We start from the raw sequence: 72,089 nt of genomic DNA, 5'->3' as shown, positions 1-72,089 counted from the left end.
TCTACCAACTCTAGCAGATCTAGAAACATTAGAACAGATACCCATCAGAGCATAGACTTCTTTAGTCAAGGTTCAGTTATAACCAGAATGTCCACCGCGTTGGTTTGAGAAGCCAGAGTTAAAATAAAAATGTTATTTACAGGAATCAGTCCAAGGCTGCAGCTGTGGGATTTCAGATCAGACTGAGTTTCAATGATGGCATACCCCGGCCAAACCCTCCCCTAACCCGGACGACGCCTTATGGGACTGCCGATCATGGCCGGTTGTGATACAACCTGGGATCCAACCAGGGTCTGTAGTGACGCCTCTAGCATTGAGATACAGTGCCTTAGACCGCTGTGCCACTTTGGAGCCCTACTAGACCCCCTACTAGAAAATACCACTAGCATGGCTTGAATTGGTATAGATACAAGCTTGTTTAGAATAAATACCATAGGGCTAGCTTGAATTGGTATAGATACAAGATTGTTTAGAATAAATACCATAGGGCTAGCTTGAATTGGTATAGATACAAGATTATCCCGAACAGTGGTTCCCAACCTTTTTTGGTTACTGTACCACCAACTGAATGTTTCTCTGCCCGGAGTACCCCTGATGTACACCCTCATGTGCATTTTACCAGTAACCCTATGGTCTAGTCCTAGTACCCCTGGTTGGGAACCACTGTTCTAGAACTGTACCATTGGGTCGACGCCTTGAGTGAGTTGCAGCCCAGAGCAAGGATGTGGGTTAAAACATAAGTCAATGATGGTTACTTGTTGCGGGCCTAGAGTATAATTCTGATCATTTATGGTTGGGGTTACCTAAGCGGGACTTGGGGTGTTGATAAATCAATGTCTCAGTGCAGCCTTGAAATGCGAGGACAGGGTTCAGGACCCAAGATTATTTGGATGGACCCCATCTTCTCTGTAGAATATCTCCTTTTTCCAAAAGGTGTCAAAGTAAGTCCAACAGAGCTACAGTAGACTTGTAGCCAGTCATGTAGTGCCAGCAACCTACTGAATATTTTGCTGCCATGACTCAGTGATGGCACTGGGCCATTAAATCCAGTTTCAGCCATTCCAAGTTACCCACCCTAATGTCATTAGATTCCACATGGATTACAAAAGTGACAGCCCCCGTGTTCTGGCGTAAAACGGTATGAAGCAGCCGAGTAATGTCCTGTAACCTGAGCCCCAGGATAGCACAAGGTTGTTGCCCTGGGAACTGAGATGTTTCTCACCATAGAGCTGCCGATTATAACGGCTGGTGAGACGGCAGAGGAGGTCCGGCCGCAAAACCCATTATGGCTGACTGAGGAGCCGGTGCGTCAGAAACCCTCGAGGTCCAGTGATCCGAGTCCAAGGCAGAATCCAAAGTAAAATCCCCCTGGGAAGAAGTCAGGATAGGGGACGATGGCGCTGGAACCTCTGAAGCCAGGATGGCGAAGCTGTTCGACAAATGGATTTTGGTCGGGCCTTCCCTAATGCCAAAGTAGCCCCGCTAGCCACTTCCCTCCATTTGGCCTACGGCGGGTGACGGGCATCCATGGTTAGGCAGCAGGAATGGTGACAGTATCAGCCGCTAAATCCATCAGAAGCCACAGTCCTGCTCTAATTTCCAGGAAGTGGGAGATATTGATTAAATTGTTCTGTCTGTGATAAATAGATGCTCTACTTTTTTTAGTTTTTAACAAGTCCTGCAACCTCTGGTTCTATGGTCAGGAGCTGCAAGAAGGATCTAGTTTAGCGGCAGCTGTTCCAGAAAAGAGCAGCACGATCTGGCCCTTTACGGTTAAGAGGTCTAGCATCATATCAACAAGATCATATCAAATCTTATTGGTCACATACACATGGTTAGCAGATGTTATTGGTCACATACACATGGTTAGCAGATGTTATTGGTCACATGGTTAGCAGATGTTATTGGTCACATGGTTAGCAGATGTTATTGGTCCATACACATGTTTAGCAGATGTTATTGGTCACATGGTTAGCAGATGTTATTGGTCACATGGTTAGCAGATGTTATTGGTCACATGGTTAGCAGATGTTATTGGTCACATGGTTAGCAGATGTTATTGGTCACATGGTTAGCAGATGTTATTGGTCCATACACATGGTTAGCAGATGTTATTGGTCCATACACATGGTTAGCAGATGTTATTGGTCCATACACATGGTTAGCAGATGTTATTGGTCCATACACATGGTTAGCAGATGTTATTGGTCACATGGTTAGCAGATGTTATTGGTCACATGGTTAGCAGATGTTATTGGTCACATGGTTAGCAGATGTTATTGGTCACATGGTTAGCAGATGTTATTGGTCACATGGTTAGCAGATGTTATTGGTCACATGGTTAGCAGATGTTATTGTGTAGTGAAATGCTTATGCTTCTAGATACAACAGTGCAGCAGTATCTAACAGGTAATATCTAACACATTCCACAACAAAACCGAATACACACGATCTAGTATCAATCAATCAAATGTATTTATAAATCCCTTTTTACATCAGCCTAAAACCCCAAACAGCAAGCAATGCACATGTAGAAGCACGGTGGCTAGGAAAAACTCCCTAGAAAGGCCAAAACCTAGGAAGAAACCTAGAGAGGAACCAGGCTATGAGGGGTGGCCAGTCCTCTTCTGGCTGTGCCGGGTGGAGATTATAACAGTACATGGCCAAGATGTTCAAACGTTCATAGATGACCAGCAGGGTCAAATAATAATAATCACAGTGGTTGTAGAGGGTTCAACAGGTCAGCACCTCAGGAGTAAATGTCAGTTGGAGTTTCATAGCTAATCATTCAGAGATAGAGACAGCAGGTGTGGTAGAGAGAGAGAGAGAGAGTCGAAACAGCAGGTCCGGGATAAGGTAGCACGTCTGGTGAACAGATCAGGGTTCCATTTTATTTTTCAATTTTTTTTCTATTGTGTTATTGACTGTACGTTTGTTTATTCCATGTGTAACTCTGTGTTGTTGTTTGTGTCGCACTGCTTTGCTTTATCTTGGCCAGGTCACAGTTGTAAATGAGAACTTGTTCTCATCTGGCCTACCTGGTTAAATAAAGGTGAAATAAAAAATATAGCCGCAGGCAGAACAGTTGAAACTGGAGCAGCAGCACGACCAGGTGGACTGGGTACAGCAAGGAGTCATCAGGCCAGGTAGTCCTGAGGCATGGTCCTAGGACTCAGGTCCTCCGAGAAGAGAGAGAGAGAAAGAGAGAGAATTAGAGGAAGCATACTTAAATTCACACAGGACACCGGATAAGACAGGAGAAATACTCCAGATATAACAAATCAAATCAAATGTATTTATATAGCCCTTCTTACATCAGCTGATATCTCAAAGTGCTGTACAGAAACCCAGCCTAAAACCCCAAGCAATGCAGGTGTAGAAGCACGGTGGCTAGGAAAAACTCCCTAGACTGACCCTAGCCCCCCCAACACAAACTATTGAAGCATAATTACTGGACGCTGAGACAGGAGGGGTCGGGAGACACTGTGGCCCCGTCCAACGATACCCCCGGACAGGGCCAACCAGGCAGGATTTAACCCCACCCACTTTGCTAAAGCACAGCCCCCACACCGCTAGAGAGTTATCTTCAAACCATCAATTTACCATCCAGAGACAAGGCTGAGTATAGCCCACAAAGATCTTCCCCACGGCACAACCCAAGGGGGGCGCCAACCCAGACAGGAAGACCACGTCAGTGACTCAACCCACTCAAGCGATGCACCCCTCCTAGGGACGGCATGGAAGAACACCAGTAAGCCAATGACTCAGTCCCCGTAATGGGGTCAAAGGCAGAGAATCCCAGTGGAGCGAGGGGAACCGGCCAGGCAGAGACAGCAAGGGCGGTTCGTCGCTCCAGTGCATTTCCGTTCACCTTCACACTCCTGGGCGAGACTATACTTAATCATAGGACCTACTGAAGAGATAAGTCTTCAGTAAAGACTTAAAGGTTGAGACTGAGTCTGCGTCTCTCACATTGGTAGGCAGACCATTCCATAAAAATGTAGCTCTGTAGGAGAAAGCCCTACCTCCAGCCGTTTGCTTAGAAATTATAGGGGCAATTAGGAGGCCTGCGTCTTGTGACTGTAGCGTACGTGTAGGTATGTACGGCAGGACCAAATCGGAAAGATAGGTAGCAGCAAGCCCATGTAATGCTTTGTAGGTTAGCAGTAAAACCTTGAAATCAGCCCTTGCCTTAACAGGAAGCCAGTGTAGGGAGGCTAGCACTGGAGTAATATAATCACATTTTTTGGTTCTAGTCAAGATTCTATCAGCCGTGTTTAGCACTAACTGACGTTTATTTAGTGCTTTATCCAGGTAGCCGGAAAGTATAACATTGCAGTAGTCTAACCTAGAAGTAACAAAAGCATGGATACATTTTTCTGCATCATCTTTGGACAGAAAGTTTCACATTTTTGCAATGTTACGTAGATGAAAAAAAGCTGTCCTTGAAACAGTCTTGATATGTTCGTCAAAAGAGAGATCAGGGTCCAGAGTAATGCCGAGGTCCTTCACAGTTTTATTTGAGACGACTGGACAATCATCAAGATTAATTGTCAGATCCAACAGAAGATCTCTTTGTTTCTTGCGACCTAGAACAAGCATCTCTGTTTTGTCTGAGTTTAAAAGTAAAAAGGTTTGCCGCCATTCACTTCCTTATGTCTGAGACACAGGCTTCCAGCGAGGGCAATGTTGGGGCTTCACCATGTTTCATTGAAATGTACAGCTGTGTGTCATCTGCATAGCAGTGAAAGTTAACATTATGTTTCCGAATGACATCACCAAGAGGTAAAATATATAGTGAAAACAATAGTGGTCCTAAAATGGAAGCTTGAGGAACAACGAAATGTACCGTTTATTTGTCAGAGGACAAACCATCCACAGAGACAAACTGAGACAAACTGATATCTTTCCGACAGATAAGATCTAAACCAGGCCAGAAGTTGTCGGTGTAGACCAATTTGGGTTTCCAATCTCTCCAAAAGAATGTGGTGGCCGATGGTATCAAAAGCAGCACTAAGGTCTAGGAGCACGAGGACAGATGCAGAGCCTCGTTCTGACGCCATTAAAAGGTCATTTACCACCTTCACAAGTGCAGTCTCAGTGCTATGATGGGGTCTAAAACCAGACTGAAGCGTTTTGTATACATTGTTTGTCTTCAGGAAGGCAGTGAGTTGCTGCGCAACAGCTTTTTCTCACATTTTTGAGAGGAATGGGAGATTCGATAGAGGCCGACAGTTTTTTTTCTCGATTTTCTACATCAAGGTGGGGCTTTTTCAAGAGAGGCTTTATTACTGCCACTTTTACTGTGTTTGGTACACATCCGGTGGATAGAGAGCAGTTTATTATGTTCAACATAGGAGGGCCAAGCACAGGAAGCAGCTCTTTCAGTAGTTTAGTTGGAATAGGGTCCAGTATGCAGCTTGAAGGTTTAGAGGCCATGACTATTTTCATGAATGTGTCAAGAGATACAGTATTAAAAAACTTGAGTGTCTACCTTGATCCTAGGTCCTGGCAGAGTTGAGCAGACTCAGGACAACAGAGCTTTGGAGGAATATGCAGATTTAAAGAGGAGTCCGTAATTTGCTTTCTAATGATCATGATCTTTTCCTCAAAGAAGTTAATGAATTTATCACTGCTGAAGTGAAAGCCGTCCTCTCTTGGGGAATGCTGCATTTTAGTTAGCTTTGCGACAGTATCAAAAAGACGTTTTTGATTGTTCTTATTCTCCTCAATGAAGTTGGAAAAATAGGATGATCGAGCAGCAGTAAAGGAATGGGATAGAATATATAAATATAAAATATATGGATGAGCAGTGACAGAGCAGCTAAGATGCAATAGATAGTATAGAATAGATAGTGTAGGATACAGGTTACAGTAAATACATATGAGATGAGTAATACGAGATATGTAAACATTATTTAAGTGACTAGTGATCCATTTATTAAAGTGACCAATGATATCAAGTCTGTAGGTCGGCAGCAGCCTCTCTGAGTTAGTGATGGCTGTTTAACAATCTGATGGCCTTAAGATAAACTCTCCTTCCAGACTCACATCAAACATCTCCAATCCAAAGTTAAATCTAGAATTGGCTTCCTATTTCGCAACAAAGCATACTTCACTCATGCTGCCAAACATACCCTCGTAAAACTGACCATCCTACCGATCCTCGACTTCGGCGATGTTATTTACAAAATAGCCTCCAATACCCTACTCAACAAACTGGATGCAGTCTATCACAGTGCCATCCGTTTTGGCACCAAAGCCCCATATACTACCCACCACTGCGACCTGTACGCTCTCGTTGGCTGGCCTTCGCTTCATAATCGTCGCCAAAACCCACTGACTCCAGGTCATCTACAAAACCCTGCTAGGTAAAGTCCCCCCTTATCTCCGCTCACTGGTCACCATAGCAGCACCCACCTGTAGCACGCTCTCCAGCAGGTATATCTCTCTGGTCACCCCCAAAGCCAATTCCTCCTTTGGCCATCTCTCCTTCCAGTTCTCTGCTGCCAATGACTGGAACGAACTACAAAAATCTCTGAAACTGGAAACACTTATCTCCCTCACTAGCTTTAAGCACCAGCTGTCAGAGCAGCTCACAGATCACTGCACCTGTACATAGCCCATCTATAATTTAGCCCAAACAACTACCTCTTCCCCTACTGTATTTATTTATTTAATTTATTTTGCTCCTTTGCACCCCATTATTTCTATTTCTACTTTGCACTTTCTTCCACTGCAAATCTACCATTCCAGTGTTTTACTTGCTATATTGTATTTACTTTGCCACCATGGCCTTCTTTTGCCTTTACCTCCCTTATCTCACCTCATTTGCTCACATTGTATATTGATGTATTTTTCTACTGTATTATTGACTGTATGTTTGTTTTACTCCATGTGTAACTCTGTGTTGTTGTATGTTGTCGAACTGCTTTGCTTTATCTTGGCCAGGTCGCAGTTGTAAATGAGAACATGTTCTCAACTTGCCTACCTGGTTAAATAAAGGTGGAATAAAAATAAATAAATAAAAGATAGAAGCTGTTTTTCAATCTCTCGGTTCCAGCTTTGATGCACCTGTACTGACCTCGCCTTCTGGATGATAGCGGGGTGAACAGGAAGTGGCTCGGGTGGTTGATGTCCTTGATGATCTTTTTGGCCTTCCTGTGACATCGGGTGCAGTAGGTGTCCTGGAGGGCAGGTAGTTTATGCCTGGTGATGCGTTATGCAGACCGCACCACCCTCTGGAGAGCCTTGCGGTTGTGGGCAGTGCAGTTGCCGTACCAGGCGGTGATACAGCCCGACAGGATGCTCTTGTGCACCTGTAAAAGTCAGTAAGGGTTTTCGGTGACAAGCCTCCTGAGGTTGAGGAAGCGCTGTTGCGCCTTCTTCACCACGCTGTCTGTGTGGGTGGTCATATGTACACCGAGGAACTTAAAGATGCATTCCAGTCTCACTTGGCTTAAAGTAGAAGAAAGATTGACTGCATCACTTCTTGTTTAATGAGAAATATTACTTTAACGAAAATTCCAAATTGTCTGTATAATCAAATAACATAGTTCTGACATGCCACCAGGGGTCTCTTCACAGTCCCCAAGTCCAAAACCAATTTAAGGCAATGCACAGTATTGCGTTCCATCTAAAATTAACCTAAGCAAACAGCAAAATCAGCATTATAAAACAAATAATAAAACAACACCTCAGAAGACCCCTCCCCTATCTGACCTAGATAACTTGTATGTCGATTTAAAGTAATGTTTTTTTCTGAGTGTTTTGTCTGCACAGGACCTTTTGTATTTCTATATTCATTTGAAATGTATGTGGTTCTGTCCTTGAGCTGTTCTTGTCTGTTAATAATGTTCTGTTATGTCATGGCTCATGTTTTGTGTGGACCACAGGAAGAGTAGCTGCTGCTTTTGCAACAGCCAATGGGGATCCAAATAACATCCTAAATACACTATACACCATCCAACGAAATTCTTACTTGCAGGTTCCTTCTTGACAATGCAACAACGACAAGAAATAATAAAATATTTAATATGAACATAAAGTAAATGGCTCAGTAGAATATAAGAAACATTTTAGCATAAGTATAATACAGGAAGGCACAATTTATAGTTAAATATTTTCAAGTGTTTTGGGGAAGGGGGGTTGTGGGAAAAGTGTTAAGACTGTGCAGAATTGCGTGTGTCTGTCTGTATGTGTCTTTCTGCCGGTTTCTGTGTGTTTGTGACCAAATGACCAGTTATGTTTTATATTTTCTCCGAGAGAATGTCCAAGAGAGGCTATACTAACTGTGTTGTTATAAAAAGGGTCATCATTTAATGAATAGTAATTTTAAAGAGAAAGGGAGACAACCACTGAGGTACAATAAGAATGAGGCAACAAGTGGTCTTCTCAGCCGTCGCGACACAATGAGGGAATTCGATTATGCTAAACTGTGGTGTACCGGGCTATGGCGTGAATCGTCGAAGCTGTGAGAGAGGAGCGCCTTCTCAAATCGAACACTGCGCTGCTGGGTCATGTTGTCAAAAACTTAGCCTGATGCATCGCTCAGAAACATATTTTCATTCAAATATAGTTTTGTTTTCATTGTCAGATAAACCATGCTTATCAGAAGCAATACTTTTACATGTGAAAACACATAATCCTACTCCTTTTTCGACATACTTAACCTACATCACTTTTTTTTTTAGGCGACTTCGCCGTCTGCCAAAACGGGGACCCTAGCAGGCTGACTCATTGCCCGGAGGCTGCCCGGTTCCAAAACGAACCGAGTTCGGGGCATTAAAGGTCCGGGGCATTAATCGAATCCTCTCCGTGCTCTTTTGGACGGCAATTTTGACGTTGACGTCAACACAGCAATGGCGGATGCAGTGGAGGAAGTTCTTGAAGGCAGCTGGTAAGATTTAATATAATTATCACTGTTGTCACAGATACTTATGACATCAGTTGAATCAGTATTTTAATAATATAAAACAATATTTGTTAGCTACGTTAAAATCTGGTAAAGTACGTTTTCGTTTTGGGGTGATGATGGTTTTGGACTGTATCGATTAGCTACTAGCCGGATGCTCTCCTCTGAAACAGCCCGGCTAACGTTAGTTAGCCTATGTAGGCTTTCACACAAAAAAAGTAGCTAGGCAATTCGATAACCATTGTTTACAATGCTAGCTAGTTTCAACAACAACTAATGTTGTCATTCCTGAGCGACACTGTTGGTATTTGTTGAGGGTTTTGATGTGTAAATATTGCTAACGTTAGCTAGCTAGCTAGCTGCAGACTCGAGAGGTTATGGATTAGCTTTTTGTTCTTATTGTCAACAGTAGCCACTCATCCCCTATCATCAAAGTTGTCCTGATGGCTGTGAAGTGAGGTTCTGGCTGCCCCAGTAGCTATGCGTTATGCCGCGTTCAAAACAACTGGGAACACGGAAATCTCCAATTTTAGTGCGTTTAATACAACTGGGAACTCGGGGGGAGAAAAAAACCAGCTCCGACTGGAAAAACGTGTTTTGAACGTGACGTCGGGAACTCGGTCATCTTTATAGAGCTATGACATTTCAACCTGAAGATCACCGACGTCATGATTTGACCTCGGTTATTTCCGAGTTTCTAGTTGTCTTTAAAGCAGCTAGAGATGTCGACGCTGAATGTGTGTGACGTGTCTGGTCTCTAACGCCCACGAAGTTCCGATTCAAACTCCCATTAGACAGCTCTGCAATATGCAGTTTTGCTGAGCAACAATCTTAATTTATTCCCATCACGGCTGGTATGTACTTCCAAAAAAAGGTATACATTTTGGGCTTCTGAGTGGCGCAGCGGGGAAAAGGCACTGCATCTCAGTGCAAGAGGCAGTATCACATCCGGCCGTGATTGGGAGTCCCATAGGGCGGCGCACAATTAGCCCAACATTTTCCGGATTTGGCCGAGGTAGTCCATCATTGTAAATAAGAATTGTTCTTAACTGACTTGCCTAGTTAAATAAAGGTTCATTAAAAAAATATACAAGCAACTGAAACAATGCCTCTTAAAGACCTCCAATGTATTGACCTGTTGTAGACTTCCGACCTGTGTGGCAGTAATGAGTGAAGTCTGGCAGTAATTGGAGGTGCCAAATAGATCGTTTTTTTTTCGTTTACTTTATACCTTTTTTTGGAAGTACGTTCCCGCAGTAATGGGCTCTAAATGAAGATGGTTGCTCAGTGACACTCCATATTTGGTGAGTAACGAATCTATTTCTACATTATAATGCATGCAGAGCTGTCCAATTGATTTTGAATTGGAGCTTCCTCTGCTTTGCGCCACGTTCGAAACAACAGGGAACTCGGGGGGGGGGGGGGAACATTTAACTCGGTCCTCTTTCTAGAGCTCCGAATTCCTGACCTGAAGATCACTGATGTCATGATTTGTCCTCATATTTTTCAGAGTTCCCAATTGTTTTGAATGCGGCGTTAGAGACCAGACACGTCATACTCATCGTCGACATCTCTAACGTGCTGACCACACCGCTCGCATTGTAAAATAAATGTACCTGTGCGTGTTATTCAATCATTGCACCCTCACTGCTCGTGCGCGTCTGCGTTGCCAGGCGCTAAAATAGAACTTGCTTCAATTTGTGATGCTTGATGCACTGCAAGTCCCGCCTCTCCCATCTCCTCATTGGTTTTTAGGAGCATATACCCATGTAGGTGATTGAAAGATGAACTGAGGTCTCCAGTCCAGTTGGTGGTGGTAATGCACCTTAAAGTTGGTTACCAACCGCCATATAACGTCCAAAGAAGAAGAAGGAGGATGAGAGATTACTAGAAAATAACTCGATTTACCCTTTTATCTGTGGATTAATTGTCAGAGTAGAGGACTTTGTGCATTTCAGGTAAAATAACAACCCGATGTTTATATCCCAAGACAAATTAGCTAGCAACAGCATGCTAGCTAGCTAAATGTCCATGAACGTTTCATGGACAACCCGTCCCCAAATGAATATAGTTGGTTCAGCGTTCGTTTTGATATTTCAACCTGCGTGTCCTGATCGCGTCTGGTGGACAATCGCACATCAATTATAGTGATTTCAATGGGCCTTTCTCCATTTATACGGTTCAATCCAAATCAAAGCAAAAATCATTTTCTGCATTTTCATACATTTCTGTATTTCCTGCACTTATCATTTTCACACTCTACCACGCAGCATGGTACGGGAAAAACGCCTAGAACTAGTTAATTGGTGAATTGTTGGAATCATGGAAATATAGTGATTTATAATTCTATAGTTGGAATGTAGTGGGAGAAGCTCCTTGAGTACATTGTTGTTTGACATGACAACGGATGAATAAGCCAGTGAGAAATAATTAGGCTATCTAACACTGGAACTCTTCCAAGTCAAAATAAGCGTTCGGTTTTAGAAGTGTATTGCCCCCGGGGCCCGCCGGCATAACCGCTAAACTGCTTCCTGTACACTACTGCATGATTGTACACAGGATTGGATTGTGGGTTTACTAACGCGTTAGTTCTAGTTTGTTGAGTATAACGTTAATACGCCGATAACGTTGTAAGCGGTTAGCGGTTATGATACAAAGGTTTGGCTAGGAGAGGCTTTTTGCACCTGGTCACAGACGACTTTTGTGTTGTGCACAAGCGAAGGGAAAAGGTTGAGCGGAGGAGAGCGCGTAGATGTGAAAAGGAATTATACAACACGCAAAGTGATAATGCTGTATGTGGTTGCTATGATCAGGGGTGTACTCCATTCTGCTGATTCTGTTGCAAAACGTTTTGTTAAATGAAAGCAAACGAAACGGGGATGGACCTGCCAGAATGTGTCCAATATAGAAACACTTGTTCTAACACTTGCTCTAATGATTACACCCCAGATCAGCTAGATGCAGGTAAGAGTGTGGAAGGTGGTATTGAATGTGTCACCGTCTGTCACCTTGATCACTCCAACTTGTCTCTGGACCTGTGCAATGTTATAAACTTTCATTCACAGGCTAGGTTGTAGCAACTTCAAGATGGGTACAGGGACAATTTGAGTATCATGTAGTAGCCTGAACTGATCACTGATGCATTGAGCTCAATTACTTCATACCCCTGTACATGGACTCTGTACTGGTACTCCATGTATATAGCCATGTTATTACCCCATACCCCTGTACATGGACTCTGTACTGGTACCCCATGTATATAGCCATGTTATTACCCCTGTACATGGACTCTGTACTGATACTCCATGTATATAGCCATGTTATTACCCCATACCCCTGTACATCGACTCTGTACTGGTACCCCATGTATATAGCCATGTTATTACCCCTGTACATCGACTCTGTACTGGTACCCCGTGTATATAGCCATGTTATTACCCCTGTACATCGACTCTGTACTGGTACCCTGTGTATATAGCCATGTTATTACCCCATACCCCTGTACATTGACTCTGTACTGGTACCCCGTGTATATAGCCATGTTATTACCCCATACCCCTGTACATCGACTCTGTACTGGTACCCCGTGTATATAGCCATGTTATTACCCCTGTACATCGACTCTGTACTGGTACCCCGTGTATATAGCCATGTTATTACCCCTGTACATCGACTCTGTACTGGTACCCCGTGTATATAGCCATGTTATTACCCCATACCCCTGTACATCGACTCTGTACTGGTACCCCGTGTATATAGCCATGTTATTACCCCTGTACATCGACTCTGTACTGGTACCCCATGTATATAGCCATGTTATTACCCCTGTACATGGACTCTGTACTGGTACCCCGTGTATATAGCCATGTTATTACCCCATACCCCTGTACATGGACTCTGTACTGGTACCCCGTGTATATAGCCATGTTATTACCCCTGTACATCGACTCTGTACTGGTACCCCGTGTATATAGCCATGTTATTACCCCATACCCCTGTACATCGACTCTGTACTGGTACCCCGTGTATATAGCCATGTTATTACCCCTGTACATTGACTCTGTACTGGTACCCCGTGTATATAGCCATGTTATTACCCCTGTACATCGACTCTGTACTGGTACCCCGTGTATATAGCCATGTTATTACCCCTGTACATGGACTCTGTACTGGTACCCCGTGTATATAGCCATGTTATTACCCCTGTACATGGACTCTGTACTGGTACCCCGTGTATATAGCCATGTTATTGTTCCTCATTGTGGAGGAATTATTGCTTTTATTATTACACGTTTTACCTTTTCTATTATTTCTCTATTTTGTATCTCTGCATTGTTGAGAAGGGTCTGTTAGTCTACACCTGTTGTTTAGCATGTGACCTAATACAATCAGATTTGATTTGAATATGAATGACAGTCATCCAATATTCTGTAATAATATAAGGCCATGAAAACAAAACATTTCCCTCCCTAATGTCAACACCACTGGTGTACGGTAAGTGTTTTATTTAGCATTGTGAAATGATTTTGATATGAAATTAAAGGGCTTTATAATTCTAGAATCGTATCACAATTGAGAATTCGTTCACGTTTAGATGGAGAATTTGTCTGTTTTTGTCTGCCAGAGCCAGTTTACCTCTGAAAAGAACGTATAAGGTCCTTGGACCTTAGGAAATAACGGTAGACTCCTTAAGAGAACTTCTTGGGCTACCTTTCACATAGAATGAGCCCTGGTTAATCCATTCATTTCAGTATCCTTCCTTCCTGGTAATTAGTTATGTGGTTACAAAGACACTGTTCATGAGCAGGGAGATCAGAGACACAGTCTCAGGCAGGAAATCACTGCTAATAAGGACGGGTTGTGTCTGTTGTAACAGGGAGGGAATCACGAGGACGGGTTGTGTCTGTTGTAACAACAGGGAGGGAATCACGAGGACGGGTTGTGTCTGTTGTAACAACAGGGAGGGAATCACGAGGACGGGTTGTGTCTGTTGTAACAGGGAGGGAATCTCGAGGACGGGTTGTGTCTGTTGTAACAGGGAGGGAATCACGAGGACGGGTTGTGTCTGTTGTAACAGGGAGGGAATCACGAGGACGGGTTGTGTCTGTTGAAGAGGTCGACCGATTAATCGGAATGGCCGATTTTAATTACGGCCGATTTCAAGTTTTCATAACAATCGGTATTTTTGGGCACCGATTTGCCGTTTAAAATATTATTATTATTATTATTTTTTTTTACACCTTTATTTAACTAGGCAAGTCAGATTAAGAACACATTCTTATTTTCAATGACGGCCTAGGAACGGGGGTTAACTGCCTTGTTCAGGGGGGATTCGTTTTTTCAACCTTCCGGTTACCAGTCCAACGCTCTAACCACCTGCCTTACATTGCACTCCACGAGGAGCCTGCATGGCAGGCTGACTACCTGTTACGCGAGGGCAGCAAGAAGCCAAGGTAAGTTGCTAGCTAGCATTAAACTTATCTTATAAAAAACTATCAATCTTAACATATTCACTAGTTAACTACACATGGTTGATGATATTACTAGTTTATCTAGCTTGTCCTGCGTTGCATATAATCGATGCGGTTCACGTTCATTTATCATCGAATCACAGCCAACTACGACAAACGGCGCATTTGCGAAAAAAGCACTGTCGTTGCACCAATGTACCTAACCATAAACATCAATGCCTTTCTTTAAAATCAATACACAAGTATGTATTTTTAAACCTGCATATTTAGTTAATATTGCCTGCTAACATGAAATTGTGTCACTTCTCTTGCGTTCATTGCATGCAGAGTCAGGGTATATGCAACAGTTTGGGCCGCCTGGCTCGTTGCGAACTCATTTGCCAGAATTTTACGTAATTATGACATAACATTGAAGGTTGTGCAATGTAACAGGAATATTTAGACTTAGGGATGCCACCAGTTAGATAAAATATGGAACGGTTCCGTATTTCACTGAAAGAAAAAAACGTTTGGTTTTCGAGATGATAGTTTCCGGATTCGACCATGTTAATAACCTAAGGCTCATATTTCTGTGTGTTTATTATATTATAATTAAGTCTATGATTTGATAGAGCAGTCTGACTGAGCGATGGTAGGCAGCAGCAGGCTCGTAAGCATTCATTCAAACAGCACTTTTGTGTGTTTTGCCAGCAGCTCTTCGCAATGCTTCAAGCATTGCTCTGTTTATGACTTCAAGCCTATCAACTCCCAAGATTAGGCTGGTGTAACCGATGTGAAATGGCTAGCTAGTTAGCGGGGTGCGCGCTAATAGCGTTTCAAACGTCACTCGCTCTGAGACTTGGAGTAGTTGTTCCCCTTGCTCTGCATGGGTAACGCTGCTTCGAGGGTGGCTGTTGTTGATGTGTTCCTGGTTCGAGCCCAGGTAGGAGTGAGGAGAGGGACGGAAGCTATACTGTTACACTGGCAATACTAAAGTGCCTATAAGAACATCCAATAGTCAAAGGTATATGAAATACAAATCCTATAGAGAGTAATAGTCCTATAATTCCTATAATAACTACAACCTAAAACTACTTACCTGGGAATATTGAAGACTCATGTTAAAAGGAACAACCAGCTTTCATATGTTCTCATATTCTGAGCAAGGAACTTAAACGTTAGCTTTCTTACATGGCAAATATTGCACGTTTACTTTCTTCTCCAACACTTTGTTTTTGCATTATTTAAACCAAATTGAACATGTTTCATTATTTATTTGAGGCTAAATAGATTTTATTGATGTATTATATTAAGTTAAAATAAGTGTTCATTCAGTATTGTTGTAATTGTCACTAATACAAATAAATAAATAAAAATCGGCCAATTTAATCGGTATCGGCTTTTTTTTGGGGTCCTCCAATAATTGGTATCGGCGTTTAAAAATCATAATCGGTCGACCTCTAGTTGAGAGGAATGAGGCAAAAGGGTATGGAAAGTAAGTCTGGTAAAAGTAAATGAAAGTAACTGATTGTCAAATGTACTGCAAATTAAGAAATCAAACTAAATAAACTATACTATGAAACAAAGATGAATGATAGTAAAAAGCTGTGGAGCACCTAAAATTACATTCTGGTTAAAAAGGCAAACTCCACTCCATCATTCATTGAATCAGATGCTCATTTATCACAAAACCCACTGATATTGCCAACTACTTCAATGATTTTTTCATTGGCGAGATTAGCAGACTCAGGGATGACATGCCAGCAACAAACGCTGACACTACACATCCAAGTATATCTGACCAATTTATGAAAGTCAAGCATTGTAATTTCTTAATTCCGTGAACTTAGTGTGGAAGAGGTGAAAGAATCATTGTTGTCTATCAATAATGACAAGCCACCGGGGTCCGACAACTTGGATGGAAAATTACTGAGGATAATAGCGGACGGTATTGCCACTCCTATTTGCCACATCTTCAATCCAAGCCTACTAGAGAGCGTGTGCCCTCAGGCCTGCAGGGAAGTTAAAGTCATTCCGCTACCCAAGAATAGTAAAGCCCCCTTTGGTCGGCTATTTGAGCCAGTAATCAGCCTGTAACCAACACTTAGTAAACTTCTGGAAATGACTGATGACTGATCATCAGTCATTTGTGTAAGTGCTGTGCTTGTTGAATGTCCTTCCCTATATGCGTGCTAAAAGTCTGTTAGCATTGTATCTGGTCAAACACCATTTTTTTCCAGAAGTTTACTAAGAGTTGGTAACAGGCTGATTGGTCAGCTGAGAGAAATTGATGATAAAAAGGTTGTGGGGCTATCTTCAGTGCAGCTTTTGACATTATCGATCATAGTCTGCTGTTTGAAAAACGTATCTGTTATGGCTTTACACCCCCTGCTATAATGTGGATAAGAAGTTACTTGTCTAACAAAACACAGAGGGTGTTCTTTAACGGAAGCCTCTCAAACATAGTCCAGGTAGAATCAGGAATTCCCCAGGGCAGCTGTCTAGGCCCCTAACTTTTTTCAATCTTTACTAATGAATTGCCACTGGCTATGAGGAAAGCCAGAGTGTCTATGTATGCAGATGACTCAACACTATACACATCAGCTACTACAGCGACTGAATTGACTGCAACACTTAACAAAGAGCTGCAGTTAGTTTCAGAGTGAGTGTCAAGGATTAAGAGTCCTAAATATTTATAAAGCATTGTATTTGGGACAAATCATTCACTAAACCCTAAACCACATCTCGTAATGAATAATGTGGACATTTAGCAAATTGAGGTGACTAAACTGCTTGGAGTAACCCTGGATTGTAAACTGTCCTGGTCAAAACATATTGATACAACAGTAGCTAAGATGGGGAGAAGTCTGTCCATAATAAAGCACTGCTCTGCCTTCTAAACAACACTATCAACAAGGCAGGTCCTACAGGCCCTAGTTTCTACCTTAACAACACTACCAACAAGGCAGGTCCTACAGGCCCTAGTTTCTACCTTCTTAACAACACTATCAACAAGGCAAGTCCTACAGGCCTTGGTTTTGTCGCGCCTGGACTACTGTTCAGTCGTGGTCAGGTGTCTGACCTGTTTTAAAATTGTATAAAATGCCTAAGTTTTGTCCAAACCCCAAGGAAGATTTGTGGGGATCTAATAATAAATACAAATGCCTATCATATTATCAGATTCCAACACCTGTTAGTTACTGCAGACCATATTTGATACAGGAAGTCAATGTAGCTTACTGTTTCTAGCTTAGCCTTACTACTGCTAGGGTCAGGCAGCCTGGATACCATGGTAACGGCAGGGCACTCTGACCACTCTCCTCTTGTTCTGTTGAGCTGCTTACCCTATCAGTTACTATATAAAAGAGATCCCACCAATCCCTTGTCATCTCGTTTAATGTGACAGCAGTAAAGTGTTTATCTGTTGGCTAGCAGTGATACAGACACAAGCTGTAAACTGAATGTCCAGGTTGTGGCCGATGCTTTGATTTACATTAGAATGTGTTTGATGCTCAGCGGGTGACAGAAATAGACTCGTCCTCGTGGCATTTGGAAAAGCCCTGTGTACAGATGAAACAGCAGTCAAACAAATAGCATATCAGTATTGAAGTGTTATTGGCGTTGCTGAAAAATGTAGGGGTTAAACAGTGTTTGTCTCTCTGACCTGTCCTGTGCTGCTGTCTGACCTGTCCTTTGTTGCTGTCTGACCTGTCCTGTCGTGTTTTCTGAACTGTCCTGTCTTGTTCTGAGCTGTCCTGTCTTGTTCTGTGACCTGTTTTCTCATGCTTTCTGACCTGTCCTGTATTGTTCTCTGAGCTGTCCTGTGTTGCTGTCTGTCCTGTCTTGTTCTGTGACCTGTTTTCTCTTGCTTTCTGACCTGTCCTGTCTTGTTCTGAGCGGTCCTTTCTTGCTTTCTGACCTGTCCTGTATTGTTCTCTGTCCTGTCTTGCAACATTGCCCTAAAAAAATGTTTGTTCTATAGGCGTTAGATGTCGTTCTGATAGTGTTGCTGTTTCTCTGTCCTGCAGGGATCAGGATCTGGCTGAGGCCCTGGACTCTGGAGGCTCTGACCTGGAGCTAGAGATGGACCTACAGGGGGAGCTGGGGGGAGGTCTGGGGCTGGATGGGGGAGAGGCCGGGGAGGTATTCGAGTCCAGGAGCTACCAGCCCAGCAGAGAGCCAAGCTGTGGAAGGTGAGCTAGATCAGGGGTCGTGGGTTCGGCCTACCGTAACAGATGGGGAGGAATTAGACTAGGGATGGAATGGGAGGGGTAGGGGGGCAGGGTGAGGGGTGGGGGGTGGTCAGGGTGAGGGACCAGGGAGGGGGGGGTCAGAGGGTGAGGGACCAGGGAGGGGGGGGTCAGGGTGAGGCACCAGGGAGGGGGGGTCAGGGTGAGGGACCGGGGGGGGGGGGGGTCAGGGTGAGGGACCAGGGAGGGGGGGGACATCTCTAATCTGTTGAGCTGATAATTGGTTTGTTGACCCCCAAAGTTAGCAGACACTCCACTGTTGATTAGCTGCTTCTGAGGAGAACAGAAGACTAGCATAGACTGAGCATGTCTCATAGCTAGAGCCAGGAGGTTTACCTGACCGGGAACAACTCTGGGCCATCAGTGGTTCTCAGTAGTTTCCCAGTCTCTCCTCCTGTGTGTTGGGGTAACTGTTAGCTACTAACTGATGATCTGGTCCTGTCTGTTAGCTACTAACTAGTTGGTGTGTTTTGTCAGATTGCGCTGAATGTGGCAGGTAAAGGAGACAGTCTGTCCTCATGGGATGGAGTCCTGGATCTTCCAGAACAGACCCTTATACACACCCGCTGCCAGCAGCTTATTGGTGAGTGACTGTTACATACAGTATCTACGTTTTATATATTTATACATATATATATATATACACAGTACCAGTCAAAAGTTTGGACACACTGACTCATTCAAGGTTTCTTCCTTTAATTTTACTATTTTCTACATTGTAGAATAATAGTGAAGACATCAAAACTATGAAATAACACATATGGAATCATGTAGTAACCAAAAAAGTGTTAAACAAATCAAAATATATGTTAGTTTCTTAAAAATAACCATCCTTTGCCTTGATAACAGCTTTGCACACTCTTGGCATTCTCTCAACCAGCTTTACCTGGAATGCTTTTCCAACAGTCTTGGAGTTCCCACATATGCTGAGCACTTATTGGCTGCGGTCCAACTCATCCCAAACCATCTCAATTGGGTTGAGGTTGAGTGATTTTGGAGGCCAGGTCATATGATGCAGCACTCCATCACTCTCTTTCTTGGTCAAATAGCCCTTACACAGCCTGGAGGTGTGTTGGGTCATTGTCCTGTCAAAAAACAAATGATAGTCCCACTAAGCGCAAACCAGATTTTCACAGGTCTAATATCCATTGCTGGTGTTTCTGGGCTCAAACAAGTCTCTTCTTCTTATTGGTGTCCTTTAGTAGTGGTTTCTTTGTAGCAATTTGACCATGAAGGCCTGATTCACACAGTCTCCTCTGAACAGTTGATGTTGAGATGTGTCTGTTACTTTAACTCTGTGAAGCATTTATTTGGGCTGCAATTTCTGAGGCTGGTAACTCTAATGAACTTATCTTTTACAGCAGAGGTAACTCTGGGTCTTCCATTCTTGTGGCAGTCCTCATTAGAGCCAGTTTCATCATAGCGCTTGATGGTTTTTGTGACTGCACTTGAAGAAGCTTTCAAAGAGCTTGAAATGTTCTGGTTTGACTGACATGTCTTAAACTAGTGATGGACTGTCATTTCAATTCATGGGGCTTTATTGGCATGGGAAACATATGTTAACATTGCCAAAGCAAGTGAAGTAGATAATATACAAAAGTGAAATAAACAATAAAAATTAACAGTAAACATTACACATACAGAAGTTCCAAAAGAATAAAGACATTACAAATGTCATATTATGTCTATATACAGTGTTGTAACGCTGTGTAAATAGTTAAAGTACAAAAGGGAAAATAAATAAACATAAATATGGGTTGTATTTACAATGGTGTTTGTTCTTCACTGGTTGACCTTTTCTTGTGGCAACAGGTCACACATCTTGCTGCTGTGATGTCACACTGGTATTTCACCCAGTAGATATGGGAGTTTATCAAAATTTGGTTTGTTATCTAATTCTTTGTGGGTCTGTGTAATCTGAGGGAAATATTTGTCTCTAATATGGTCATACATTTGGTAGGAAGTTAGGAAGTGCAGCTCAGTTTCCACCTCATTTTGTGGTCAGTGTTGCACATAGCCTGTCTTCTCTTGAGAGCCAGGTCTGCCTACAGCGGCCTTTCTCAATAGCAAGGCTATGCTCACTGAGTCTGTACATAGTCAATGCTTTCCTTCATGTTGGGTCAGTCACAGTGGTCAGGTATTCTGCCACTGTGTTCTCTCTGTTTAGGGCCAAATAGCATTCTAGCTTGCTCATTTTTTTTTTTTGTTAATTACTTAATTCTTTCCAATGTGTCATCTTTTTGTTTTCTCAATAGATTGGTTGGGTCTAATTGTGTTGCTGTCCTGGGGCTCTGTGGGGTCTGTTTGTGAACAGAGCCCCAGGACCAGCTTGCTTAGGGGACTCTTCTCCAGGTTCATCTCTCTGTAGGTGATGGCTTTGTTATGGAAGGTTTGGGAATCACTTCCTTTTAGGTGGTTGTAGAATTTAGTGTCTCTTTCTGGTTTTTGATCATTTTGACTGTCATTTCTCTTTGCTTTATTTGAGCTGTTCTTGCCATAATATGGACTTGGTATTTTACCAAATAGGGCTATCTTCTGTATACCACCCCTACCTTGAGCCAATCAGTTGTGTTGTGACAAATGCATCAAAAAGGAAAGAAATTATACAAATTAACTTTTAACAAGGCACACCTGTTAATTTAAATGCATTCCAGGTGACTACCTCATGAAGCTGGTTGAGAGAATGCAAAGAATGTGCAAAGCTGTCATCAAGGCAAAGTGTGGCTACTTTGAAGAATCTCAAATATAAAATATATTTTGATTTCTTTAACACTTTTTTGGTTACTACATGATTCCATATGTGTTATTTCATAGTTTTGATGTCTTCACTATTATTCTACAATGTAGAAAATAGTTTAAAAATAAATAAAAAATCCTGGAATGAGGTGTCCAAACTTTTGATTGGTACTGTGCCTACGGAAAGTATTCAGACCCCGTGACTTTTTGCACATTGTTACGTTACAGCCTTATTCTAAAATTGATTAAATCATTTTTATCCCTCATCAATCTACACACAATACCCCATAATGACAAAGCAAAGACATTTTTGCTAATTTTTTTTTTTTTAAGTATTCAGACCCTTTACTCAGTACTTTGTTGAAGCACCTTTGGCAGCGATTACAGCCTCGAGTATTCTTGGGTATGACGCTACAAGCTTGGCACGCCTGTATTTGGGGAGTTTCTCCCATTCTTCTCTGCAGATCCTCTCAAGCTTTGTCAGGTTGAATGTGGTGTGTCGCTGCACAGCTATTTTCAGGTCTCCAGAGATGTTCGATCGGGTTCAAGTCCGGGCTCTGGCTGGGAAAGTCATGGACATTCAGAGACTTGTACCAAAGCCACTCCTGCGTTGTCTTGGCTGTGTGCTTAGGGTCGTTGTCCTGTTGGAAGGTGAAACTTCGCCCCAGTCTGAGGTCCTGAGCTCTCTGGAACAGGTTTTCATCAAGGATCTCTCTGTACTTTGCTCTGTTCATCTTTCCCTTGATCCTGACTGGTATCCCAGTCCCTGCCACTGAAAAACATCCCCACAGCATGATGCTGCCACCACCATGCTTCACCGTAGGGATGGTGCAGGTTTCCTCCAGACGTGACGCTTGGCATTCAGACCAAAGAGTTCAATCCTGGCTTCATCAGACCAGAGAATCTTGTTTCTCATGATCAGAGTCCTTTAGGTGCCTTTTGGCAAACGCCAAGCGGGCTGTCTTGTCTTTTACTGAGGAGTGGCTTCCATCTGGCCACTCTACGTAAAGGCCTGATTGGTGGAGTGCTGCATAGACGGTTGTCCTTCTGGAAGGTTCTCCCATCTCCACAGAAGAACTCAGGAGCTCTTGGGTTCTTGGACACCTCCCTGACCAAGGCCCTTCTCCTCCGATTGCTCAGTTTGGCCGGGAGGCCAGCTGTAGGTAAAGTCTCGGTAGTTCCAAACTTCTTCCATTTCAGAATGATGGAGGCCACTGTGTTCTTGGGGACCAACAATGCTCCAGAAATATTTTGGTACCCTTCCCCTGATCTGTGCCTCGACACAATCCTGTCTCGGAGCTCTACGGACAATTCTTTTGACCTCATGGCTTGGTTTTTGCTCTGACATGCAGTCAACTGTGGGACCTTATATAGACAGGTGTGTGCTTTTCCAAATCATGTCCAATCAATTTAATTTACCACAGGTGGATTCTAATGAAGTTGTAGAAACATCTCAAGGATGATCAATGGAAACAGGATGCACCTGAGCTCAGTTTTGAGTCTCTTAGCAAAGGGTCTGAATACTTATGTAAACAAGGTATTTCTGTTTCTGCCTTTCTAGGGAGTTTTTCCTAGCCACCGTGCTTCTACACCTGCATTACTTGCTGTTTTGGGGTTTTAGGCTGGGTTTCTTTACAGCACTTTGAGACATCAGCTGATGTAAGAAGGACTATATAAATAAATTTTGAATTTGTTTTGTTTTAGAATTCTAATTCATTTCTAAAAACCTGTATTCACTTTGTCATTATTGGGTATTGTGTGTAGATTGCTGAGGATTTTTTTTTGGTTAAATACATTTTAGAATAAGGCTGTAACGTAACGAAATGTGGAGAAAGTCACGGGCTCTGAATACTTTCCCAAGGCACTGTTTGTTTATATACTGAAACAAAAATATGCAACAATTTCAAAGATTGTTCTGAGTTACAGTTCTTTTAAGGACATCAGTCAATTGAAATAAATTCATTAGGTCCTAATCTATGGATTTCACATGACTGGGAATACAGATATGCATCTGTTGGTCACAGATACCTTTTTAAAAGGTAGGGGTGTGGATCAGAGAACCAGTCAGTATCTGGTGTGACCACCATTTACCTCATGCAGCGCGACACATCTCCTTCACATAGAGTTGATCAGGCTGTTGATTGTGGCCTGTGGAATGAAAGTCCCACCTCCTCTTCAATGGCTGTGTGAAGTTGCTGGATTTTGACAGGAACTGCAACATGCTGTCATATACGTCAATCCAGAGCATCCCAAACATGCTCAATGGTGAGTGTGCAGGCCATGGAAGAACTGGGACATTTTCAGCTTCCAGGAATTGTGTACAGATCCTTGCGATATGGGGCCGTGTATTATCATGCTGAAACATGAGGTGATGGTGGCGGATGAATGGTACGACAATGGGCCTCAGGATCTCGGTGCATTCAAATTGCCATCGATAAAATGCAATTGTGTTTGTTGTCTGTAGTTTATGCCTGTCCATACCATAACCCCACCTCCACCATGGGGCCCATACCATAACCCCACCTCCACCATGGGGCCCATACCATAACCCCACCTCCACCATGGGGCCCATACCATAACCACACCTCCACCATGGGGCCCATACCATAACCCCACCTCCACCATGGGGCCCATACCATAACCCCACCGCCACCATGGGGCCCATACCATAACCCCACCGCCACCATGGGGCCCATACCATAACCCCACCGCCACCATGGGGCCCATACCGTAACCCCACCTCCACCATGGGGCCCATACCATAACCCCACCGCCACCATGGGGCCCTCTGTTCACAATGTTGACATCAGCAAACTGCTCGCCCACACGACGCCGTACATGTGGTCTGCGGTTGTGAGGCTGATTGGATGTACTGCCAAATTCTCGGCTTATGGTAGAGAAATTAACATTACATTTTCTGGCAACCGCTCTGGAGGACATTCTTGCAGTCAGCATGCCAATTGCACGCTCCCTCAAAACGAGACATCTGTGGCATTGTGTTGTGACAAAACTACACATTTAAGAGTGGCCTTTTATTGTCCCCAGCACAAGGTGCACCTGTGTAATGATCATGCTGTTTAATCAGCTTTTTGATATGCCACACCTGTCAGGTGGATGGATTATCTTGGAAAAGGAGAAATGCTCACTAACAGGGATGTAAACACATTTGTGCACAACATTTGAAATAACTTTTTTGTGCATATGGAACATTTCTGGCATCTTATTTCAGTTCATGAAACATGGGACCAACACTACATTTTTGTTCAGTGTATATTATATTACACCTGCCCTGCTCAAGACACTTCATAGGATGGATAATTATTTTTCTTGCATAGCTCAGTTTTAATGCTGTCTTCTGGAGCGAGGTCGGTAATGCCGTCTTCTGGCGCGAGGTCGGTAATGCCGTCTTCTGGCGCGAGGTCGGTAATGCCGTCTTCTGGCGCGAGGTCGGTAATGCCGTCTTCTGGAGCGAGGTCGGTAATGCCGTCTTCTGGAGCGAGGTCGGTAATGCCGTCTTCTGGAGCGAGGTCGGTAATGTTGAGAATAGACAATAGAAACACAAGTCCGAACACACGCTGGGTTCTCATACAGTTTGGGTCTTATGCAGAAACTGTCAGCTGTCATCAGCTTTGCACAGTCCTTTCTCTGCCTGATAGCAGGGCGGGTTAGGCAGCAGAACGGACATGGAGACTGCTCCAGGGCTCAGCCCAGAAAAGGCAGACCTTCATGGGTCACTGAGCCCAGGAAAGCCCCAGGCCTTACCTCCAGGAGTAGGCCAGCACATGGTGCCACAGTGAAGAGAGACAAACTGAGGGAGAGAATGTTCTAGTGGGTTGAATAATCCTGAGACTCTATTCTTTGGCATCTTGTTTACTAGTATCTTTTTTCAATCCATTTCTACAAGACACATTTGCTTGAAATGTTCTCTGCTGGATAGTCATAATTAGCCTTGGGGCCATATGTATCCAGTCTCATGGTGGGAGTGCTGGTCTAGGATCAGGTCTCATGGTGGGAGTGCTGGTCTAGGATCAGGTCTCATGGTGGGAGTGCTGGTCTAGGATCAGGTCTCATGGTGGGAGTGCTGGTCTAGGATCAGGTCTCATGGTGGGAGTGCTGGTCTAGGATCAGGTCTCATGGTGGGAGTGCTGGTCTAGGATCAGGTCTCATGGTGGGAGTGCTGGTCTAGGATCAGGTCTCATGGTGGGAGTGCTGGTCTAGGATCAGGTCTCATGGTGGGAGTGCTGGTCTAGGATCAGGTCCCCCCCCCCCCGTCCATGTCATCTTATTCATTCTGATCTAGGATCAGGTCTCTCCTGTCCATGTCATCTTATTCATTCTGATCTAGGATCAGGTCTCTCCTGTCCATGTCATCTTATTCTTTCTGATGTAAAATCCTAGATCAGCACTCCTACTCTTGAGGTTTGATACATATGGCTCCAGGAGGATTTTTCTAAACTCTGTTTCCATGCTGTCTTTGTCCTGACAGTGAAGGCTAAGTGTAATAAGGACCTCTAGCCCTGTGTCTCTGCTTCCTGTCTCCAGACCAGCTGGGGGGCGTGGCGGAGGAGGAGGGGCGTGACATGGTGTCTGACGTAGAGTCTGTCATCACGTTCTACTGTAAGTCCCGAAACATCACCTTCACCCCTGATCTCTCCTGGCCTCACCTCCTCAAACCCCTGCTGGGCCTGCAGCTGCCCCGCTCCGATCTCTACAACTGCTTCTACGCCATCATGAATAAATATATTCCACGGTGAGACACACCTCTACAATAAATATATACCACGGACAGACACACACCTCTACAATAAATATATACCACGGACAGACACACACCTCTACAATAAATATATACCATGGACAGACACACACCTCTACAATAAATATATACCACGGACAGACACACACCTCTACAATAAATATATACCACGGACAGACACACACCTCTACAATAAATATATACCACGGACAGACACACACCTCTACAATAAATATATACCACGGACAGACACACACCTCTACAATAAATATATACCACGGACAGACAGACAGACACACACCTCTACAATAAATATATACCACGGACAGACAGACAGACACACACCTCTACAATAAATATATACCACGGACAGACAGACACACACCTCTACAATAAATATATACCACGGACGGACAGACACACACCTCTACAATAAATATATACCACGACGGACAGACACACACCTCTACAATAAATATATACCACGGACAGACAGACAGACACACACCTCTACAATAAATATATACCACGGACGGACAGACACACACCTCTACAATAAATATATACCACGGACGGACAGACACACACCTCTACAATAAATATATACCACGGACGGACAGACACACACCTCTACAATAAATATATACCACGGACGGACAGACACACACCTCTACAATAAATATATACCACGGACGGACAGACACACACCTCTACAATAAATATATACCACGGACGGACAGACACACACCTCTACAATAAATATATACCACGGACGGACAGACACACACCTCTACAATAAATATATACCACGGACGGACAGACACACACCTCTACAATAAATATATACCACGGACGGACAGACACACACCTCTACAATAAATATATACCACGGACGGACAGACACACACCTCTACAATAAATATATACCACGGACGGACAGACACACACCTCTACAATAAATATATACCACGGACGGACAGACACACACCTCTACAATAAATATATACCACGGACGGACAGACACACACCTCTACAATAAATATATACCACGGACGGACAGACACACACCTCTACAATAAATATATACCACGGACGGACAGACACACACCTCTACAATAAATATATACCACGGACGGACAGACACACACCTCTACAATAAATATATACCACGGACGGACAGACACACACCTCTACAATAAATATATACCACGGACGGACAGACACACACCTCTACAATAAATATATACCACGGACGGACAGACACACACCTCTACAATAAATATATACCACGGACGGACAGACACACACCTCTACAATAAATATATACCACGGACGGACAGACACACACCTCTACAATAAATATATACCACGGACGGACAGACACACACCTCTACAATAAATATATACCACGGACGGACAGACACACACCTCTACAATAAATATATACCACGGACGGACAGACACACACCTCTACAATAAATATATACCACGGACGGACAGACACACACCTCTACAATAAATATATACCACGGACGGACAGACACACACCTCTACAATAAATATATACCACGGACGGACAGACACACACCTCTACAATAAATATATACCACGGACGGACAGACACACACCTCTACAATAAATATATACCACGGACGGACAGACACACACCTCTACAATAAATATATACCACGGACGGACAGACACACACCTCTACAATAAATATATACCACGGACGGACAGACACACACCTCTACAATAAATATATACCACGGACGGACAGACACACACCTCTACAATAAATATATACCACGGACGGACAGACACACACCTCTACAATAAATATATACCACGGACGGACAGACACACACCTCTACAATAAATATATACCACGGACGGACAGACACACACCTCTACAATAAATATATACCACGGACGGACAGACACACACCTCTACAATAAATATATACCACGGACGGACAGACACACACCTCTACAATAAATATATACCACGGACGGACAGACACACACCTCTACAATAAATATATACCACGGACGGACAGACACACACCTCTACAATAAATATATACCACGGACGGACAGACACACACCTCTACAATAAATATATACCACGGACGGACAGACACACACCTCTACAATAAATATATACCACGGACGGACAGACACACACCTCTACAATAAATATATACCACGGACGGACAGACACACACCTCTACAATAAATATATACCACGGACGGACAGACACACACCTCTACAATAAATATATACCACGGACGGACAGACACACACCTCTACAATAAATATATACCACGGACGGACAGACACACACCTCTACAATAAATATATACCACGGACGGACAGACACACACCTCTACAATAAATATATACCACGGACGGACAGACACACACCTCTACAATAAATATATACCACGGACGGACAGACACACACCTCTACAATAAATATATACCACGGACGGACAGACACACACCTCTACAATAAATATATACCACGGACGGACAGACACACACCTCTACAATAAATATATACCACGGACGGACAGACACACACCTCTACAATAAATATATACCACGGACGGACAGACACACACCTCTACAATAAATATATACCACGGACGGACAGACACACACCTCTACAATAAATATATACCACGGACGGACAGACACACACCTCTACAATAAATATATACCACGGACGGACAGACACACACCTCTACAATAAATATATACCACGGACGGACAGACACACACCTCTACAATAAATACTTTCCGAAGGCACCGTATAACACAGGTTGCTAACACCATAATTGTGGAGGACGGGCTTGTGGTAATGCCTGGGATGGAAGGCCTGGGGCGGGAGGCCTGGGGCGGGAGGCCTGGGGCGGGAGGCCTGGGGCGGGATAGATCATACACATGGTTTCCATTCCAGCCATTAGTATGAGCCGTCCTCCCCTCAGCAGCCTCCTCTTATGTAGACACTAGATCCTGGTTTCCCTCAGACGTTTCACCTTCCTGTTTTAACCCAACTAGCACACCTGATTCAATTAGTCAACTAATCATCAAGCCTTTGACTAATTAAATCAGGTGTACCAGTTTAGGGTTAAACAAACGTGAAACTTCTTGGGGCCGAGGAGTGGGTTGGGAAACCCTGATCTAGATGACTGTGTTGAAGCCAACGCCTCCATCTTGGCTCTCCCCCACCATTGTGTTGAAGCCAACGCCTCCATCTTGGCTCTCCCCCACCATTGTGTTGAAGCCAACGCCTCCATCTTGGCTCTCCCCCACCATTGTGTTGAAGCCAACGCCTCCATCTTGGCTCTCCCCCACCATTGTGTTGAAGCCAACGCCTCCATCTTGGCTCTCCCCCACCATTGTGTTGAAGCCAACGCCTCCATCTTGGCTCTCCCCCACCATTGTACGTTTGTAGGAAGCTATAGAAATGCATGTATTAATATCTACATTAATTTATACCATGTTTATTCTATTACAGAGACCTTAATGCATACTGTACGTTATACTATGCTAAACATGATGAATATATAATAACACTTAGTGTAATTTAGAGATGACTAACGTGACACACACACACACACACACACAGGAACACACACACACACACACACAGGAACACACACACACACACATACAGGAACACACACACACACACATACAGGAACACACACACACACATACAGGAACACACACACACACACACACACATACAGGAACACACACACACATACAGGAACACACACACACACATACAGGAACACAGGAACACACACACACATACAGGAACACAGGAACACACACACAGGAACACAGACACACACACACAGGAACACACACACACACATCCTGTGTGTAACTAACGGTGCATCTTCTTGTCCAGGGACTGTGTAGTGAAGGGCCGGCCGTTCCACCTGTACAGACTGCTGCTTCAGTATCACGAACCACAACTCTGCTCCTTCCTCGACACCAAGAAGATCACCCCAGACTCCTACACATTACACTGGGTATATCTATATCTATATCTCTCAACCCAGACTCCTACACATTACACTGGGTATATCTATATATCTATATCTCTAACCCCAGACTCCTACACATTACACTGGGTATATCTATATATCTATATCTCTAACCCCAGACTCCTACACATTACACTGGGTATATCTATATATCTATATCTCTAACCCCAGACTCCTACACTATACACTGGGTATATCTATATATCTATATCTCTAACCCCAGACTCCTACACATTACACTGGGTATATCTATATATCTATATCTCTAACCCCAGACTCCTACACATTACACTGGGTATATCTATATCTCTAACCCCAGACTCCTACACTATACACTGGGTATATCTATATCTCTAACCCCAGACTCCTACACATTACACTGGGTATATCTATATATCTATATCTCTAACCCCAGACTCCTACACATTACACTGGGTATATCTATATATCTATATCTCTAACCCCAGACTCCTACACATTACACTGGGTATATCTATATATCTATATCTCTAACCCCAGACTCCTACACTATACACTGGGTATATCTATATATCTATATCTCTAACCCCAGACTCCTACACTTTACACTGGGTATATCTATATATCTATATCTCTAACCCCAGACTCCTACACTATACACTGGGTATATCTATATATCTATATCTCTAACCCCAGACTCCTACACATTACACTGGGTCTATCTATATATCTATATCTCTAACCCCAGACTCCTACACATTACACTGGGTATATCTATATATCTATATCTCTAACCCCAGACTCCTACACTATACACTGGGTATATCTATATATCTATATCTATATCTCTAACCCCAGACTCCTACACTATACACTGGGTATATCTATATATCTATATCTCTAACCCCAGACTCCTACACTATACACTGGGTATATCTATATATCTATATCTATATCTCTAACCCCAGACTCCTACACATTACACTGGGTATATCTATATATCTATATCTCTAACCCCAGACTCCTACACTATACACTGGGTATATCTATATATCTATATCTCTAACCCCAGACTCCTACACATTACACTGGGTATATGTATATATCTATATCTCTAACCCCAGACTCCTACACATTACACTGGGTATATCTATATATCTATATCTCTAACCCCAGACTCCTACACATTACACTGGGTATATCTATATATCTATATCTCTAACCCCAGACTCCTACACATTACACTGGGTATATCTATATCTCTAACCCCAGACTCCTACACATTACACTGGGTATATCTATATATCTATATCTCTAACCCCAGACTCCTACACTATACACTGGGTATATCTATATATCTATATCTCTAACCCCAGACTCCTACACATTACACTGGGTATATCTATATATCTATATCTCTAACCCCAGACTCCTACACATTACACTGGGTATATCTATATATCTATATCTCTAACCCCAGACTCCTACACATTACACTGGGTATATCTATATATCTATATCTCTAACCCCAGACTCCTACACATTACACTGGGTATATCTATATCTCTAACCCCAGACTCCTACACTATACACTGGGTATATCTATATCTCTAACCCCAGACTCCTACACTATACACTGGGTATATCTATATATCTATATCTCTAACCCCAGACTCCTACACTATACACTGGGTATATCTATATATCTATATCTCTAACCCCAGACTCCTACACATTACACTGGGTATATCTATATCTCTAACCCCAGACTCCTACACATTACACTGGGTATATCTATATATCTATATCTCTAACCCCAGACTCCTACACATTACACTGGGTATATCTATATATCTATATCTCTAACCCCAGACTCCTACACATTACACTGGGTATATCTATATATCTATATCTCTAACCCCAGACTCCTACACTATACACTGGATATATCTATATCTCTAACCCCAGACTCCTACACTTTACACTGGGTATATCTATATATCTATATCTCTAACCCCAGACTCCTACACATTACACTGGGTATATCTATATATCTATATCTCTAACCCCAGACTCCTACACTATACACTGGGTATATCTATATCTCTAACCCCAGACTCCTACACTTTACACTGGGTATATCTATATCTCTAACCCCAGACTCCTACACTATACACTGGGTATATCTATATATCTATATCTCTAACCCCAGACTCCTACACTATACACTGGGTATATCTATATATCTATATCTCTAACCCCAGCCTCCTACACTTTACACTGGGTATATCTATATATCTATATCTCTAACCCCAGACTCCTACACTATACACTGGGTATATCTATATCCCTAACCCCAGACTCCTACACATTACACTGGGTATATCTATATATCTATATCTCTAACCCCAGACTCCTACACTATACACTGGGTATATCTATATATCTATATCTCTAACCCCAGACTCCTACACTATACACTGGGTATATCTATATATCTATATCTCTAACCCCAGACTCCTACACATTACACTGGGTATATCTATATATCTATATCTCTAACCCCAGACTCCTACACTATACACTGGGTATATCTATATATCTATATCTATATCTCTAACCCCAGACTCCTACACTATACACTGGGTATATCTATATATCTATATCTCTAACCCCAGACTCCTACACTATACACTGGGTATATCTATATATCTATATCTATATCTCTAACCCCAGACTCCTACACTATACACTGGGTATATCTATATATCTATATCTCTAACCCCAGACTCCTACACTTTACACTGGGTATATCTATATATCTATATCTATATCTCTAACCCCAGACTCCTACACTTTACACTGGGTATATCTATATATCTATATCTATATCTCTAACCCCAGACTCCTACACTATACACTGGGTATATCTATATCTCTAACCCCAGACTCCTACACTATACACTGGGTATATCTATATATCTATATCTCTAACCCCAGACTCCTACACTATACACTGGGTATATCTATATCTCTAACCCCAGACTCCTACACATTACACTGGGTATATCTATATCTCTAACCCCAGACTCCTACACTATACACTGGGTATATCTATATCTCTAACCCCAGACTCCTACACTATACACTGGGTATATCTATATATCTATATCTCTAACCCCAGACTCCTACGCTATACACTGGGTATATCTATATATCTATATCTCTAACCCCAGACTCCTACACTATACACTGGGTATATCTATATATCTATATCTCTAACCCCAGACTCCTACACTTTACACTGGGTATATCTATATATCTATATCTCTAACCCCAGACTCCTACACTTTACACTGGGTATATCTATATATCTATATCTCTAACCCCAGACTCCTACACTATACACTGGGTATATCTATATATCTATATCTCTAACCCCAGACTCCTACACTTTACACTGGGTATATCTATATATCTATATCTATATCTCTAACCCCAGACTCCTACACTTTACACTGGGTATATCTATATATCTATATCTCTAACCCCAGACTCCTACACTATACACTGGGTATATCTATATATCTATATCTCTAACCCCAGACTCCTACACTATACACTGGGTATATCTATATATCTATATCTCTAACCCCAGACTCCTACACTATACACTGGGTATATCTATATATCTATATCTCTAACCCCAGACTCCTACACTATACACTGGGTATATCTATATCTCTAACCCCAGACTGGGTGTGTGTGTGTATAGATAGATAGATAGATATCTAACCCCAGGCTGGGTGTGTATATCTAACCCCAGGCTGGGTGTGTATATCTAACCCCAGACTGGGTATATCTATATAGATATATATATAGATATAGATATAGATAGATAGATAGATAGATAGATAGATATCTAACCCCAGACTCCTTCACTATACACTGGGTATATCTATATCTCTAACCCCAGACTGGGTGTGTGTGTATAGATAGATAGATATCTAACCCCAGACTGGGTGTGTGTGTGTGTGTGTGTGTGTGTGTGTGTGTGTGTGTGTGTGTGTGTGTGTGTGTGTGTGTGTATATATAGATATAGATAGATATCTAACCCCAGACTCCTACACTATACACTGGGTATGTCAGTACAGCCTATTAGGTGTGAAATGTTCCTTGCAGTGGGATGGTGGATTGTGACTGGTGTGTTGTGTATCCTACAGCTAGGCAGTCTGTTCTCCAGTCATTGCCTACCAGAGGTGACTCAGGCCATGTGGGACTTTTACCTCCAACAGGCCGACCCTTTCCTCATCTTCTTCCTCCTGCTCATCATCCTCGTCAACGCCAAGTACCCACTATTGCAACATATTCATAAAACAAACCAGATTACAACACATAGCTACCGCAAAGTAATATCACAAACGGATCAGTACAAGGTCTTCAGTGTTCTGATATTACATTATTACTTTTGGTTCCCCCATAGAGATAACATCCTGCAACAAGAAGGGGACAGTAAAGAAGATATCATCAGTGAGTTATCTGCTTCTGGATTCAGCTTCTCGGCTGCTGTGTATTGAATGCGGGATTCTACCCTGTGTGTTTTGTGTGTTACAGAGATGTTGGAGGACTCTCCTGCCCTGTTAGAGGCTGATGATATAGAAGACCTGTTCTCTCTGGCCCAGTATTACTGGAGCAAGACCCCTCTGTCTCTGAGAAAGGTAAAGTACTGTCATGGGGCCCTGCTTAATACAGCTGGCATGGGGCCCTGCTTAATACAGCTGGCATGGGGCCCCCTGCTCAATACAGCTGGCATGGGGCCCCCTGCTCAATACAGCTGGCATGGGGCCCCCGCTCAATACAGCTGGCATGGGGCCCCCTGCTCAATACAGCTGGCATGGGGCCCCCGCTCAATACAGCTGGCATGGGGCCCTGATTAATACGGGTACCGGTACAGAGTCAATGTGGAGGCTATATACAGGGGGTACCGGTACAGAGTCAATGTGGAGGCTATATACAGGGGGTACCGGTACAGAGTCAATGTGGAGGCTATATACAGGGGGTACCGGTACAGAGTCAATGTGGAGGCTATATACAGGGGGTACCGGTACAGAGTCAATGTGGAGGCTATATACAGGGGGTACCGGTACAGAGTCAATGTGGAGGCTATATACAGGGGGTACCGGTACAGAGTCAATGTGTAGGCTATATACAGGGTGTTACGGTACAGAGTCAATGTGGAGGCTATATACAGGGGGTACCGGTACAGAGTCAATGTGGAGGCTATATACAGGGGGTACCGGTACAGAGTCAATGTGGAGGCTATATACAGGGTGTTACGGTACAGAGTCAATGTGGAGGCTATATACAGGGGGTACCGGTACAGAGTCAATGTGGAGGCTATATACAGGGGGTACCGGTACAGAGTCAATGTGGAGGCTATATACAGGGGGGTACCGGTACAGAGTCAATGTGGAGGCTATATACAGGGGGTACCGGTACAGAGTCAATGTGGAGGCTATATACAGGGGTGATGATGATGGTGCTGGATGGTGTTGGAGTCGTGCCTGGCCGTGCAGTCATGAGTGAACAGGGAGTACTGGAGGGGACTAAGCACGCACCCCTGAGGGGCCCCTGTGTTGAGGATCAGCATGGCGGATATGTTGTTACCTACCCTTACCACCTGGGGGCGACCCGTCAGGAAGTCCAGGATCCAGTTGCAGAGGGAGGTGTTTAGTCCCAGGGTCCTTAGCTTAGTGATGAGCTTTGAGGGCACTACGGTGTTGAACGCTGAGCTGTAGTCAATGAACAGCATTCTCAGTACAATACGCCTTACATGGAGCCCTGTTCAGTATAACTGAAGTTGCTGCCCATGCAGTGAGTGGCAGTGTTATTAGGGAAGAAGAAGCAGCGTGAAACATGTTTTTCCTTGGAGGATACCTTTACATTTCTCTCAACTGTTTTAATTCTCTTCAGTGGGTCATGTTAAGTTGCTAGCTTTCATAATGTATGTAGCTCTATGTCTCTCTGTGTGTGTGTGTAGGAGAACCAGACTCTCTCTGTCTCTCTCTGTCTCTCTCTGTGTCTCTCTCTGTGTCTCTCTCTGTGTCTCTCTCTGTGTCTCTCTCTGTGTCTCTCTCTGTGTCTCTGTGTCTCTCTCTGTGTCTCTCTCTCTGTCTCTCTCTCTGTCTCTCTCTCTGTGTCTCTCTCTGTGTCTCTCTGTCTCTGTCTCTCTCTGTCTCTGTCTCTCTCTGTCTCTGTCTCTCTGTCTCTGTCTCTCTGTCTCTGTCTCTCTGTCTCTGTCTCTCTGTCTCTGTAGGAGAACCAGACTGACTCTCTCTCTCTCTCTGTGTCTGTAGGAGAACCAGAACTTGTTTGGGTCCAGCCTGGTGGCACTGAAAGAGGAAGACATGGATCTGAGTCAGGCTCTCTGTCTTCCTGTGTCTGTCCCTGAGATACTGCAGGCCAACCAGCTGCAGCCTGTGAGTAGCAGCACCCCTGAGGTGCGTTCAACAAGGATTTCATTTTCGCTGAACATGTTACTGTTGTGACACTTTTAGTTGGACTGAAAACGTTAGTGGAAAATCAAATGGCTAATTACCCTAAGGATTAATGTAGCATTTTAGTAGCAATAACCAACCTACGCATTTCTTTGATATTCCTACTACATGTAATAGAAATGTCTCTATCGACCTGTCCCAGGAAGGAGTTCGGTTCTTTGTGGTGGACTGTCGACCTGCTGAGCAGTACAACGCTGGACACCTCTCTACTGCCTTCCACCTGGACTCAGACTTGGTGAGACGGGGACGGGGGAGGAGAACGGGGAGGAGAGGAGAATAGGGGGAGGATTGAACTGCCCCACAATCCAAAGTAATAAGGTTGATTTAGTATACTATCAAAGTATTCACACAAATCACATTTTATTTGTCACATGCGCCGAATACAACAGGTGTAGACCTTAGAGTGAAATGCTTACTTACAAGCCCTTAACCAACAGTGCAGTTTTAAGAAAATACCAACAACAGCAAAAAGTAAGAGATAAGAATAACAAATAATTAAAGAGCAGAAGTAAAAAAAACAATAGTGGGGCTATATACAGGGGGTACCGGTACAGAGTCAATGTGGAGGCTATATACAGGGGGTACTGGTACAGAGTCAATGTGGAGGCTATATACAGGGGGCTACCGGTACAGAGTCAATGTGGAGGCTATATACAGGGGGTACCGGTACAGAGTCAATGTGGAGGCTATATACAGGGGGCTACCGGTACAGAGTCAATGTGGAGGCTATATACAGGGGGTACCGGTACAGAGTCAATGTGGAGGCTATATACAGGGGGTACCGGTACAGAGTCAATGTGGAGGCTATATACAGGGGGTACCGGTACAGAGTCAATGTGGAGGCTATATACAGGGGGTACCGGTACAGAGTCAATGTGGAGGCTATATACAGGGGGCTACCGGTACAGAGTCAATGTGGAGGCTATATACAGGGGGTACCGGTACAGAGTCAATGTGGAGGCTATATACAGGGGGTACCGGTACAGAGTCAATGTGGAGGCTATATACTGGGGGTACCGGTACAGAGTCAATGTGGAGGCTATATACTGGGGGTACCGGTACAGAGTCAATGTGGAGGCTATATACAGGGGGTACCGGTACAGAGTCAATGTGGAGGCTATATACAGGGGGTACCGGTACAGAGTCAATGTGGAGGCTATATACAGGGGGTACCGGTACAGTGTCAATGTGGAGTTTATATACAGGGGGTACCGGTACAGAGTCAATGTGGAGGCTATATACAGGGGGTACCGGTACAGAGTCAATGTATTGAGGTAATATGTACATGTAGGTAGAGTTATTAAAGTGACTATGCATAGATAATAACAGAGAGTAGCAGCAGCGTAGAAGAGGTTGGTGGGGGGGGGGGGCAATGCAAATAGTCTGGGTAGCCATTTGATCAGCCCCGTTAATTAGAATGGGGGCGTGCTCGGTCCTCCTTTTCCTGCAGTCCACAATCATCTCCTTTGTCTTGATCACGATGAGGGAGAGGTTGTTGTCCTGGCACCACACGGCCAGGTCTCTGACCTCTTCCCTATAGGCTGTCCCATTGTTGTCGGTGACCACTGTTGTGTCATCGGCTAACTTAATGATGGTGTTGGAGTCGTGCCTGGCCATGCAGTCATGGGTGAACAGGAAGTCCAGGATCCAGTTGCAGAGGGAGGTGTTTAGTCCCAGGGTCCTTAGCTTAGTGATGAGCTTTGAGGGCACTATGGTGTTGAACGCTGAGCTGTAGTCAATGAACAGCATTCTCACATTGGTGTTCCTTTTGTCCAGGTGGGAAAGGGCAGTGTGGAATGCAATAGAGATTGATGTGGATCTGTTGGGGCGGTATGTGAGTTTTAGTGGGTCTAGGGTTTCTGGGATGGTGGTGTTGATGTGAGACAGGACCAGCCTTTCAAATCACTTCATGGCTACAGACGTGAGTGCTACGGGTCGGTAGTCATTTGGGCAGGTTACCTTAGTGTTCTTGGGCACAGGGACTATGGTGGTCTGCTTGAAAAATGTTGGTATTACGGACTGGGACAGGAAGATGGTGAAAATGTTAGTGAAGACACTTGCCAGTTGGTCAGCGCATGCTCTGAGTACACGTCCTGGTAATCCGTCCGGCCCTGCGGCGTTGTGAATGTTGACCTGTTTAAAGGTCTTGTTCACATCGGCTGCAGATTGGGTGATCACAGTCGTCTGGAACAGCTGGTGCTCTCAAGCATGTTTCAGTGTTATTTGCCTCAAAGCGAGCATAGAAGTAGTTTAGCTCGTCTGATAGGCTCTCGGCTATGCTTCCCTTTGTAGTCTGTAATGGTTTGCAAGCCCTGCCACATCTGACGAGCGCCAGAGCCGGTGTCGTACGATTTGTCTTAGTCCTTTTTTGCCTGTTTGATGGTTCGTCTGAGGGCATAGCTGGTTTTCTTATAAGCTCTAGCCTTTAGCTCAGTGTTGATGTTGCCAGTAATCCATGGCTTCTGGTTGGGGTATGTACAGTAGATTGTGTGATCTACATCTTATCATGAGATACTCTACCTCAGGCAATCAAAACCTCGAGACATCCTGCGATATCGTGCACCAGCTGTTGTTTACATATATGCATAGTCCGCCACCCCTTGTTTTACCAGACGCTGCTGTTCTGTCCTGCCGATACAGCGTATAACCAGCCAGCTGTATGTATAATGTCGTTGTTCAGCCACGACTCCGTGAAGCATAAGATTTTACAGCTTTTAATGTCCCGTTGGTAGTTTAATCTTCCTCGTAGGTCGTTGATTTTATTTTCCAATGATTGCACGTTAGCTAGTAGAACGGATGGCAGTGGGGGTTTATTGGATCGCCTACGAATCCTCAGAAGGCAGCCCGACCTCCATCCTATTTTTCTCCCTCGTCTCTTCACACAAATGACGGGGATTTGGACTTGGGGAAAGCAGTATGACGTTCATGTCGGGCTCATCAGACTCGTTAAAGGAAAGAAAAAAAGCTTCTGCCAGTCCGTGGTGAGTAATCGCTGTTCTGATGTCCAGAAGTTATTTTTGGTCATAAGAGATGGTAGCAGCAACATTATGTACAAAATAAGTAAAAAAACAAACATAATAAAACGGTTAGGAGCACGTAAAACGTCAGCGATCTGTGGTGCACTTTTTTTTTCAGCACGTGTGGGGGAGGGGCTCGTGTGTCTGACCCGAGAGGGAGAAAGTAGCCAAACGGACTCGTGCAAATTAGACAGACTTGTTGCTGTGATAGGTTTTCCATCATCTTGTCTGGTAGTATTTTGACTGCATCAAATCGATGTAAAGAAGCTAGCTAGCAAGGCTAATTGAGGCTATATTGCTCAACTCCCCATCCTTCTCGACAACAACTCCATTGATATGAATCAACAGCTGGTTGATCACTGGAGCTCCTTCTCATTTAGCGAAATTCATTCTCTAATTCCATTTTACATTGATTACAAATCTCCATCTGGTCTGATGAAACAAAAATAGAACTGTTTGGCAATAATGACCATTGTTATGTTTGGAGGAAAAAGGGGGAGGCTTGTAAGCCGGAGAACACCATCCCAACCGTGAAGCACGAAGGTGGCAGCATCATGTTGTGGGGATGCTTTGCTGCAGGAGGAACTGGTGCACTTCACAAAATAGATGGCATCACGAGGCAGGAAAATTAGGTGGATATATTGAAGCAACATCTCAAGACATCAGTCAGGAAGTTAGAGCTTGGTCGCAAATGGGTCTTCCAAATGGACAATGACCCCAAACATACATCCAAAGTTGTGGCAAAATGGCTTAAGTACAACAAAGTCAAGGTATTGGAGTGGCCATCACAAAGCCCTGACCTTAATCCTATAGAACTTTTGTGGGCAGAACTGAAAGTGTGTGTGAGCAAGGAGGCCTACAAACCTGACTCAGTTACACCAGCTCTATCAGGAGGAATGGGGCAAAATTCACCCAACTTATTGTGGGAAGCTTGTGGAAGGCTACCTGAAACGTTTGACCCAAGTTAAACAATTTAAAGGCAGTGCTACCAAATACTAATTGAGTGTATGTAAACTTCTGACCCACTGGGAATGTGATGAAAGAAATAAATAAAAGCTGAATTAAATGATTCTCTCTACTATTATTCTGACATTTAACATTCTTAAAATATAGTGGGGATCCTAACTGACCTAAAACAGGGAATTTCTACTAGGATTAAATGTCAGGAATTGTGAAAAACTGAGTTTGAATGTATTTGGCGAAGGTGTATAGAAACTTCCGACTTCAACTGTATATATTTTTATAAGTAATGAAATACTAACATCTGTTTTGAATATTCGTGCCCATCCCTACAATGTTGTTGGGTTTACTGTTTAAACAGTCGCTCAGATTTGGGTTTACTGTTTAAACAGTAGCCGGGATTAGGGTTTACTGTTTGAACAGTAGCTGGGATTAGGGTTTACTGTTTGAACAGTAGCTGGGATTAGGGTTTACTGTTTGAACAGTCGCTGGGATTAGATTTAATTAACAAAATAGGCTGCTTTGATGCAGTGCCTATAGATAAGATCAAGGAACCAAGCGAGTTTCAGTGCCTACACACCACTGCCCCCACTGCTGCTCAAGGAATGATACTGTGCGTTACAATTTTCATGTGGTACAGGAGTACAGGTACAACCTTACATCCGTAAACATGGGCACCCTCATACATATCATCCTGACCAACTTGCCCTCTAAATACACCTCTGCTGTCTTCAACCAAGATCTCAGCGATCACTGCCTCATTGCCTACGTCTGTAATGGGTCCGCTGTCAAACGAACACCCCTCATCACTGTCAGACGCTCCCTAAAACACTTCAGCGAGCAGGCCTTTCTAATCGACCTGGCCCGGGTATCCTGGAAGGATATTGACCTCATCCCGTCAGTAGAGGATGTCTGATTGTTCTTTTAAAAGTGCCTTCCTCACCATCTTAAATAAGCATGCCCCATTCAAAAACTGTTGAACTATGAACAGATATAGCCCTTGGTTCTCTCCAGACCTGACTGCCCTTAACCAACACAAAAACATCCTGTGGCGTTCTACATTAGCATCGAATAGCCTCCGCGATATGCAACTTTTCAGGGAAGTCAGGAGCCAATATACACAGTCAGTTAGGTAAGGCTAGCTTTTTCAAACAGAAATTTGCCTCCTGTAGCACTAATTCCAAAAAGTCCATGGAGAATAAGAGCACCTCCTCCCAGCTGCCCACTGCACTGAGACTAGGAAACACTGTCACCACTGATAAATCCACTATAATCGATCATTTCAATAAGCATTTTTCTACGGCTGGCCATGCTTTCCACCTGGCTACCTCTACCCCGGCCAACAGCTCCGCACCCCCACAGCTACTGGCCCAAGCCCCCCCCAGCTTCTCCTTCACCCAAATCCAGATAGCAGATGTTCTGAAAGAGCTGCAAAATCTGGATCCCTACAAATCAGCCGGGCTAGACAATCTGGACCCTCTCTTTCTATAATTATCTGCCAAAATTGTTGCAACCCCTATTACTAGCCTGTTCAACCTCTCTTTCATATAATCTGAGATCCCTAAAGAATGGAAAGCTGCTGCGGTCATCCCCTTCTTCAAAGGGGGAGACACTCTAGACCCAAACTGTTACAGACCTATATCCATCATGCCCTGCCTATCTAAAGTCTTCGAAAGCCAAGTTAATTAACAGATCACCGACCATTTCGAATCCCACCGTACCTTCTCCACTATGCAATCTGGTTTCAGAGCTGGTCATGGGTGCACCTCAGCCACGCTCAAGGTACTAAACGATATCATAACCGCCATCGATAAAAGACAGTAGTGCAGCCGTCTTCATCGACCTGGCCAAGGCTTTCGACTCTGTCAATCACCGTATTCTTATCGGCAGACTCAACAGCCTTGGTTTCTCAAATGACTGCCTCGCCTGGTTCACCAACTACTTCTCAGACAGAGTTCAGTGTGTCAAATCGGAGGGCCTGTTGTCCGGACCTCTGGCAGTCTCTATGGGGTGCCACAGGGTTCAGTTCTTGGGCCGACTCTTTTCTCTGTATACATCAATGATGTCGCTCTTGCTGCTGGTGATTCTCTGATCCACCTCTACGCAGACGACACCATTCTGTATACATCTGGCCCTTCTTTGGACACTGTGTTAACAAACCTCCAAACGAGCTTCAATGCCATACAACTCTCCTTCCGTGGCCTCCAACTGCTCTTAAATGCAAGTAAAACTAAATGCATGCTCTTCAGCTGATTGCTTCCCGCCCGCCCATCCAGCATCACTACTCTGGACGGTTCTAACTTAGAATATGTGGACAACTACAAATACCTAGGTGTCTGGTTAGACTGTAAACTCTCCTTCCAGACTCATATTAAACATCTCCAATCCAAAATTAAATCTAGAATCGGCTTCCTATTTCGCAACAAAGCATCCTTCACTCATGCCGCCAAACATACCCTCGTAAAACTGACCATCCTACCAATCCTCGACTTCGGCGATGTCATTTACAAAATAGCCTCCAAACCTCTACTCAGAAAATTGGATGTAGTCTATCACAGTGCCATCCGTTTTGTCACCAAAGCCCCATATACCACCCACCACTGCGACCTGTACGCTCTCGTTGGCTGGCCCTCGCTACATATTCGTCAGCAAACCCACTGGCTCCAGGTGATCTATAAGTCTCTGCTAGGTAAAGCCCCACCTTATCTTAGCTCACTGGTCACCATAGCAGCACCCACCCATAGCATGTGCTCCAGCAGGTATATCTCACTGGTCACCCCCAAAGCCAACACCTCCTTTGGCCGCCTTTCCTTCCAGTTCTCTGCTGCCAATGACTGGAATGAATTGCAAAAACCACTGAAGCTGGAGACTCATATCTCCCTCACTAACTTTAAGCATCATCTGTCAGAGCAGCTTACCGATCACTGCAGCTGTACATAGCCCATCTGTAAATAGCCCATCCAACTACCTCATCCACATATTATTTATTTATTTTTGCTCTTTTGCCCTCCAGTATCTCTACTTGTACATTAATCTTCTGCACATCCATCACTCCAGTGTTTAATTGGTATATTGTAATTATTTCACCACTGGCCTATTCATTACCTTACCTCCCTAATCTTACCTAATTTGCACACACTGTACATAGACCTTTTCTACTGTATTATTGACTCTACGCTTGTTTATCCCATGTGTAACTCTGTGTTGTTGAATGTGTCAAACTGCTTTGCTTTATCTTGGCCAGGTCACAGTTGTAAATGAGAACTTGTTCTCAACTAGCCTACCTGGCTAAATAAAGGATTGTATATATAATATATAATATATAAATACCTGGTTAAATAAAGGGTTATATATATATATAATATATAATATATAAATACCTGGTTAAATAAAGGGTTATATATATATATAATATATAAATACCTGGTTAAATAAAGGGTTATATATATATATAATATATAATATATAAATACCTGGTTAAATAAAGGGTTATATATATATAATATATAATATATAAATACCTGGTTAAATAAAGGGTTATATATATAATATATAAATACCTGGTTAAATAAAGGGTTATATATATAATATATAAATACCTGGTTAAATAAAGGGTTATATATATATATATATATATATATATATAAAAATACCTGGTTAAATAAAGGGTTATATATAATATATACTGCTCAAAAAAATAAAGGGAACACTTAAACAACACAATATAACTCCAAGTCAATCACACTTCTGTGAAATCAAACTGTCCACTTAGGAAGCAACACTGATTGACAATAAATTTCACATGCTGTTGTGCAAAAGGAATAGACAACAGGTGGAAATTATAGGCAATAAGCAAGACACCCCCAATAAAGGAGTGGTTCAGCAGATGGTGACCACAGACCACTTCTCAGTTCCTATGCTTCCTGGCTGATGTTTTAGTCACTTTTGAATGCTGGCGGTGCTTTCACTCTAGTGGTAGCATGAGACGGAGTCTACAACCCACACAAGTGGCTCAGGTAGTGCAGCTCATCCAGGATGGCACATCAATGCGAGCTGTGGCAAGAAGGTTTGCTGTGTCTATCAGCGTAGTGTCCAAAGCATGGAGGCGCTACCAGGAGACAGGCCAGTACATCAGGAGACGTGGAGGAGGCCGTAGGAGGGCAACAACCCAGCAGCAGGACCGCTACCTCCGCTTTTGTGCAAGGAGGAGCAGGAGGAGCACTGCCAGAGCCCTGCAAAATGACCTCCAGCAGGCCACAAATGTGCATGTGTCTGCTCAAACAGTCAGAAACAGACTCCATGAGGGTGGTATGAGGGCCTGACGTCCACAGGTGGGGGTTGTGCTTACAGCCCAACACCGTGCAGGACGTTTGGCATTTGCCAGAGAACACCAAGATTGGCAAATTTGCCACTGGCGCCCTGTGCTCTTCACAGATGAAAGCAGGTTCACACTGAGCACATGTGACAGACGTGACAGAGTCTGGAGACGCCGTGGAGAACGTTCTGCTGCCTGCAACATCCTCCAGCATGACCGGTTTGGTGGTGGGTCAGTCATGGTGTGGGGTGGCATTTCTTTGGGGGGCCGCACAGCCCTCCATGTGCTCGCCAGAGGTAGCCTGACTGCCATTAGGTACCGAGATGAGATCCTCAGACCCCTTGTGAGACCATATGCTGGTGCGGTTGGCCCTGGGTTCCTCCTAATGCAAGACAATGCTAGACCTCATGTGGCTGGAGTGTGTCAGCAGTTCCTGCAAGAGGAAGGCATTGATGCTATGGACTGGCCCGCCCGTTCCCCAGACCTGAATCCAATTGAGCACATCTGGGACATCATGTCTCGCTCCATCCACCAATGCCACGTTGCACCACAGACTGTCCAGGAGTTGGCGGATGCTTTAGTCCAGGTCTGGGAGGAGATCCCTCAGGAGACCATTCGCCACCTCATCAGGAGCATGCCCAGGCGTTGTAGCGAGGTCATACAGGCACGTGGAGGCCACACACACTACTGAGCCTCATTTTGACTTGTTTTAAGGACATTACATCAAAGTTGGATCAGCCTGTAGTGTGGTTTTCCACTTTAATTTTGAGTGTGACTCCAAATCCAGACCTCCATGGGTTGATAAATTGGATTTCCATTGATTATTTTTGTGTAATTTTGTTGTCAGCACATTCAACTATGTAAAGAAAAAAGTATTTCATAAGATTATTTCTTTCATTCAGATCTAGGATGTGTTGATTAAGTGTTCCCTTTATTTTTTTGAGCAGTGTATATAAAAATACCTGGTTAAATAAAGGGTTATATATATAATATATAAATACCTGGTTAAATAAAGGGATATATATATAATATATAAATACCTGGTTAAATAAAGGGTTATATATATAAATACCTGTCTCAGAAGGGTGTAAATCGTCTGTCTCAGTAGGGTGTAAATCGGCTTTTAGGGGATAGTGGTCTTACTCTCTCCCTCTCTCTCTGTGTGGTCTTACTCTGTCAAAATGGCACCCTATTCCCTATATAGTGCACTATATGGGCTCTGGTCAAAAGTAGTGCACACTATATAGGGAATAGGGTGCCATTTGGGACTCACAACCTTAACCTCTTTCATCTGTTGCTGTGTGTCTCTAGATGCTGCAGAACCCGTCAGAGTTCAGCCTATCAGTGAAGTCCCTCCTGGAGGCCCAGAAGCAGAGCCTGGAGTCTGGCTCCATCGCTAGTGGAGAACACCTCTGCTTCATGGGCTCAGGGAGGGAGGAGGAGGACATGTACATGAACATGGTGCTGGCACACTTCCTACAGGTAGGAGTGTAGTGTTACAAAATAGACAGTGATTCAGCCTACATCTTGTTGGGCATTAGTTGCATGCCTGTTATTACAATTCAACCTTTTTTAGATCACAATTCAACTGTTTTTGATTACAATTAAACCCTTTTTGTTATAATTCAACCTTTTTTAAAATTACAATTAAACCCTTTTTGTTATAATTCAACCTTTTTTTTTATTACAATTAAACCCTTTTTGTTATAATTCAACCGTTTTTAGTTATAATTCAACCATTCTTTTATTACAATTCAACCGTTTATGTTATAATTCAACCCTTTCTGTTATAATTCAACCCTTTTTGTTATAATTCAACCATTTTTTATTATTACAATTCAACCATTTTTGTTATATTTCAACCCTTTTTTTGTTATAATTCAACCGTTTTTGTTATAATTCAACCCTTTTTTTATTACAATTCAACCTTTTTTGTTATAATTCAACCCTTTTTGTTACAATTCAACCTTTTTTTAATTACAATTCAACCATGTTTGTTATAATTCAACCTTTTTTTATTACAATTCAACCTTTTTTGTTACAATTCAACCGTTTTTGTTATAATTCAACCGTTTTTTTATTACAATTCAACCGTTTTTGTTATAATTCAACCCTTTTTTGTTATAATTCAACCCTTTTTTGTTATAATTCAACCCTTTTTTGTTATAATTCAACCGTTTTTTGTTATAATTCAACCGTTTTTGTTATAATTCAACCAATCTGTCAGTGCTAATGAGGGGTTTTCTCTCACAGAAAAACAAAGAATACGTCAGTATTGCAAAAGGTGGTTTTATGGGTGAGTGTTTTATTATTAACATTTTAAACAATTCATAGAAATAAATGAATAGAACTGCTTATTTTGTCTTGATGGGTGCAAACCTAAAGGAAACCATGTCTATATCCTGTTGTGTTGTCCAGCCCTGCAGCAGCACCTAACAGACATCAATGTGGAGGGACCAGACAACTACGTCCACTGGATAGTCAGCACCTCTGGATCAGCTGAAGTGAGTTCACTGGGGCTAGTCATAGTAGCTGCTGTTAAGGGAGAATTACACTGGGGCTAGTCATAGTAGCCGCTGTTAAGGGAGAATTACACTGGGGCTAGTCATAGTAGCTGCTGTTAAGGGAGAATTACACTGGGGCTAGTCATAGTAGCTGCTGTTAAGGGAGAATTACACTGGGGCTAGTCATAGTAGCTGCTGTTAAGGGAGAATTACACTGGGGCTAGTCATAGTAGCTGCTGTTAAGGGAGCATTACACTGGGGCTAGTCATAGTAGCTGCTGTTAAGGGAGAATTACACTGGGGCTAGTCATAGTAGCTGCTGTTAAGGGAGAATTACACTGGGGCTAGTCATAGTAGCTGCTGTTAAAACCTCTCTAGGGTCGGCGGGACGAATTCGTCCCACCTACTCAACAGCCAGTGGAATCCCGTGGCGCGTTATTCAAATACCTTAGAAATGCTATTACTTCAATTTCTCAAACATATGACTATTTTACACCATTTTAAAGACAAGACTCTCGTTAATCTAACCACACTGTCCGATTTCAAAAAGGCTTTACAACGAAAGCAAAACATTCGATTATGTCAGTAACCAGCCAGAAATAATCAGACACCCATTTTTCAAGCTAGCATATAATGTCACATAAACCCAAACCACAGCTAAATGCAGCACTAACCTTTGATGATCTTCATCAGATGACACACCTAGGATATTATGTTATACAATACATGCATGTTTTGTTCAATCAAGTTCATATTTATATCAAAAACCAGCTTTTTACATTAGCATGTGACGTTCAGAACTAGCATACCCCCCGCAAACTTCCGGTGAATTTACTAAATTACTCACGATAAACGTTCACAAAAAACATAACAATTATTTTAAGAATTATAGATACAGAACTCCTCTATGCACTCGATATGTCCGATTTTAAAATAGCTTTTCGGTGAAAGCACATTTTGCAATATTCTCAGTAGATAGCCCGGCATCACAGGGCTAGCTATTTAGACACCCAGCAAGTTTAGCACTCACCAAAGTCAGATTTACTATAAGAAAAATGTTATTACCTTTGCTGTTCTTCGTCAGAATGCACTCCCAGGACTTCTACTTCAATAACAAATGTTGGTTTGGTTCAAAATAATCCATAGTTATGTTCAAATATCCTCTGTTTTGTTAGTGCGTTCAAGACACTATCCGAAGTGTAAAGAAGGGTGACGCGCACGACGCGTTTCGTGACAAAAAAATTCTAAATAATCCATTACCATACTTCGAAGCATGTCAACCGCTGTTTAAAATACATTTTTATGCCATTTTTCTCGTAAAAAAGCGATAATATTCCGACCGGGAAAGCGTGTTTACGTTCAAAGACGAAAAAATTCAAACTTGGGATCCCCTCGTGCACGAGCCTCAGTCTGATGGTACTCTGACCGGCCACTATCCAAACGCGCTAATGTTTTTCAGCTGGAATTACATCATTCAGCTTTTTCCCGGGTTTTGAGAGCCTATGGGAGCCGTAGGAAGTGTCACGTTACAGCAAAGATCCTCAGTTTTCAATAAACAGAGCCAAGAAGAACAAGAACTTGTCAGACAGGCCACTTCCTGTAAGGAATCTTCTCAGGTTTTTGCCTGCCATATGAGTTCTGTTATACTCACAGACACCATTCAAACAGTTTTAGAAACTTTAGGGTGTTTTCTATCCAAAGCCAATAATTATATGCATATTCTAGTTACTGGGCAGGAGTAGTAACCAGATTAAATCGGGTACGTTTTTTATCCGGCCGTGCAAATACTGCCCCCTATCCCCAACAGGTTAAACAACACATGCATGTTTTGTTCAATCAAGTTCATATTTATATAAAAAAACAGCTTTTTACATTGGCGTGTGATGTTCAGAAAATGTATTCCCACCGAAAGCTGCCGGTGAATTTACTAAATTACTCATGATAAACGTTGACAAAATACATAACAATTATTTTAAGAATTATAGATGCAGAACTCCTTTATGCAATCGCTATGTCAGATTTTAAATTAGCTTTTCGGCGAAAGCACATTTTGCAATATTCTGAGTACATAGCTCAGCCATCACGGCTAGCTATTTTGACACCCGCCAAGTTCGGGGCACACTAAAGTCAGAATTAGTATTAGAAAAATTGGATTACCTTTGCTGATCTGCGTCAGAATGCACTCCCAGGACTGCTACTTCCACAAGAAATGTTGTTTTGGTTCCAAATAATCCATAGTTATATCCAAATACCTCCGTTTTGTTCGTGCGTTCAGGTCACTATCCAAAGGGTAACGCGCAAGCGCATTTCGAGCCCAAAAAAATCAACATGTTCCATTACCGTACTTAGAAGCATGTCAAACGCTGTTTAAAATCATTTGTTATGGCATTTTTCTCGTAAAATAGCGATAATATTCCAACCGGACAATAGTGTATTCATTCAAAGAGGAAAAGAAAAAACAGCGTGGTCGCGTGAACGCGCATATCCAATCTCTTTGTCACCAGGCAGACCACTGAGAAACTGAGCTACTATACTCTGCCCAGAGACAGGAGACGCCTCAATCTGCTTTCTGAAGGCTTTAGAGAGCCAATGGAAGCCTTAGAAAGTGGTACATAACCCCACAGATACTGTAGTTTCGATAGAGAATCAAAAGAAGAACTACAAATTCTCAGACAGGCCACTTCCTGCTTGGAATTTTCTCAGGTTTTTGCCTGCCATATGAGTTCTGTTATACTCAGACACCATTCAGAGTGTTTTCTATCCAAATCTACTAATAATATGCAAATATTTGACTCTGGGCCCGAGAAGTTGGCCGTTTAATTTGGGTACGTTTTTCATCCGGCTGTGAAAATACTGCCCCCTATAGCGAAGAGGTTAAAATGCTGTCAGGGGGGTGGGATCCACTGGGCTTGGGGTTCTTCATTTGTCTATCCTGCTGTGGTGTTGAGGCTATGGTCTGGGTCTGGTCTGGGTCTGTTCTGCTGTGGTGTTGGGGCTATGGGTCTGGTTCTGCTGTGGTGTTGGGGCTATGGGTCTGGGTCTGTTCTGCTGTGGTGTTGAGGCTATGGTCTGGGTCTGGTCTGGGTCTGTTCTGCTGTGGTGTCGAGGCTATGGTCTGGTGCTGGTCTGGGTCTGTTCTGCTGTGGTGTTGAGGCTATGGTCTGGGTCTGAGGTGGGCTGTTCTGCTGGCTTCTCTGTGGGGGTGGCCAGCTCTCTAATGGGTTGTTCTGTGTCACATGCCATTCTCTCCTCTACTGCTCTGTTCTTCTCCTGCTGTTTCTCTCACCACATTCCAGAGTGCAGATTTGTCTCTCTCCTCCTCCAGCACTCCGGGTCTGGTTAAGGGGTTGGTGTTGTGCTGGACTGTTGTCTGGGTCTGGTTAAGGGGGTGTTGTTGTGCTGGACTGTTGTCTGGGTCTGGTTGAGGGGGTGTTGTTGTGTTGTCTGGGTCTGGGTCTGGTTGAGGGGGTGTTGTTGTGCTGGACTGTTGTCTGGGTCTGATTAGGGGGGTGTTGTTGTGCTGGACTGTTGTCTGGTTCTGGTTGAGGGGGTGTTGTTGTGTTGTCTGGGTCTGGTTAGGGGGGTGTTGTTGTGCTGGACTGTTGTCTGGGTCTGGTTAGGGGGGTGTTGTTGTGCTGGACTGTTGTCTGGTGAAGGGTGTGTTGTTGTTCTGGACTGTTGTCTGGGTCTGGTTGAGGGGGTGTTGTTGTGTTGTCTGGGTCTGGTTCAGGGGGTGTTGTTGTGTTGTCTGGGTCTGGTTAGGTGGGTGTTGTTGTGTTGTCTGGGTCTGGTTAGGGGGGTGTTGTTGTGCTGGACTGTTGTCTGGGTCTGGTTAAGGGGGTGTTGTTGTTCTGGACTGTTGTCTGGGTCTGGTTAAGGGGGTGTTGTTGTGCTGGACTGTTGTCTGGTGAAGGGTGTGTTGTTGTGTTGGACTGTTGTCTGGGTCTGGTTAAGGGGGTGTTGTTTTGCTGGACTGTTGTCTGGGTCTGTTCTGACTGGAGTGTGTTCACCTGCTGGTCCAGCTCCACCTGTCTTACCTCCTGCTGGGTGAATTTATCCTTCATTTCAATGAGGGAGTAGTGCTGAGAGGTTTAAAAGTAGCTTCAGGCTAAACATTACTCACTCAGTTCCAGGTTGGATGGTATTTTCAGGTTTCTGTTGTGCTTCTTTTGCTGGTCGTTGGTTTGCCAGAGCATTTGCTGTTTAGTCCTTGGGAATAAGAATATTTTGGAGTAGGAATCATTCCAGGCAATTTTGTCTAAAATCAGGTTGTAGGTTTGGAGTTTTGATTTGGAGTGAAGGTTATGTTGTGGAGGGTAGTATCCTGTATATGTCCTGGTGACATAGTGTTGTGGAGGGTAGTATCCTGTATATGTCCTGGTGACATAGTGTTGTGGAGGGTAGTATCCTGTATATGTCCTGGTGACATAGTGTTGTGGAGGGTAGTATCCTGTATATGTCCTGGTGACATAGTGTTGTGGAGGGTAGTATCCTGTATATGTCCTGGTGACATAGTGTTGTGGAGGGTAGTATCCTGTATATGTCCTGGTGACATAGTGTTGTGGAGGGTAGTATCCTGTATATTTCCTGGTGACATAGTGTTGTGGAGGGTAGTATCCTGTATATGTCCTGGTGACATAGTGTTGTGGAGGGTAGTATCCTGTATATGTCCTGGTGACATAGTGTTGTGGAGGGTAGTATCCTGTATATGTCCTGGTGACATAGTGTTGTGGAGGGTAGTATCCTGTATATGTCCTGGTGACATAGTGTTGTGGAGGGTAGTATCCTGTATATGTCCTGGTGACATAGTGAAGGTTATGTAGTATCCTGTATATGTCCTGGTGACATAGGGAAGGTTATGTAGTATCCTGTATATGTCCTGGTGACATAGGGAAGGTTATGTAGTATCCTGTATATGTCCTGGTGACATAGTGAAGGTTATGTAGTATCCTGTATATGTCCAACTCTTAATCTATTTTCTTGTAAAAACATGCTGAAAATTTCAGGAGCTCATGATTTCTCCCCCCATCCACAACAGGGAGAGTCGTTGAACACAACAGGGGATAAAGGAGTCAAGTCTCTGGTCAACAAGATGACCTTTGCCCTCAAGTCCAAGTCTGTCATAGCGAAGGAGAAGATGATAAGCTTTATGGAGAACACGGCTACACCTGTAGACAGGTAAGTTCCTGTTCTTCCATGCTCTGTGTTTATATGGACAGGTAAGTTCCTGTCCTTCCATGCTCTGTCTGTGTTTATATGGACAGGTAAGATCATGTCCTTCCATGCTCTGTGTTTATATGGACAGGTAAGATCATGTCCTTCCATGCTCTGTGTTTATATGGACAGGTAAGATCATGTCCTTCCATGCTCTGTCTGTGTTTATATGGACAGGTAAGATCATGTCCTTCCATGCTCTGTGTTTATATGGACAGGTAAGTTCCTGTCCTTCCATGCTCAGGACTCATCTCTCCATTGAATCATTTGTATTATTTATTTATCTAATCAGGGAATAATGGACTCCACTCCTGTAATTCAATTTTATTAAATCATTATTAATGATCCTTTATTAATTTAGTACATTTGTATTAATCTGTGCCTTAGTTGAACCCCTCTCCGCCGTGCCTTAGTTGAACCCCTCTGCGCCGTGCCTTAGTTGAACCCCTCTTCGCCGTGCCTTAGTTGAACCCCTCTTCGCCGTGCCTTAGTTGAACCCCTCTTCGCCGTGCCTTAGTTGAACCCCTCTTCGCCGTGCCTTAGTTGGACCCCTCTTCGCCGTGGCTTAGTTGAACCCCTCTTCGCCGTGGCTTAGTTGAACCCCTCTTCGCCGCGCCTTAGTTGAACCCCTCTTCGCCGCGCCTTAGTTGAACCCCTCTTCGCCGCGCCTTAGTTGAACCCCTCTTCGCCGTGCCTTAGTTGAACCCCTCTTCGCCGTGCCTTAGTTGAACCCCTCTTCGCTGCGCCTTAGTTGAACCCCTCTTCGCCGTGCCTTAGTTGAACCCCTCTTCGCCGCGCCTTAGTTGAACCCCTCTTCGCCGTGCCTTAGTTGAACCCCTCATCTCGTTGTGCATAAATTTAACCCTTCATCGTTGTGCCTTATGTATTCCATGCTAGAATGTCTTTCACCCTCCCCTGGCCAGAGAAGGGGGTCCCTGACCGGTAAGACTCTCCCAGCATGATGGCCTCTGGTGCCTGTGGCCCCATCTCATTCCTGCTCTGTCCCTCGCAGCCTACTTATTGCCCCGGGGACCAGAATGCACTTGTAATGGAGCCGAGAGCTGTTCCACGACCACACTAACGCATCCCCTCCCTAACATACTGCTCCCATTCCTTACTCACACCACGTCTACAGTCCACACTCTGGCTCCTGGATGAAGCTCTGTGTCACCTGTCATAGTCCCTATGCTCTGTGTCACCTGTCATAGTCCCTATGCTCTGTGTCACCTGTCATAGTCCCTATGCTCTGTGTCACCTGTCATAGTCCCTTTGCTCTGTGTCACCTGTTATAGTCCCTATGCTCTGTGTCACCTGTTATAGTCGCTATGTCACTGTCTGTTGTTACTCTTTCTAGTCTAACTATATGAGTTGTCTGCAGTGGACCTTGGATCTTTGCCTCGCCACTGTTTGCGTGGACATTCACTTTAAGTGTGATACTATTTCACTGTTCCCCGAGGTGATAGCCGGGGCTGTGGGGTTCACTGTTCTCCCAGGTGATAGCCGGGGCTGTTCTCCCAGGTGATAGCCGGGGCTGTTCTCCCAGGTGATAGCCGGGGCTGTTCTCCCAGGTGATAGCCGGGGCTGTTCTCCCAGGTGATAGCCGGGGCTGTTCTCCCAGGTGATAGCCGGGGCTGTTCTCCCAGGTGATAGCCGGGGCTGTTCTCCCAGGTGATAGCCGGGGCTGTTCTCCCAGGTGGGGCTGTGGGACTGTGGCTGTATATCTACTGTATGTGCCTCTATTGCCCTGGATATCACCACTAATAAGCTACGCTGTAATTGTAGAACCAACTGCTTTAACTGGTTTCTTATCCCTCTAACAGTAACAGAGCTAGCTGCCTGACTAATCCCAGGTGGGCCGTGCGTGTGGCCGTGCGTGTGGCCGTGCGTGTGGCCGTGCGTGTGGCCGTGCGTGTGGCCGTGCGTGTGGCCGTGCGTGTGGCCGTGCGCGTGGCCGTGCGTGTGGCCGTGCGTGGTGCGTGTGGCCGTGCATGTGGCCGTGCGTGCGTCATGAACAACCCTCTCTGACGTGTTTGTCTCCATATAACAGACATGTGAGCAGCAGTGACCGGGTTGGAAAACCTTACAGAGGAGTGAAGCCAGTGTTCAGCATCGGTGATGAGGAAGAGTATGATACAGGTAACTATTGTGAAATACATCTACAGTACTACTACAATCAGTACTACTATGCTACTACAATCAATACTACTATGCTACTACAATCAATACTACTATACTACTACAATCAATACTACTATACTACTACAATCAATACTACCAGAGTACTACTCCTACAATCAATACTCCTATACTACTACAGTACTACTGCTAAAACCAATACTACTATACTACTACAATCAATACTACCACAGTACTACTACTACAATCAATACTACTCTACTACTACACTCAATACTACTACAGTACTACTACTACAATCAATACTACTACATTAGTAATAGATTAGTAATACAGTACTACAATTAATATTACTACAATACTACACTACCTCAATCAATACTACTGTACTACTACAATCAATACTACTACATCAAATACTACGTTTGTAATACAGTACTACAATTAATACTACTACAATACCTCAATCAATACTACTATACTACTACAATCAATACTACAGTCTTACTACAACAATCAATACTTCTACATTAGTACTAGATAAGTAATACAGTACTACAATTAATACTACCGCAATACTACACTGCCTCGATCAATACTACTGCAGTACTGCTATAATACTATAGTATTACAATCAATACTACAGTGCTACAATCAATACTAGTACAATACTAGTACAACCCTGTAACCCCAATCAGTCGTCCCTTCAGACCAGTTCTCCTCTCCACCAATAGGGCTGTTACGGTGACCGCATTACCGCCACAGCGTCATGACGACAGTCAAATTCCACGTGACCATTTAGTCACGCTAATGAGGCTTCTCCAAGCTCTGATGCTGCTGATGGTCATTAGTAGCCTACGCCTGGTACTCAGCACTCTATTGTCCCTCTAATCACTCTGACATCAATGCAAATGTCATCGAAATCCAGCATTTCATGAGAGCCCATGAGCTCATGTTGCTCAACATTTCTATAGGCTATGCAATTGCGTGAGAAAACAGAGTGATGGCCTCTATTAAAAAGAGGAGGATCCCATCAGCTTTCTATAGGCTAGGCCTACTATATTTATTTCTCAACTTTCCTAATATTAAGCACATTTCTTCTCGTTACAACAGGAGTATAGCCTACCTGTCTGGCATGCAAATTAACCACGGGAAAAGTGTCCTCCATTCGCTATTTCAGTGCATAGATTACATTTTTTTCCCCCCTGCCCCCGTTCCGACAGGTGTATGATAATGGTCCATTTTAAATCCAAACTAATTTCACACATACATTTATTTAGTACATTTGAAGTCGGAAGTTTACATACTCTTAGGTTGGAGTCATTAACTTGTTTTTCAAACACTCCACAAATTTCTTGTTAACAAACTATAGTTTTGACAAGTCGGTTAGAACCTCTACTTTGTGCATTATTTCACTTATAACTCAGTGTCACAATTCCAGTAGGTCAGAAGTTTCCATACACTAAGTTGACTGTGCCTTTAAACAGCTTGGAAAATTCCAGAAAATGATGTCATGGCTTTAGAAGCTTCTGATAGGCTAATTGACATCATTTGAGTCAATTGGAGGTGTACCTGTGGATGTATTTCAAGGCCTAACTTCAAACTCAGTACCTCTTTGCTTGACATCATAGGAAAATCAAAAGAAATCAGCCAAGACCTCAGAAAAACAATTGTAGACCTCCACAAGTCTGGTTCATCCTTGGGAGCAATTTCCAAACACCTGAAGGTACCACGTTCATCTGTACAAACATTAGTACACAAGTATAAACACTGTGGGACCACGCAGCCGTCAAAATGGCGTAAGGACATAGATCATTTGTGGGCAGAATTGAAAAGGCGTGTGCGAGCAAGGAGGCCTACAAACCTGACTCAGTTACACCAGCTCTGTCAGGAGGAATGGGCCAAAATTCAGGTTGCCTTCCACAAGCTTCCCACAATAAGTTGGGTGAATTTTGGCCCATTCCTCCTGACAGAGCTGGTGTAACTGAGTCAGGTTTGTAGGCCTCCTTGCTCGCACACGCTTTTTCAATTCTGCCCACAAATGATCTAAGTTAAACAATTGACCCAAGTTAAACAATTTAACGGCAATGCTACCAAATACTAATTGAGTGTATGTAAACTTCTGACCCACTGGGAATGTGATGAAAGAAATTAAAGCTATAAATAATAATTCTCTCTACTATTATTCTGACATTTCACATTCTTAAAATAAAGTGGTGATCCTAACTGACCTAAGACAGGGAATTTTTACTCGGATTAAATGTCAGAAATTGTGAAAAACTGAGTTTTAAATGTATTTGGCTAAGGTGTATGTAAACTTCCGACTTCAACTGTATGTGTAAAGACAAGATGAAATCAAGAATAGTCTGATGGGTGGATAATATTAGCCGATCACTTGTGAATGATGCCCAGCATCGTGCGACTTTTTCAAATCATAGTCGCACACCTCATGTTGCCTAGCCCACAGGCCTATAGGTTTTGATAAAGTTTGTATCACAACTAAAGTGGCCAAATAACTACTTTAAAATGAAGCACGTTAATCCTCTTTTCCAAGGAGTGTAGAGCCTAACTGTCAAACATATGCAACACTTGAGTTTCAAGTTTGGGGAAGAAAATGTTCACCATAAAAATGCACCTTTTTATAATAAAAGCATTACATGCATAAACACATTTGTGGCTATTTTTGAATGTTTTTTTTCTTCCTGCTAATGGAACATTCACGCTTACTACCACGTGTGTATTTTCAACTGTTGTACTATGGGGGGGGATAGTAGATTTACATAGGCTATTACTTTTGCTGTTCTTTAGGCCTCTACTTATCTTGTTGGCTTGACGAAAAGTAAATGTGGACATTCCTTCCAATATCTTCAATATGCGCCTCGGAATTGGATAAGGAAGTGCGCAGTTGCGTCGCCGATGTGTCCGTCTTCACTTGTAGCCTGTGAGAAAGACCCGATCATGTGTGGGAGAGCCATGTGAGTGAGAGGTGCTTCGGAGCACGCAGCCTGGAGAAGAGATTTATAATGATTATATTCAGCCCAAGGGAAAAACGGCCACTAGCCGCAAAAGGCATGATTTTATTTTAATTTTTTTTTTTTTTTTTTAGGGGGCATTACGGCCACACAAAGAGAATGCAGGCGGGTAATTTGAGGCATTATCAAGTGCTTGTCTTGATTGATGCCGTGTGAACAGCCGACCACAAGAAATGATACAGAGCTCAGGCCTTCTGGCGAATCATCATTAGAGTCTCAACAGCTAATGGGAATCTCAATAAAACACCGTGCAGCCTTACAATGTATTAAACATCAACACATTCAGCCCAACGTCTGTAGAACAACTAAAGATACATAAATAACTCTACATGAAGCATCTAGGAGGACCTGTTTCTTTGTTAACCTCTCTAGGGTAGGTGGGACGAAACTATTCAACAGCCAGTTGAATCCGGCCGTGCAAATACTGCCCCCTATCCCAAACAGGTTAACCGCTCAACACAGAACATCAGCATGTGTTCACTCCCTCAAATCCTTTGGAGAAAATATCCTTTATATTTTGTTCAGCTACGGGGCATTCGGAAAGTGTTCAGACACTTGACTTTTTCCACATTTTGTTACGTTACAGTCTTAGATACCTTATATAGACAGGGTCTGAATACTTATGTAAATAAGACATTCCTGTTTTTTTATTTTTTATAAATTAGCAAAAATGTCTGGCGTTGTCATTATGGGGAATTGTGTGTAGGTTTTTTATTAATCCATTTTAGAATAAGGCTGTAACATAACAACAAAATGTGGAACAAGTCAATGGGTCTGAATACTTTTTGAAGGTTCTGTATCATCCGACATGTATTCTTCATAATATAAAATAATTCCACGGAAGGTCAGCATCAGTGGCTTGTAGGCGACGTGTGGAAGACAGCAGATGCTAAATGTGAATGTTTAATTAATGGTCAATTACCTTGAGACCAATCACCGGCTGATGGTCATTATCGCCACAGCCCTACTCACCACTAGTTCAGTGGTTCCCAAACTGTGGATCGGGGCCCACTTGTGGGTCTCCTCTCACCCTGATGGGGGATTGCGACTCAACAGACACCTCAGTTGGGAACCCCTGAACTAGTTGACTCAGACTATTGATCTAGTTTGATCTCTATGGCTGTAACCCTCTCTGTCTATTCCAGTTTGATCTCTATGGCTGTATTCCTCTCTGTCTCGCTGTCTGTTCCAGTTTGATCTCTATGGCTGTATTCCTCTCTGTCTCGCTGTCTATTCCAGTTTGATCTCTATGGCTGTATTCCTCTCTGTCTCGCTGTCTGTTCCAGTTTGATATCTCTGGCTGTATTCCTCGCTGTCTGTTCCAGTTTGATCTCTATGGCTGTATTCCTCTCTGTCTGTTCCAGTTTGATCTCTATGGCTGTATTCCTCTCTGTCTCGCTGTCTGTTCCAGTTTGATCTCTATGGCTGTATTCCTCGCTGTCTGTTCCAGTTTGATCTCTATCGCTGTATTCCTCTCTGTCTGTTCCAGTTTGATCTCTATGGCTGTATTCCTCTCTGTCTCGCTGTCTGTTCCAGTTTGATCTCTATGGCTGTATTCCTCTCTGTCTCGCTGTTTATTCCAGTTTGATCTCTATGGCTGTATTCCTCTCTGTCTATTCCAGTTTGAACTCTATGGCTGTAACCCTCTCTGTCTGTTCCAGTTTGATCTCTATGGCTGTATTCCTCTCTGTCTCGCTGTCTATTCCAGTTTGATCTCTATGGCTGTATTCCTCTCTGTCTCGCTGTCTGTTCCAGTTTGATCTCTATGGCTGTATTCCTCCCTGTCTCGCTGTCTGTTCCAGTTTGATCTCTATGGCTGCATTCCTCCCTGTCTTGCTGTCTGTTCCAGTTTGATCTCTATGGCTGTATTCCTCTCTGTCTCGCTGTCTGTTCCAGTTTGATCTCTATGGCTGTATTCCTCTCTGTCTCGCTGTCTATTCCAGTTTGATCTCTATGGCTGTATTCCTCTCTGTCTCGCTGTCTATTCCAGTTTGATCTCTATGGCTGTATTCCTCTCTGTCTGTTCCAGTTTGATCTCTATGGCTGTAACCCTCTCTGTCTCGCTGTCTGTTCCAGTTTGATCTCTATGGCTGTATTCCTCTCTGTCTCGCTGTCTGTTCAGATGAGATTGACAGCTCGTCCATGTCGGATGATGACAGGAAGGAGATCGTAAACATCCAGACGTGGATCAACAAACCAGACGTGAAGCACCATGTTCCCTGTAATGAGGTCAAGGAAACCGGACACATGTTCCCCAGGTGAGTTTCCTGTTACAATAGACACATGTTCCCCAGGTGAGTTTCCTGTTACAATAGACACATGTTCCCCAGGTGAGTTTCCTGTTACAATAGACACATGTTCCCCAGGTGAGTTTCCTGTTACAATAGACACATGTTCCCCAGGTGAGTTTCCTGTTACAATAGACACATGTTCCCCAGGTGAGTTTCCTGTTACAATAGACACATGTTCCCCAGGTGAGTTTCCTGTTACAATAGACACATGTTCCCCAGGTGAGTTTCCTGTTACAATAGACACATGTTCCCCAGGTGAGTTTCCTGTTAACTGTAAAGCGCATTGTGACAACTGCTGATGTAAAAAAGACTTACAATCAATCTAATGATTTTTTTACTAAGGCCATCAACAGTGCTGAGTAGTCAGAGAGACAGACAGGAGACGGCCCTCTGCATAGAGAGAGAGACAGGGACAGGAGACGGCCCTCTACATAGAGAGAGAGACAGGGACAGGAGACGGCCCTCTACATAGAGAGAGAGACAGGGACAGGAGACGGCCCTCTACATAGAGAGAGAGAGACAGGGACAGGAGACGGCCCTCTACATAGAGAGAGAGTCAGGGACAGGAGACGGCCCTCTACATAGAGAGAGAGTCAGGGACAGGAGACGGCCCTCTACGTAGAGAGAGAGACAGGAGACGGCCCTCTACATAGAGAGAGAGTCAGGGACAGGAGACGGCCCTCTACGTAGAGAGAGAGTCAGGGACAGGAGACGGCCCTCTACGTAGAGAGAGAGACAGGAGACGGCCCTCTACGTAGAGAGAGAGACAGGAGACGGCCCTCTACGTAGAGAGAGACAGGAGACGGCCCTCTACGTAGAGAGAGAGACAGGAGACGGCCCTCTACGTAGAGAGAGAGACAGGAGACGGCCCTCTACGTAGAGAGAGAGACAGGAGACGGCCCTCTACGTAGAGAGAGAGACAGGAGACGGCCCTCTACGTAGAGAGAGAGACAGGAGACGGCCCTCTACGTAGAGAGAGAGACAGGAGACGGCCCTCTACGTAAGAGAGAGAGAGACAGGAGACGGCCCTCACGTAGAGAGAGAGAGACAGGAGACGGCCCTCTACGTAGAGAGAGAGAGACAGGAGACGGCCCTCTACGTGAGAGAGAGAGAGACAGGAGACGGCCCTCTACGAGAGAGAGAGAGAGACAGGAGACGGCCCTCTACGTAGAGAGAGAGAGAGACAGGAGACGGCCCTCTACGTAGAGAGAGAGACAGACAGGAGACGGCCCTCTACGTAGAGAGAGAGACAGGGACAGGAGACGGCCCTCTACGTAGAGAGAGAGAGAGACAGGGACAGGAGACGGCCCTCTACGTAGAGAGAGAGAGAGACAGGAGACGGCCCTCTACATAGAGAGAGAGACAGGAGACGGCCCTCTACGTAGAGAGAGAGACAGGGACAGGAGACGGCCCTCTACATAGAGAGAGAGACAGGAGACGGCCCTCTACATAGAGAGAGAGACAGGGACAGGAGACGGCCCTCTACGTAGAGAGAGAGACAGGAGACGGCCCTCTACGTAGAGAGAGAGACAGGAGACGGCCCTCTACGTAGAGAGAGAGACAGGAGACGGCCCTCTACGTAGAGAGAGAGAGACAGGAGACGGCCCTCTACATAGAGAGAGAGACAGGAGACGGCCCTCTACGTAGAGAGAGAGACAGGGACAGGAGACGGCCCTCTACATAGAGAGAGAGACAGGAGACGGCCCTCTACATAGAGAGAGAGACAGGGACAGGAGACGGCCCTCTACGTAGAGAGAGAGACAGGAGACGGCCCTCTACGTAGAGAGAGAGACAGGAGACGGCCCTCTACGTAGAGAGAGAGACAGGAGACGGCCCTCTACGTAGAGAGAGAGACAGGAGACGGCCCTCTACGTAGAGAGAGAGAGACAGGAGACGGCCCTCTACGTAGAGAGAGAGAGAGACAGGAGACGGCCCTCTACGTAGAGAGAGAGAGACAGGAGACGGCCCTCTACGTAGAGAGAGACAGGAGACGGCCCTCTACGTAGAGAGAGAGACAGGAGACGGCCCTCTACGTAGAGAGAGAGACAGGAGACGGCCCTCTACGTAGAGAGAGAGACAGGAGACGGCCCTCTACGTAGAGAGAGAGACAGGAGACGGCCCTCTACGTAGAGAGAGAGACAGGAGACGGCCCTCTACATAGAGAGAGAGACAGGAGACGGCCCTCTACATAGAGAGAGAGACGGGAGACGGCCCTCTACGTAGAGAGAGACAGGAGACGGCCCTCTACATAGAGAGAGAGACAGGAGACGGCCCTCTACATAGAGAGAGAGACAGGAGACGGCCCTCTACATAGAGAGAGAGACAGACAGGAGACGGCCCTCTACGTAGAGAGAGACAGACAGGAGACGGCCCTCTACGTAGAGAGACAGGAGACGGCCCTCTACGTAGAGAGACAGGAGACGGCCCTCTACGTAGAGAGACAGGAGACGGCCCTCTACGTAGAGAGACAGGAGACGGCCCTCTACATAGAGAGAGACAGGAGACGGCCCTCTACATAGAGAGAGAGACAGGAGACGGCCCTCTACGTAGAGAGAGAGAGACAGGAGACGGCCCTCTACGTAGAGAGAGAGACAGACAGGAGACGGCCCTCTACGTAGAGAGAGAGACAGGAGACGGCCCTCTACGTAGAGAGAGACAGACAGGAGACGGCCCTCTACGTAGAGAGAGACAGACAGGAGACGGCCCTCTACGTAGAGAGAGACAGACAGGAGACGGCCCTCTACGTAGAGAGAGACAGACAGGAGACGGCCCTCTACGTGAGAGAGACAGGAGACGGCCCTCTACATAGAGAGAGAGACAGGAGACGGCCCTCTACATAGAGAGAGAGACAGGAGACGGCCCTCTACATAGAGAGAGAGACAGGAGACGGCCCTCTACATAGAGAGAGAGACAGGAGACGGCCCTCTACATAGAGAGAGAGACAGGAGACGGCCCTCTACATAGAGAGAGAGACAGACAGGAGACGGCCCTCTACGTAGAGAGAGACAGACAGGAGACGGCCCTCTACGTAGAGAGACAGGAGACGGCCCTCTACATAGAGAGAGAGACAGTGTGACGAGGTTCCTGTTTCTAATGTGACGTGCTTCCTGTTTCTAATGTGACGTGCTTCCTGTTTCTAATGTGACGTGCTTCCTGTTTCTCCAGTCACCTATTGATCACAGCGACCCACATGTACTGTCTGAGGGAGATCGCGTCCAAGAAGGGTTTTGCCTACATCCAGTCCAGACAGGCCCTGAACAGCGTGGTCAAGATCACCTCCAAGAAAAAACACCCAGAACTCATCACATTCAAGTTCGGCAACAGCAACACTGCTGGAATAGAGATCTCTGCTGTGGAGAGGTACTGACTGGCTGTATGGGTACTGGCTGTCTCTCTGACTAGACTGGCTGTATGGGTACTGGCTGTCTCTGCTGTGGAGAGGTACTGACTGACTGTATGGGTACTGGCTGTCTCTCTGACTAGACTGACTGGCTGTATGGGTACTGGCTGTCTCTGCTGTGGAGAGGTACTGACTGATTGTATGGGTACTGGCTGTCTCTCTGACTAGACTGACTGGCTGTATGGGTACTGGCTGTCTCTGCTGTGGAGAGGTACTGACTGACTGTATGGGTACTGGCTGTCTCTCTGACTAGACTGACTGGCTGTATGGGTACTGGCTGTCTCTGCTACTGGCTGTATGGGTACTGGCTGTCTCTCTGACTAGACTGACTGGCTGTATGGGTACTGGCTGTCTCTGCTGTGGAGAGGTACTGACTGGCTGTATGGGTACTGGCTGTCTCTCTGACTAGACTGACTGGCTGTATGGGTACTGGCTGTCTCTGCTGTGGAGAGGTACTGACTGGCTGTATGGGTACTGGCTGTCTCTCTGACTACACTAACTGGCTGTATGGGTACTGGCTGTCTCTCTGACTAGACTGACTGGCTGTATGGGTACTGGCTGTCTCTGCTGTGGAGAGGTACTGACTGGCTGTATGGGTACTGGCTGTCTCTCTGACTACACTAACTGGCTGTATGGGTACTGGCTGTCTCTCTGACTACACTAACTGGCTGTATGGGTACTGGCTGTCACTCTGACTAGACTAACAGTCTCTGTGCTGTCAGTATAACAGTCTCTGTGCTGTCAGTATAACAGTCTCTGTGCTGTCAGTCTCTGTGCTGTCAGTCTCTGTGCTGTCAGTCTCTGCGCTGTCAGTCTGTGCTGTCAGTATAACAGTCTCTGTGCTGTCAGTATATCAGTCTCTGTGCTGTCAGTATATCAGTCTCTGTGCTGTCAGTATAACAGTCTCTGTGCTGTCAGTATATCAGCCTCTGTGCTGTCAGTATATCAGTCTCTGTGCTGTCAGTATAACAGTCTCTGTGCTGTCAGTATAACAGTCTCTGTGCTGTCAGTATAACAGTCTCTGTGCTGTCAGTATATCAGTCTCTGTGCTGTCAGTATATCAGTCTCTGTGCTGTCAGTATAACAGTCTCTGCGCTGTCAGTCTCTGCGCTGTCAGTCTCTGTGCTGTCATTATAACAGTCTCTGTGCTGTCAGTATAACAGTCTCTGCGCTGTCAGTATAACAGTCTCTGCGCTGTCAGTATAACAGTCTCTGCGCTGTCAGTATAACAGTCTCTGCGCTGTCAGTATAACAGTCTCTGCGCTGTCAGTATAACAGTCTCTGCGCTGTCAGTATAACAGTCTCTGCGCTGTCAGTATAACAGTCTCTGTGCTGTCAGTATATCAGTCTCTGTGCTGTCAGTATATCAGTCTCTGTGCTGTCAGTCTCTGTGCTGTCAGTCTGACAGTCTCTGTGCTGTCAGTCTGACAGTCTCTGTGCTGTCAGTCTGACAGTCTCTGTGCTGTCAGTCTGACAGTCTCTGTGCTGTCAGTATAACAGTCTCTGTGCTGTCAGTATAACAGTACCTGTGCTGTCAGTATATCAGTACCTGTGCTGTCAGTATATCAGTCTCTGTGCTGTCAGTCTCTGTGCTGTCAGTCTGACAGTCTCTGTGCTGTCAGTATAACAGTCTCTGTGCTGTCAGTATAACAGTCTCTGCTGTCAGTATATCAGTCTCTGTGCTGTCAGTATATCAGTCTCTGTGCTGTCAGTATATCAGTCTCTGTGCTGTCAGTATAACAGTCTCTGTGCTGACAGTATAACAGTCTCTGTGCTGACAGTATAACAGTCTCTGCGCTGACAGTATATCAGTCTCTGCGCTGTCAGTATATCAGTCTCTGCGCTGTCAGTATATCAGTCCCTGCGCTGTCAGTATATCAGTCCCTGTGCTGTCAGTATATCAGTCCCTGTGCTGTCAGTATATCAGTCTCTGCGCTGTCAGTATATCAGTCTCTGCGCTGTCAGTATATCAGTCTCTGCGCTGTCAGTATAACAGTCTCTGCGCTGTCAGTATAACAGTCTCTGCGCTGTCAGTATATCAGTCTCTGTGCTGTCAGTATATCAGTCTCTGTGCTGTCAGTCCCTGTGCTGTCAGTATAACAGTCCCTGTGCTGTCAGTATAATAGCCTCTGTGCTGTCAGTATAACAGTCTCTGTGCTGTCAGTATATCAGTCTCTGTGCTGTCAGTCTCTGTGCTGACAGTATATCAGTCTCTGTGCTGTCAGTATAACAGTCTCTGTGCTGTCAGTATATCAGTCTCTGTGCTGTCAGTATATCAGTCTCTGTGCTGTCAGTATATCAGTCTCTGTGCTGACAGTATATCAGTCTCTGCGCTGACAGTCTCTGTGCTGACAGTATATCAGTCTCTGTGCTGTCAGTATATCAGTCTCTGTGCTGTCAGTATATCAGTCTCTGTGCTGTCAGTATATCAGTCTCTGTGCTGTCAGTCCCTGTGCTGTCAGTATAACAGTCTCTGTGCTGTCAGTATATCAGTCTCTGTGCTGTCAGTCTCTGTGCTGACAGTATATCAGTCTCTGTGCTGACAGTATATCAGTCTCTGTGCTGTCAGTATAACAGTCTCTGTGCTGTCAGTATATCAGTCTCTGTGCTGTCAGTATATCAGTCTCTGTGCTGTCAGTCCCTGTGCTGTCAGTATAACAGTCTCTGTGCTGTCAGTATATCAGTCTCTGTGCTGTCAGTCCCTGTGCTGTCAGTATAACAGTCTCTGTGCTGTCAGTATAACAGTCTCTGTGCTGTCAGTATATCAGTCTCTGTGCTGTCAGTATATCAGTCTCTGTGCTGTCAGTCCCTGTGCTGTCAGTATAACAGTCCCTGTGCTGTCAGTATAACAGTCTCTGTGCTGTCAGTATATCAGTCTCTGTGCTGTCAGTATATCAGTCTCTGTGCTGTCAGTATATCAGTCCCTGTGCTGTCAGTATATCAGTCTCTGCGCTGACAGTCCCTGTGCTGTCAGTATATCAGTCTCTGTGCTGACAGTCCCTCTCCTCTCTTTCTGCAGGTATCTGATCCCCAACGCGGGCGACGCCACCAAGGCCATTAAACAGCAGATCATGAAGGTTCTGGATGCCCTGGAGAGTTCCTAGCGACAGACGGGAACGAGAACCTCCCCTCAGCTGGCCGGGAGGGGAGCCGCCTGTCAGCTGAGGGCAAGGGGGCTATCTCTCTCCGTTTCTCCCTGTCCTCCTCCTCTCCCCAGCCAGGCGAGGACCAGGACAGATCCTGTGTTGACTGACTGTTAACCACTTCCTGTCTGTTGGGCTGAGGGTGTCGTCTCTCTCTCCCTCCCTGGTTGCTGAGGACCTGAGAGAATGATTGACTGACTGGCTGAGTCCCAAACGGCACCCTATTCAATATATAGTCCTATCGGGCTCTGGTCAAAAGTAGCGCACTGTATAGGGAATAAGGCTCTGGTCTAAAGTAGTGCACTATATAGGGAATAGGGTCCCATCTGGGACGCATCCTGAGACTGATGCTCCCTATTTTACCACCCTGTTCTCCTCATCTTGACTGACATACATGGGTTACACCATCCATTATCCTGGTCTCCTCATCCATTATCCTGGTCTCCTCATCCATTATCCTGGTCTCCTCATCCATTATCCTGGTCTCTTCATCCATTATCCTGGTCTCCTCATCCATTATCCTGGTCTCCTCATCCATTATCCTGGTCTCCTCATCCATTATCCTGGTCTCCTCATCCATTATCCTGGTCTCCTCATCCTGTCTGACACCATCCATTATCCTGGTCTCCTCATCCTGTCTGACACCATCCATTATCCTGGTCTCCTCATCCATTATCCTGGTCTCTTCATCCATTATCCTGGTCTCCTCATCCATTATCCTGGTCTCCTCATCCATTATCCTGGTCTCCTCATCCATTATCCTGGTCTCCTCATCCATTATCCTGGTCTCCTCATCCATTATCCTGGTCTCTTCATCCATTATCCTGGTCTCCTCATCCATTATCCTGGTCTCTTCATCCATTATCCTGGTCTCCTCATCCTGTCTGACACCATCCATTATCCTGGTCTCCTCATCCATTATCCTGGTCTCCTCATCCTGTCTGACACCATCCATTATCCTGGTCTCCTCATCCTGTCTGACACCATCCATTATCCTGGTCTCTTCATCCATTATCCTGGTCTCCTCATCCATTATCCTGGTCTCCTCATCCATTATCCTGGTCTCCTCATCCATTATCCTGGTCTCCTCATCCTGTCTGACACCATCCATTATCCTGGTCTCCTCATCCTGTCTGACACCATCCATTATCCTGGTCTCCTCATCCATTATCCTGGTCTCTTCATCCATTATCCTGGTCTCCTCATCCATTATCCTGGTCTCCTCATCCATTATCCTGGTCTCCTCATCCATTATCCTGGTCTCCTCATCCATTATCCTGGTCTCTTCATCCATTATCCTGGTCTCCTCATCCATTATCCTGGTCTCTTCATCCATTATCCTGGTCTCCTCATCCTGTCTGACACCATCCATTATCCTGGTCTCCTCATCCATTATCCTGGTCTCCTCATCCTGTCTGACACCATCCATTATCCTGGTCTCCTCATCCTGTCTGACACCATCCATTATCCTGGTCTCTTCATCCATTATCCTGGTCTCTTCATCCATTATCCTGGTCTCCTCATCCTGTCTGATGTACAGGGCATTCGGAAATTATTCAGACCCCTTGACTTTTTCCACATTTTAAGTTACAGAATTACTCTAAAATGGATTCGTTTTTTCCCCTCATCAACCTGCACATAATACCACATAATAACAAAGCAAAAACAGGTTTTTAGAAATGTTAGCACATTTATAAAAAAACTGAAATCACATTTACATTAGTTTTCAGATCCTTTACTCAGTACTTTATTGAAGCACCTTTGGCAGCGATTACAGCCTCGAGTCTTCTTGGGTATGACACTACAAGCTTGGCACGCCTGTATTTGGGGAGTTTCTCCCATTCTTCTCTGCAGATCCTATCAAGCTCTGTCAAGTTGGATGGGGAGCGTCGCTACACAGCTATTGTCATGTCTCTCCAGAGATGTTTGATCGGGTTCATGTCCTTGCTTTGGATGGGAAAGTCATGGACATTCAGAGATTTGTACCAAAGCCACTCCTGTGTTGTCTTGGTTGTGTGCTTAGGGTCGTTGTCCTGTTGGAAGGTGACGCTTGTCCTGTTGGAAGGTTTCCTCCAGATGTGACGCTTGGCATTCAGGACAAAGAGTTCAATCTTGGCTTCATCAGACCAGAGAATCTTGTTTGTCATGGTCTGAGAGTCTTTAGGTTCCTTTTGGCAAACTCCAAGTTGGCTGTCATGTGCCTTTTACTGAGGAGTGGCTTCCATCTGGCCACTCTACCATAAAGGCCTAATTGGTAGAATGCTGAAGAGATTGTTTTCCTCCTGGAAGGTTCTCCCATCTCCACAGAAGAACTCAGGAGCTCTTGGGTTCTTGGACACCTCCCTGACCAAGGCCTTTCTCCTCCGATTGCTCAGTTTGGCCGGGAGGCCAGCTGTAGGTAAAGTCTCGGTGGTTCCAAACTTCTTCCATTTCAGAATGATGGAGGCCACTGTGTTCTTGGGGACCTTTAACGCTCCAGAAATATTTTGGTACCCTTCCCCAGATCTGTGCCTCGACACAATCCTGTCTCAGAGCTCTACGGACAATTCCTTTGACCTCATGGCTTGGTTTTTGCTCTGACATGCACTGTCAACTGTGGGACCTTATATAGACAGGTGTGTGCCTTTCCAAATCATGTCTAATCAATTGAATTTACCACAGGTGGACTCCAATCAAGTTGTAGAAACATCTCAAGGATGATCAATGGAAACAGGATGCACCTGAGCTCAGTTTTGAGTCTCATAGCAAAGGGTCTGAATACTTATGTAAATAAGGTATTTCTGTGTGTTATTTTGAAATCATTTGCAACAATTCTAAAAACCTGTTTTAGTTTTGTCAATCTGGGGTATTGTGTGTAGATTGAGGAAGAAAATGTATTTAATAAAACATTTTGAATAAGGCTTTAACGTAACAAAATGTAGAGAAAGTCAAGGGGTGTGAATTATTTCCGAATGCACTGTATATGGGTTATGTTGGATTCATTTTTATTTGTTTTGAAAAGATACATGATTTGCTTTTTGGAGTTTTTGAGTCTTTTTACTTTCGGTTTTGTACACCAGCTTCAAACAGCTGAACATGTAATATTTTTGGTTATGGAAAATATATATTTCACAGCTGTTTAGATGGTACAATGATTCTCTGCACAATTACTGCTTGTTTTGTCACAAAACTGAAATTAGACAAACTATTAGCGTTTTAGGGACCAGGAAATGGCGCAGCAATACACAAGGCAATATAATGAGCGGTTTACTGGCTGTGGAGACGGCTCCATCCAAGTCAGACAGCACAAGCCATTTCAGTGTTGTTTATATATAACACATATATATACTATACAAGTATTGTTGTTCAGAGTAAGAGCCCTCAAGTCTTAAATGAGCCCATTCATTGGCCAGGGACCAGTGGCATTTAGTCAAATGATGTCATTCATTAACCCTTAATTTAAGCAATGATCATTCAACTTTTTTTTTCATATTATTATTTTTTTTAAACAAAGTCATATACTGCAATCACAAATGTACATCCTCTCTATATGACAGAGTGGACGCTATACATACAGGTACAGTCACCAACACTATATATAACTTTCCTCTAGTTACACTATATATATACAAAAGTATGTGGACATTCTTCTAATTAGTGGATTCGCCTATTTCAGCCACACCCAGTGGTGACCGGTGTATAAAATCGAGCACACAGCCATGTAATCTCCATAGACAAACATTGGCAGTAGAACGGCCTTAACTGAAGAGCTCAGTGACTTTCAACGTGGCACAGTCATAGGATGCCAACTTTCCATCAAGTAGCGTGTAAAAAATAGTCTCTCCTTGGTTGCAACACTCACTACCGAGTTCCAAACTGCCTCTGGAAGCAACGCCAGCACAAGAACAGTTAGTCGGGAGCTTCATGAAATGGGTTTCCATGGCTGAGCAGCAGCACACAAGCCTAAGATCACCATGTGCTATGCCAAGCGTCGGCTGGGGTGGTGTAAAGCTCACCGCCATTGGACTCTGGAGCAGTGGAAACACGTTCTCTGGAGTGATGAATCATGCTTCACCATCTGGCAGTCCAACGGACTAATCTGGGTTTGGTGGAAGCCAGGAGAACGCGACCTGCCCCAATGCATAGTGCCAACTGTAAAGTTTGGTGGAGTAGGAATAATGGTCTGGGGCTGTTTTTCATGGTTCGGGCCCCTTAGTTCCAGTGAGGGAAAATCGTAACGATACAGCATACAATGACGTTCTAGACGATGCTGTGCTTCCAACTTTGTGGCATCAGTTTGGGGAAGGCCCTTTCCTGTTTCAGCATGACAATTCCCCCGTGCATAAAGCCAGGTCCATATAGAAATGGTTTGTTGAGATTGGTGTGGAAGAACTTGACTGGCCTGCACAGAGCCTTGACCTCAACCCCTTCGGGATGAATTGGAACACCAACTGCGAGCCAGGCCTTATCGCCCAACATCTGTGCCCGACCTCACTAATACTCTTGTGGCTGAATGGAAGCAAGTTCCCGCAGCAATGTTCCAACATCTAGTGGAAAGCCTTCCCAGAAGAGTGGAGGCTGTTATAGCAGCAATGTTCCAACATCTAGTGGAAAGCCTTCCCAGAAGAGTGGAGGCTGTTATAGCAGTAAAGGGAGGACTAACTCCATATTAAATGCCCATGACTTTGGAATGGGATGTTCAACGAGCAGGTGTCCACATACTATTGGCCATGTCGTGTATCTACCTGGTAGCCCCTTTTTACTGAATGATCTTCTCTGATGTCATCTGACAACTGTTTGTAGATACTTTGTCTTTGAGAAAGTTGTATTTTTTCAGCACACAGCCTTAAATAGTAAATAGGATGTTTATCAATATTTAATGTATACTGAACAAAAATATTATTGCAACATGCAACAATTTCAACGATTTTACTGAGTTACAGTTCATATAAGGAAATCAGTCAATTTAAATAAATAAATTAGGCCCTAATCTATGGGTTTCACATGACTGGGCAGGGGCGTTGGCATGGGTGGGCCTGGGAGGGCCCAGGCAATTAGAATGAGTTTTTCCCCACTCAAGGGTATTATTACAGACATAAATACTCCTCAGTTTCATCAGCTGTTGGGTGGCTGGTCTCAGACGATCCCGCAGGTGAAGAGGCCGGATGTGGAGGTCCTGGGCTGGCGTGGTTACGCGTGGTCTGCGGTTGTTGGACATACTGCCAAATTCTCTAAAACGACGTTGGAGGTGGCTTATGGTAGAGAAATTAACATTAAATTATCTGGCAACAGCTCTGGTGGACATTCCTGCAGTCAGCATGCCAGTTTCACGCTCCCTCAACTTGAGACATCTGTGGCATTGTGTCATGTGACAAAACTGCACATTTTA

At 44.3% G+C, this 72,089-nt stretch overlaps 2 protein-coding genes across 2 annotated transcripts; one reads left to right on the top strand and one right to left on the bottom strand.

Annotated features, from left to right (window-relative positions):
• The first annotated feature begins 15,852 nt into the window (after positions 1-15,852).
• Positions 15,853-67,004, top strand: tbc1d23 (TBC1 domain family, member 23). Its single transcript, XM_045696691.1, has 19 exons — positions 15,853-15,859; positions 18,442-18,557; positions 19,092-19,197; positions 25,893-26,100; positions 30,036-30,159; positions 34,377-34,501; positions 34,637-34,683; positions 34,768-34,871; positions 36,510-36,632; positions 36,853-36,945; positions 46,314-46,484; positions 47,256-47,298; positions 47,421-47,506; positions 52,544-52,683; positions 53,617-53,661; positions 54,767-54,855; positions 60,010-60,145; positions 63,344-63,538; positions 66,598-67,004. Exons 1-19 carry the CDS (start codon positions 15,853-15,855, stop codon positions 66,680-66,682), a joined length of 2,043 nt encoding a protein of 680 aa, XP_045552647.1. The 3' UTR covers positions 66,683-67,004.
• Positions 67,005-67,097: 93 nt separating this feature from the next.
• Positions 67,098-68,247, bottom strand: LOC106574106 (golgin subfamily A member 6-like protein 22). Its single transcript, XM_045697527.1, has 3 exons — positions 68,205-68,247; positions 67,706-68,075; positions 67,098-67,633 (listed from the first exon to the last, which is right to left on the bottom strand). Exons 1-3 carry the CDS (start codon positions 68,226-68,228, stop codon positions 67,098-67,100), a joined length of 930 nt encoding a protein of 309 aa, XP_045553483.1. The 5' UTR covers positions 68,229-68,247.
• Between the last annotated feature and the right edge of the window lie 3,842 nt (positions 68,248-72,089).

Source organism: Salmo salar, chromosome ssa16 (assembly GCF_905237065.1).
Source record: "Salmo salar chromosome ssa16, Ssal_v3.1, whole genome shotgun sequence".
Taxonomy (NCBI): Eukaryota; Metazoa; Chordata; class Actinopteri; order Salmoniformes; family Salmonidae; genus Salmo; species Salmo salar.
Note: the sequence above shows the minus strand (reverse complement) of the source record. Positions and strands in the feature narration are given on the sequence as shown.

Excerpts from the sequence above, each read along its gene's own strand:
- tbc1d23 (XM_045696691.1), top strand. Across the intron at positions 34,684-34,767 it reads CAGTAAAGAAGATATCATCA|AGATGTTGGAGGACTCTCCT; the intron begins GTGAGTTATCTG and ends TGTGTGTTACAG. Across the intron at positions 47,299-47,420 it reads TGCAAAAGGTGGTTTTATGG|CCCTGCAGCAGCACCTAACA; the intron begins GTGAGTGTTTTA and ends TGTGTTGTCCAG.
- LOC106574106 (XM_045697527.1), bottom strand. The coding sequence starts at position 68,228 with ATGGATGAAGAGACCAGGATAATG. Across the intron at positions 68,076-68,204 it reads ATGAAGAGACCAGGATAATG|GATGAGGAGACCAGGATAAT; the intron begins GATGAAGAGACC and ends GGTGTCAGACAG. Across the intron at positions 67,634-67,705 it reads AGAGACCAGGATAATGGATG|AGGAGACCAGGATAATGGAT; the intron begins GTGTCAGACAGG and ends GGATAATGGATG.